General features: G+C 48.6%; 1 protein-coding gene across 1 annotated transcript; it reads left to right on the forward strand.

The window, feature by feature from the left end:
* The first annotated feature begins 17,121 nt into the window (after positions 1-17,121).
* On the forward strand, positions 17,122-54,805 carry LOC123406032 (gamma carbonic anhydrase-like 2, mitochondrial). Its single transcript, XM_045099534.1, has 2 exons — positions 17,122-17,649; positions 54,173-54,805. Exons 1-2 carry the CDS (start codon positions 17,247-17,249, stop codon positions 54,547-54,549), a joined length of 780 nt encoding a protein of 259 aa, XP_044955469.1. The 5' UTR covers positions 17,122-17,246; the 3' UTR covers positions 54,550-54,805.
* The last annotated feature ends 17,284 nt before the right edge of the window (positions 54,806-72,089 follow it).

Below are 72,089 nucleotides of genomic sequence, written 5' to 3' on the forward strand. Positions count from 1 at the left end.
AGGAAAAGCTGACGTTCGAAGTGGTGGACTTCCAGAGCGCTTACCACGCAATTCTGGGCTGCCCAGCGTATGCGCGTTTCATGGCCCGTCCATGTTACGTATACCTGAAGCTGAAGATGCCAGGCCCGAAAGGCGTGATCACCATCACGGGCAATCGACAGCGAGCTGAAGAGTGTCTGCAGCAGGGATCAAGAATTGTCGATCAGCAGATGGCCGTTCTCGAGCTCGACGAGTACAAGAAAACAGTCGACCCCGCCGACCTGACGCGCTCGAAGAAGCCAGCTTCAAAGTCTGCATTCCAGTCGGCGGGAGAAACGAAGATGGTCGGCATCCACCCGACGGACGACACTGCTGCCCCGACGAACATCTCCACCACCCTCGATCCTAAATAGGAAGCCGAGCTCACCCAATTCCTCCATGAGAACTGGGACATCTTCGCATGGAAACCCTCTGACATGCCAGGTGTACCCAGGGAGTTGGCTGAGCACCGACTGCATGTGGATTCCACCGCTCGGCCCGTCCGAGAGCGCCTGCGCCGGTCTGCCGCGCACAAGAGGAAGCCAATCGGGGAAGAGGTGGCCAAGCTGCTGGCAGCCAACTTCATTCGCGAGGTTCACCACTCCGAGTGGCTCGCCAATGTTGTCATGGTGCCCAAGAAGGACAAGTCGCTCCGAATGTGCATCGACTTCAAGCATCTCAATAAGGTCTGCCCGAAAGACCATTTTCCGCTCCCCCGCATAGATCAAATTGTCGATTCGACTGCGGGTTGCGAGCGTTTGTCATTTCTTGATGCCTACTCGGGCTATCAACATATCCGTCTGTATGGCCCCGATGAATTAAAAACAGCCTTCATCACCCCATTCGGGGTGCTTCTGCTACATCACTATGCCATTCGGTTTGAAGAATGCAGGAGCTACCTTTATGCGCATGATCCCAAAATGCCTTCTCGACCAGATCGGTCGGAATGTGGAGGCATATATGGACGATATCGTAGTCAAGTCACGCAAAGGTTCCGACCTGCTGACTGACTTGGCAGAAACATTCGCCAACCTTCGTAGGTACGATATCAAGCTCAACCCCGCCAAATGTTCATCCGGCTTCCCAGCAGGAAGTTACTCGGTTTCTTCGTTTCCGAACGAGGGATCGATGTCAACACCGAAAAGATCGGGACCATCGTCCGAATGGAGAGGCCGGTCAGAATACACGATGTTCAACGACTCACAGGTTGCCTAGCGGCTTTGAGCAGGTTCATCAGTCGACTTGGCGAGAAAGCACTTCCTCTGTACCGACTCATGAAGAAATCAGATACTTTCGAGTGGACAGACAAAGCCCAAGTCGCATTCGACGACCTCAAAGTCCTACTTTCCACCCAGTCGGTTCTTACTGCTCCGCTCAGTAAAGAGCCCCTTCTTCTGTATATCGCGGCTACAAATCAAGTCGTCAGTACTGTTCTTACAGTCGAACGAGAAGAAGAAGGCAAAGCATACAAAGTTCAGCGGCCAGTGTACTACGTCTCCGAAGTCCTGACTCCTTCCAAGCAGAGGTATTCCCACTATCAAAAACTTATCTACGGGATCTACATGACTGCGAAGAAGGTGGCCCATTATTTCCAAGACCACTCGGTGTCTGTCGGTTCTGATGCTCCGTTGTCGGAAATTCTCCACAATCGAGACACGTCAGGCCGAGTGGCGAAGTGGGCAATGGAGATGTTGTACTGCGATATCAAGTTCGAGGCCAAGAAAGCTATTAAGTCTCAAGCTCTGGCTGACTTCATAGCAGAATGGGTAGAACAACAGCAACCGACCCACATCTACTCGGCCCATTGGACAATGTTCTTCGATGGGTCCAAGATGTTGAATGGCTCCGGCGCTGGCGTTGTGATCATATCGCCAAAGGGCGACAAACTCAAGTACGTGCTACAGATACACTTCGATTCCTCCAACAACGAGGCAGAGTATGAAGCTCTCCTCTACGGATTGCGCATGGCCATCTCACTCGGCGTCCGTCGCCTGATGGTCTACGACGATTCGGATTTGGTGGTCAATCAAGTGATGAAAGAGTGGGACGTCAGGAACCCCACCATGACCACATACTGCAATGCAGTGAGGAAGCTTGAGAAGAAGTTTGAAGGTCTAGAACTTCACCATGTTCCGAGACTGAAGAACCAAGCAGCTGATGAGTTGGCAAAACTCGGATCCACACGGAGACCAGTCCCGAGTGACGTCTGCCTCGAGCACCTTCACCTTCCCTCAGTCAAAGAAGATCCTATTACACAGGAACCAGTACAACCAAAGAGTTCAACAGATCCGACTGAAGTCGATGTACCTGCTGTGGTTGATCTGGTCATGGAGATTCTTGCTGTCATCCCCGATTGGACTGTGTCGATCATTGCATATATCCTAAGGCAGGAACTACCAGAAGACGAAGTCCAGGCCAGGCAGATAGTCCGCAGGTCGAAGTCATTCACTGTCATTGATGGCCAATTGTACAAGGAAAGCGTTTCAGGCGTTCTTCAACGATGCATCTCCCCAGAGGAGGGGCAGCTAATCCTGGAAGATATTCACTCAGGAACCTGCGGTCATCACGCCTCTTCGAGAGGAATCGTCGCCAAGGCATTCAGAGCTGGTTTCTTCTGGCTGCAGGCGAACGAGATGGCTAAAGATATGGTCGATCGATGTGAAGGCTGTCAGTTCTACTCCAACAAGTCACACAAGCCAACATCTGCGTTGAAGACAATCCCTCTTGTCTGGCCGTTCGCAGTGTGGGGATTAGATACAGTCGGTCCATTTAGGACAGGCCAAGGGGGATACACACATCTGTTGGTGGCAGTCGACAAGTTCATGAAATGGATCGAAGCCAAGCCCATCAAGAAGCTCGACACCTCAACAGCCGTCAAGTTTGTCAGAGACATCATCTCCAGATTCGGTGTACCTCACAGCATAATCACGAACAACGGGACAAACTTTGACTCAGACAGATTCAAAGGTTTCTGTACAAGCCAAGGTATCCGAGTGGATTTTGCTTCCGTGGCGCATCCTCAGTCCAATGGACAAGCAGAGCGGGCAATGGACTTATTCTGCAAGGTTTGAAGCCCCGACTCCTGCGAGAGGTGGGACATGCCGCTGGCGCATGGTTCACCGAGCTACCTTCAGTGCTTTGGGGTCTTCGCACAACCCCGAACAGATCTACAGGGCGATCACCGTTCTTCCTCCTCTACGGAGCAGAAGCAGTCCTTCCGAGTGACTTACTTCACAATGCTCCACGAGTCGAACTCTTCTCCGAAGCTGAAGCAGAACAAGCAAGGCAAGACGGAGTGGACCTTCTAGAGGAGGAGCGCGAGATGGCACTGACTCGCTCAACCATTTATCAACAAGATCTACGGCGTTTTGACGCGCGACACGTCAGGAGTCGTACGTTTCAAGCAGGCGACCTGGTGCTCCGAGTGGATCAGCAAAGACCTCACAAGTTGGCTCCTGCCTGGGAAGGACCCTTCATCATCTCCAAGGTGCTGAACAATGGAGCATACAGACTCTACAACGTCGACAGGGAGACAGACGAGCTGCGAGCATGGAACGAGATCTTCTGAAGCGCTTCTACACGTGATCGTCGACTGAAGCAATGTAAAGAACAAGTATTGGTGAAATAATATAAAGCAGATTTAGTTTTTTGCAGGTTCAAAGTTCTTCCGCGGTCGCAGACTCCGGTCTCAAAAAAAAACTTAGCTGCGATCCAGAATCGCCTAAGTATTAACTTTCTCCGAGTGTGCACTTAATATCACACTCGGGGACTTAGCTGCGATCCAGAATCGCCTAAGTATTAATTTTCTCCGAGTGTGCACTTAACGTCACACTCGGGGACTTAGCTGCGATCCAGAATCGCCTAAGTATTAATTTTCTCCGAGTGTGCACTTAACATCACACTCGGGTACTTAGCTGCGATCCAGAATCGCCTAAGTATTAATTTTCTCCGAGTGTGCACTTAACGTCACACTCGGGGACTTAGCTGCGATCCAGAATCGCCTAAGTATTAATTTTCTCCGAGTGTGCACTTAACGTCACACTCGGGGACTTAGCTGCGATCCAGAATCGCCTAAGTATTAACTTTCTCCGAGTGTGCACTTAACGTCACACTCGGGGACTTAGCTGCGATCCAGAATCGCCTAAGTATTAACTTTCTCCGAGTGTGCACTTAACGTCACACTCGGGGACTTAGCTGCGATCCAGAATCGCCTAAGCACCCGCATGCCTTTGACTGTATCCTACAGGTACACTCAGGAACTCAACAGACCCTCATTGAAGCTCATGTGGAGGTCAAAACAACTGACAACTACATGAGTAGCAGACCCTCATTGAGACTCATGTGGATGTCAAAACAACTGACAACTACATGAGTTGCAGACCCTCATTGAGGCTCATGTGGAGGTCAAAACAACTGACAACTACATGAGTTGCAGACCCTCATTGAGGCTCATGTGGACGTCAAAACAACTCACAACTACATCAGTACCAACTCGCCCCAAGTGCGACCTGATAGTCGCACTCGACAACCTAGCTGCGATCCCGTATCGCCCAAGTACTCTTTGACCTCCGAGTACGTCCTACCGATCCACTCGGCGATCCTACCGATCCACTCGGTGATCATACAGATCCAATCGGAAATTCTACGGACCCTCAATGAGGCTCATGCAGATGTCAAGACAACTGACATGTTCCGAATGTTTGCCTTTGGCTTCACCAAGAAACGCCAAACAAAAACTCGAGTCAAAATTGCAACAAAGGAGCAAAGGATTCAATTCAAAGTTCAAACAAAGATAGTGGCTCGGTGTGGATCAAGCTTACCCACACCGAAACAAGAATGTGACGGCCAACAGCAGTGGCCAAAGTTTCTTACAAATCAACACTCGGCATACCGAGGATAAAGTTTTCTTACGCGTCGTCTGGATTGGCGCCAGGACTGGAGGGCTCCACGAAGGTGTCCAGGTCGATTCCGTCGGCGATGCGGGTGGCACTTTCAAGGAAGGTTTCCATGAAGTCTTCGAATCGAAGTTTCTTCGTGTTGGCGACCTTCAACGCTTTCAGCTTCTTCTCACGCAACTCCTTGCAATGCACTCGGACCAAGGACAGAGCAACGTCTGCACCGCATCGAGCCGCAGATTTCTTCCATGACTGCACTCGGTTGGGGACCTCCTCTAGTCGACTCATCAAGTTTTCCATCTCCTGCCGCGACTCATCTTCCGGCCAAAGCTCCTTGTCGATTCGGCCGACGACTTCTCTCACTCGACCGATGAAAGGACCAAGTTTGCCCACGCGAATGTGCACTGCAAGCAGGTCTCGATTGGCGTCCTCGCCGAGTGGAATGTTCTCGCGAATCGACCGCTCCACGTCAGCTGCTTCAGCTTCAGCGTCCACGCAAAAATCTGCAAACACAGGGCAACCAAACAACAGCGCCGAGTGTAACGCACGTACCACAAGCACTCGGAAAAATAGGACTTACCACCCAGACGCGTCATCATCTATCGAGCCCAGTCACTGACGTATTTCTCCTGCGCTATACACCGTTTGTTTAGCACATCCATTTGTCCCATCAGCGTGGACCTTTGCTTCCCCATCTTCTCAACTTCAGCAGTCAGCGCTTTGTTCACTTCACGAACCTGCTCCAACGACTTCTCTCGTTCCGCCAGCACTTCCTTCATTCCAGCCATTGCAATCAGTGCCGCATCTAGCTCACCAACAAATTGCACCTTTTCTGCCCTCACAGTCTCATATGATGTCCCCATCTCGCAAGTTTTTTGCCAGTCAGCGCCAAGAGACGATCAGACAAATCCAACAATACCAAGTCTAAGTTCTTCAAACCCCTGCCGACGCAAGCAGTCGACAGCGGTCTCGGGGACTACACCCAGTGGGTTCACTAAGAGTGACCCCACTGGCATGCAACTCAAACAGGTCCGCCCTATTGAAATTCATGACAACACCTACGCCTACAAGGCTAATACCACCCGACCTGTGTAAAATTACTCTCGGAGACTCTTACAGTAGGTGCACTCCGAGTGCCCCAAGTGTTAGCAGTCGACCATATTATTTACGAATATGACTAAGTCAGAGACAATATGCATAAAGACAACTGCCGGTGCAAGCACTCGACAGAAGTCTCGGGGACTACACCCACTGGGTTCACTCAGAGTGAACCCATTGCAAACATCATACGGTATCCGAGCACACCCGGTGGGTTACAAGAGAAACAAGAGAAAAGCAAATACTTACTAGACTACTTACTCGGATATCGTCCCGCAGCTCCAAGCTTCGCTGGTATAGAGAGGCGATGGAGTCGTACGCCTTCTTGGCTTCTCCCGCCATCAGCTCTGCCTGCACCATGGCTCCCTTGGCCGCTCCCACCTGATCCTCCGGGAGGTGTTCGATGTTGAACTCGACATTTGACGGGCCTGGCATCGTTGGAAGCTCCTTGGGCATCCCAAGGCCCGTTCCAGTCGGTTCAGCAGCCACCAGCGCCTCCTCAGTCGACGGCGTCGCCTCAGTCGGCGGCACGACCGCGGCGAGAGCAGTAACTGGCGGGGCAGCCTCAAGGACAGGCTCCGCAGCTTCCTCAGGTCTCCCCTGGTCACCCTCATCCACATAAATCACCCTTGCCGGACCGAACGGTGTGGGATCTCACAAAAAGAAAGGGGCAAGACCAAAGACAGAATCCGCGATGCGATAATATAAAACTCTCGGAATCGCTACATCGCACCTGGCTGGGACGAGACGACGTTGTCCGCGTCCATGGGATCATCCTCCTGGCGCGCCGGAGAGGTGGTAGAGGTGGCAACCCTGTCGAGGTGAAATTCATTCGACCAATAAAACAGCAGTCCAATCGGATATCAGAGGAAGTTAGAGGAACAGTACACTTACGTAGAGGTGACGGGAACGACGACCCTTATCCGCGGCAAAGCCTTCCGAGGTTTAGACCCACTCGGTTTGGCCACCTTGGAAGGCTGACCCACGGGCTCGACAGCAACGTCCCTGGCCCTCTTGGTGCTCCGAGCACTCGGAACCACGGGAGCAGCAGGCGGAGCACTCGGGGATGCCGGAGGGGCCGAGGGAACCGCAGGTTCATGTCGGCGCTTGGTCCGGTGCTCTGGCAGCGGAGGCGGCGAGTCATGCTCTTCGTCTTCCTCCTCTTCTTCACCAGACTCCTCCGTCTCCCCACTGTCGAAGACATACTCGCCGCTCTCCACACTGCCCTCCTGGCTGCCTTCTTCTTCCTCCTCGGCCGGGTTCCCGTTCGAGACACGAGAAAACCAGTTGGTCCACTTCTGCGTAAAATACAGTCGGCGACATCAGACGACAGGCAGAGATTCAAGAAAACAATAAAACTAAGACAGATATGTGCACTCGACAAATGGTACTCACCTGGTTCGGAGGAGGATTGTCCGTGCATAAAGCCCTCACTCGCCGAGACCCTCTGGGGTTCTCGCAGGCGCCTATGATCTGGAGCACCCACGACGCCACCATCTCCTCGGTCACGCCCAAGACGTTGGTCCGAGTGGAGTCTTCGGGCCCCGTGTAGTGCCACATGGCGTGGTCGCGAGCCTGCAGTGGTTGTATGCGCCGACCGAGGAAAATCTCCAGCAAATCTATGCCGGTGACCCCCCCTTCTGACGACGTCTGCGAGTGCGTCGACCAGAGGCTGGATGTCGACCTTCTCCGCCTTCGTGGGCGCAAGCTGCTTAGGCGGAGCGGGTCGATCTAGGCTAAAGGGAGGCAGCCCTGTTGTGGCATTCGGGCAGGCAACGTCCTGGCAGTAGAACCACGTCGACTGCCAGTTCCTAACCGACTCCATCAGTTGAAGGGCAGGATAACTACTCCTACTCTTCTTCTGGAAACCTAAGCCTCCGCAGAGATGGAGAATGTGTGTCTTATCATCCGACTGGTGGAGTCGTTTGATAGTTTGGGATCTAGCAGAGAAAATATGTTTGAACAGCCGCCAATGGGGGGGACAGCCGATGAAGCACTCGCACAGGACTATGAAAGCAGAGAGATGAGCTATAGCATTCGGGGGAAAGTGGTGAAGTTGTGCCCCGAAGTGGTTCATGATGCCTTTGAAGAAAGGATGCGGGGGCAGAGAGAAACCTCGATATACGTGGCTGAGCAGCAGGACGCGCTCCCCCTCCCGAGGCGCCGGCTCGATCTCATCCTCCACCGGCAGCCTCCACGACTTGTGCACGATCATCCCGTGCTCCACCAACTGCAACAGATCCCCCTCCGTCAACGTGGAGGGGACGAAGTCTCCCTGGATCCACCCCGCCGGCAACGCTCGCTGCCGCCGCCGAGCAGGAGCCGCCGCTTTCCCCTTCTTCTTCTTCGCCTCCAGCTTGCTCATTTGTCCCTTGGTCATGGCGGAAGCTGCGGGTCCGCGAAGGGGAAGGTAAAGGAGGAAGCTTGGGTGCGCAGGGGAAGGCGAGAGGAGCGGAGCAAGCAAAGGCAAAAGATCCGGCGGGCGTAACGAAAAACCCTTGCCGCTGGGATTTAAGTAAGGTTCCGACTGGGTCGCTGGCAGGTGGCCCCGAAACCTTATCCCCCGACCGACCGCGGCGATATCAGTGGAGAGGATGAAGGCGCGAGAATCGAGGCATCAGGCGCTCCTCGAGCGCGCTGGCGTCATCCCCGCTGAGCGCGCGGAAACCGAAATTTGAGGATCCCGGAAAATCCGCCGCTGTCAATTGACTGGTCACGTCAAGAGATACCCTGGAAGCACTCGGTTTCCGACAGTTTGTTCCACAAAGATTTCCACTCGGTTCGTTGGTCAGAGAAGATAAAATGGATCGAGGCAAGCAACGCCAAAGTCACATCCGTTCCAGTCGGATCCAAACTTCAAGCATCGCTTGGTCGTTCCAACCCCAATCCATTCGGGGACTAATGATGGGGTTATAGTCCTAGGGTAGGGTCATAGGCCTGCCCTGTAAGTCCTACCCAAGGACTACCCCTCATAAGGGACAAGGCCCTTAGTCAGTTCCGACTGAATTAAGGAGTCCCCATCGTCCAGTCGGTAACAGGTCCTCGACCATCCAGTCGGAGACTAGCATTCGGAGAACATCAAACTAACCGACTGGATGCCACTCGGTACATCGTAACCCCCCTGGAGGGAAATGGTCGTACGTTTCCCGGTGCATTTATTAGCATTTAGGACGTACGTTACCTGTAACGTAGGCATTCAATCGCCACTACTCCACCCCTGTACCGGAACCGTTGTGGAGGGCAGCGCACTCTATATAAGCCACCCTCCCCCGCTGGTGCAGGGGTTAGCAAATCATTGTATTCCATATTCCACTCGACAACAAGCTCCCAGAGCACTCAGACGTAGGGCTGTTACCTCCACCGTAGAGGGGCTTGAACTCATACAACCTCGCCGTAGCTGGGACTCTGCCCATCCTTTTCGTACCCTAGACATCTACTGTCAGGCTTATACCCACGACAATATCATTATAATCATGACAAGGTGGACCCACTTGCAATAGGTTCCAAATAGGGAAGGTTTACACTTGGGGCACTACAGAAAGCTAAGTTGAAAGATGATGGAAGCAACTTTGTAGACTGGGCTCGTAATCTTAGGCTAATCCTACAAGCTGGGAAAAATAATTATGTCCTTGATGCTGCGCTGGGAGATGAACCACCCGCTACGTCTGACCAAGATGTTTTGAACGCTTGGCAATCGCGTAAGGAGGACTACTCAGTAGTTCAATGTGCAGTCTTATATGGCTTAGAACCGGGGCTTCAACGATGCTTTGAGCGTCATGGAGCATATGAGATGTTCCAGGAGTTGAAGTTTATCTTTGAGAAGAATGCCTGGATCGAGAGGTATGAGACCTCCGATAAATTCTATGCTTGCAAGATGGAGGAGAATTCGTCTATCAGTGAACATGTGCTCAAAATGTCTGGGTACTCAAACCGTCTAGCTGAGCTGGGTATTGAACTCCTGCAAGAGGCTATCACTTACATAATTCTTCAATCACTGCCACCTATCTATAAGAGCTTTGTGTTGAACTATAACATGCAAGGGATGAACAAGTCACCCAGCGAGTTATTCGCGATGCTGAAAGTCGCAGAGTCAGAACTCCGTAAAGAGCATCAAGTGTTGATGGTCAATAAGACCACTAGTTTCAAAAGAAACGGCAAAGGCAAGAAGGGTAACTCCAAGAAGAGCGGCAAAGCTGTTGCCAATCCGACGAAGAAACCCAAGGTTGGACCTAAGCCAGAAACAGAGTGCTATTATTGCAAAGGGATGGGTCACTGGAAGCGCAACTGCCCCAAGTATCTCGCTAATAAGAAGGCGGCCAAAGAAAAAGCAGGTATATGTGATATACATGTTATTGATGTGTACTTAACCAACTCTCGTAGTAGTGCCTGGGTATTTGATACCGGTTATGTTGCTCATATTTGCAACTTGAAGCAGGAACTGCGGAATAAACGAAGGCCGACGAAGGACGAAGTGATGATGCGCGTGGGAAATGGTTCCAAGGTTGATGCAATCGCCGTCGGCACAGTCTCACTTCAATTACCATCAGGATTAGTTATGAACTTAAATAATTGTTATTTAGTGCATGCGTTAAGCATGAACATTATATCTAGATCTTGTTTATTGCGAGACGGTTACTCATTTAAGTCAGAGAATAATGGTTGTTCTATTTTTATGAGTAATATGTTTTATGGTTATGCACCCAATGTGAGGGGTTTGTTCATATTGAATCTTGATTGTGATGACACACATATACATAACATTGAGACCAAAGGTGTAGAGTTAACAATGATAGCGCCACGTTTTTGTGGCACTTCCGCTTAGGTCATATTGGAGTAAAGCGCGTGAAGAAACTCCATACCGATGGGCTTTTGGAGTCACTTGATTTTGAATCACTTGACACGTGCGAACCATGCCTCATGGGCAAGATGACTAAGACTCCGTTCTCTGGAACAATGGAACGTGCAAGCGACTTGTTGGAGATCATACATACTGATGTGTGCAGTCCAATGAGTGTGAAGGCACGCGGCGGATATCGTTATTTTCTCACCTTCACTGATGATTTGAGTAGGTATGGATATATCTACTTGATGAAACACAAGTGTTACACGTTTGAGAAGTTCAAGCAATTTCAGAGTGAAGTTGAAAATCATCGTAACAAGAAGATCAAGTTACGTTCTGTTCGAGGGGGCGAATATCTGAGTTTTGAGTTTGGTGCTCACTTAAGACAATGTGGAATCGTTTCACAATTGACACCGCCTGGAACACCATAGTGTAATGGTGTGTCCAAACATCGTAATCATACTTTGTTAGATATGGTGCGATCTATGATGTCTCTTACCGATTTGCCGTTATCGTTTTGGGGTTATGAATTAGAGATAGTTGCATTCACTTTAAATAGGGCACCGTCAAAATCCGTTGAGACGACACCATATGAGCTATGGTATGGCAAGAGGCCAAAGTTGTCGTTTCTTAAAGTTTGGGGATGTGATGCTTATGTCAAAAAGCTTCAGCCTGAAAAGCTAGAACCCAAAGCGGAAAAGTGCATCTTCATAGGTTACCCAAAGGAGATAGTTGGGTACACCTTCTATCTCAGATTTGAGGGCAAAGTGTTTGTTGCTAAGAACGAAGCTTTTCTTGAGAAGGAGTTTCTCTCGAAAGAATTGAGTGAGAGGAAGATAGAACTTGATGAGGTTGTAGATCCTTTGCTCCCTCTAGGTGGTGGCGCAGGGCAAGGGGAACCTCTGTCGAGGCGACACCGGTTGAGGAGGAAGCTAATGATGATGATCATGAAGCTTCAGATCAAGTTACTATCGGACCTCACAGGTCGACAAGATCACGTACTCTCCTGAGTGGTACCGTAATCCTATCTTATATATCATGTTGTTAGACAACAATGAACCTGCAAATTATGAATAAGCAATGGTGGGCCCGGATTCCAACAAATGGCCGGAGGCCATGAAGTCCGAGATAGGATCTGTCGGGGATATACCCCGCAGTGTAACCCGGCTTGGAGTATGACCCGCCAAAGGACTTGGTGACTCACCGGCGACTCAGCAGTGACCTGGCGGGCGACTCATACTTGTCCCCACACGCGACTTAGATAAATGACGAAGGCCCAAGGCCCAGCGTGCACCCTGGCATAAGGCGACTCATAGAGAGGCCAGGAGGGCCGACTCATGGAGAAGGCCCAAGAAGAGGAAAGACTCTCACAAGAAGGAAACAAGACCCGGATTAGGATTCAAGAGAGACTAGTCCTATTCCTACTCCTAGTAGGACTCTACATGTAAACTTACCCCTTCCACCTATATAAGGAGGGGTAAGGCGCCCCAATAGAGAGCAAGATACACAACTTAGGTCTAGACAAGACAGATCATGAGATAGACAGATTAGACACCCACGAGATTAGAGGTGGCGAGTCTGCACCCTTGTAATCAAGATCATCATCTCCGTCAATGGAACACAAGCAAGACATAGGCTTTTACCTCCATCGGAGGGGCCGAACCTGGATAAACTCGCGTTTCTCGATTCCGACCAACCCCTTCAAGCCGCCACATGGTTGCGATGGCCTCACACCTAAGTTCTCTCACGAGGACATCTGCCGTGACAAAACCACGATAGGATCCATGTATGAAAACAAAGTGTGGACTTTGGAAGTATTACCTGAAGGTCGCAAGGCTATTCATAACAAATGGATCTTTAAGAAGAAGACGGACGCGGACGGTAATGTGACCGTTTATAAAGCTTGACTTGTGGCAAAGGGTTTTTCACAAGTTCAAGGAGTTGACTACGATGAGACGTTCTCACCGGTAGCGATGCTTAAGTTCGTTCGAATCATGTTAGCAATAGCTGCATTTTTCGATTATGAAATCTGGCAGATGGATGTCCAAACGGCGTTCCTTAACGGTTTTCTTAAGGAAGAGTTGTATATGATGCAACCCGAAGGTTTTGTCGATCCAAAGAATGCTAACAAAGTGTGCAAGCTCCAGCGATCCATTTATGGACTGGTGTAAGCATCTTAGAGTTGGAATAAGCGCTTTGATGAGGTGATCAAAGCATTTGGGTTTATACAAGTTGCTGGAGAATCTTGTATTTACAATAAAGTGAGTGGGAGCTCTGTAACGTTTCTAATATTATATGTGGATGACATATTGCTGATTGGAAACAATGTGGAGTTTTTAGAGAGCGTAAAAGATTACTTGAACAAATGTTTTTCAATGAAGGACCTAGGAGAAGCTGCTTACATATTAGGCATTAAGATCTATAGGGATAGATCGAGGCGCCTAATAGGACTTACACAAAGCACATACCTTGATAAAGTTTTGAAGAAGTTCAAAATGGAGCAGTTCAAGAAGGGGTTCTTGCCAGTATTACAAGGTATAAAGTTGAGTAAGACTCGATGTCCAGTAACTGCGGAAGACAGAGAAAAGATGAGTATCGTCCCATATGCTTCAGCCATGGGGTCTATCATGTATGCAATGTTGTGCACTAGACCAGACGTCGGCCTGTCCATAAGTATGGCAGGCAGGTTTCAAAGTAATCCAGGAGTGGATCACTCGACGACGGTCAAGAATATTCTGAAGTACCTGAAAAGGACTAAGGAAATGTTTCTCGTTTATGGAGGTCACGAAGAGCTCATCGTAAAGGGTTACGTTGATGCAAGCTTTGACACAGATCCGGATGACTCTAAGTCTCAAACCGGATACGTATTTATTCTTAATGGGGGTGCGATAAGCTGGTGCAGTTCCAAGCAAAGCGTCGTAGCAGATTCTACATGTGAAGCGGAGTACATGGCTGCCTCGGAGGTAGCTAAGGGGGGTCTGGATGAAGCAGTTCATGACGGGTCATGGAGTGGTGCCGAGTGCACTTAATCGAATAACTCTGTTCTGTGACAACACTGGTGCCATTGCTTTAGCAAAGGAATCAAAGTTTCACAAGAAGACCAGACACATCAAACGACGCTTCAACCTCATCCGCGACTACGTCGAAGGAGAGGACGTAAATATTTGCAAAGTGCACATGGATCTGAATGTAGCAGATCCACTGACTAAACCTCTTCCACGAGCGAAGCATGATCAACACCAGAACTGTATGTGTGTTAGATTCATTCCAATGTAAATTGCATAGCGATGTGAGACTAGATTATTGACTCTAGTGCAAGTGGGAGACTGTTGGAAATATGCCCTAGAGGCAATGATAAAATTATTATTATTATATTTCCTATTTCAAAATAATCGTTTATTATCCATGCTATAATTGTATTGAATGAAAGCATAGATACATGTGTGGATATATAGACAAAACAATGTCCCTAGTAAGCCTCTAGTTGACTAGCCAGTTGATCAAGGATGGTTAAGGTTTTCTGACCATATGAAAAGTGTTGTCACTTGATAACTGGATCACATCATTAGGAGAATGATGTGATGGACAAGACCCAAACTATGAAACGTAGCATGTGATCGTGCCATTTTGTTGCTATAATTTTCTGCGTGTCAAGTATTCATTCCTATGACCATGCGATCATGTAACTCACTGACACCGAAGGAATATCTTGTGTGTATCAAACGTCACAACGTTACTTGGTGACTATAAAGGTGCTCTACATGTATCTCCGAAGGTGTCTGTTGAGTTAGCATGGATCAAGACTCGGATTTTTCACTCCGTGTGACGCAGAGGTATCTTGGGGCCCACTCGGTAATACAACATCACATATAAGCCTTGCAAGCAATGAGACTCAAGTGTAAGTCACATGATCTTGTATTACGGAACGAGTAAAGAGACTTGTCGGTAACGAGATTGAAATAGGTATAGAGATACCGATGATCAAATCTCGGGCAAGTAACATACCGAATGACAAAGGGAATGTTATACGGGATTATATGAATCCTTTGCATAGAGGTTCAACCGATAAGATCTTCGTAGAATATTTAGGATCTAATATGAACATCCAGGTCCCGCTATTGGATATTGACCGAGGAGTGTCTCGGGTCATGTCTGCATAGTTCTCGAACCCGCAGGGTCTGCACACTTAAGGTTCGGTGACGTTTTAGTATAGTTGAGTTATAGGTGTTGGTGACCGAAGGTTGTTCGGAGTCCCAGATGAGATAGTGTACGTCACGAGGGTTTCCGAAATGGTCCGGAAACGAAGATTGATATATAGAATGGTTTCATTTGGTCACCGGAAAGATTTCGGGCATTACCGACAGTGTACCGGGAATGACGAATGGGTTTCGGGTTTTCACCGGGAGGGCCCACCCACTTGGGAGTGAGCCTAATAGTCCTTGGGTGATGCACCATCCCTTAGTGGGCTGGTGAGGCCAGGCCAAGTGGGCTATGGCACCACAAGGAGAAAAACCGAAGAAAAGAAAAGAGAGAGACGGAGGTGGGAAGGAAGGAGTGGACTCCTCCTCCTCCAAACCAAATTGGAGTGGGAGTACATCTCCTCCTTCGGCCGTCGCCCTTGGGGCTCTCTTGAGCCCCAAGGCTAACCCTCCCCTCCTCCTATATATACTGGTGGTTTTAGGGTTTTTTGAGACACAACTTTGCCACGTGCAACTCAAACCTATACCTCGTAGTTCTTCCTCTAGATTGGATTTCTGCGGAGCTCGGGCGAAGCCCTGCAGGAATAGATCATCACCATCACCGGCACGCCGTCATGCTGCCGGAGAACTCATCCATTTCCCCGTCTCTCTTGCTGGATCAAGAAGGCGGAGATCGTCACCGAGCTGTACGTGTACTGAACACGGAGATGCCGTCCGTTTGGTGCTAGATCGGGACGGATCATGGGACGACGGTGATTTGAATCACGAAGTTGTACCACTACATCAACCGCGTATCTTAACGCTTCCCGCTTAGCGATCTACAAGGGTATGTGGATCCGATCTCCCTCTCGTAGATGAACATGACCATGATAGGTCTTCGTGTGCGTAGGATTTTTTTTGTTCCCATGCAACGTTTCCCAACAAGTAGGCATTAACAGCTATGCAAACCGAGAAAACAAGATGAGGGGGAAACCAAAATATCTGCGAGCAAGGAGGGGCAACCTAGACGTAAACATGAATGCTCACTATGCTCAGAAAAACAAGAAGAAAAGGAAACATGGAGTGGAGCAAATTAAGGAGAGTATAACAACACCTAATCCCTACCCTCACAGCGACTTGCATTTTGGGTCGTCCGTTTTTGTGATCTGAGAGTTTATGGCCGTCAGATTTCATATGTAAAGTGATCTATCCCGCAATTTGGCCCGGGTGTCATGTGGTCTGCTCCTCCTCATGCTAAAACGAAGGCCTCTAGTGCATTGGGCCTTCCGCGATCCGCCATCCCATTCGAAGAAGGTCCACTGCTGGCTTGGGAACCCTATCCAATCCCGTGCGTTGGGTCGTCGGTCGGCCAGCTCATTCATCCGACGTTCCCTCGCACACAATCGTGTGCATCACCTTGCTTCGATCCCGTACCTTCGCTCGATCCAATCGAGCGCCTCGAATCAGGACTAATGGACGCACACCAGTCGCTTCCTTGTATCCCTTGTTGACCGAAGCACGACTTTTTTGATGAATGAGCTGGCCGACCGACGACCCAACGCATGGGATTGGATAGGGTTCCTAAGCCAGCAGTGGACCTTCTTCAAATGGGCTGGCGGATCGCGGAAGGCCCAATGCACTAGAGGCCTTCGTTTTAGCATGAGGAGGAGCAAACCACATGACACCCGGGCCAAATTGCGGGACAGATCACTTTACATATGAAATCTGACGGCCATAAACTCTCATATCACAAAAAACGAACGACCCAAAATGCAAGTCGCTGTGAGGGTAGGATTAGATGCTGTTATACTCTCCTTAATAACAACCAAGTTTTTCCTTCATTATCTTTTTTGTTTTTATTTGGATCTGTCACATCTAGATGTGACATAATTATTGCACATTTAAATGATTAATCAAGCATACAAAGAAAAATAAAATAACCACATAAATCTTCATATAAGATCGATGATATAAGACTTATATATGCAATACTTATCTCATATCTAGATGTGTTTTAGCAAAATCGTTTTTATTTAGAGACGAAATCTGAGTTATTTTTAGGGGAGGGAGAGCCTCTCCCTTTTTTCGGCACGATTGCAGAAGGCCGTTTGCACACAAAGCCGAGCCCAGGTACGCGCTTGTGTCTGAGAGAAAGACGAAGAGTTAACGATTCGCCTGCTCGCCCGACCCACACACCTCCCGGACCACCACGCCACCATGGCCGCCGCTTCCCTGTCTCGCCTCTCTCGCCGAGCTTCCGCCGCCGCGGCGCCTTCCCTCCGCCGGATCCTCTCCTCCACCGCTACCGCCTGCCCGTCTCCCGCTGCGCCTTCGTCCTCACCACCCCCCGTCGCAGCCGCGGCGGCAGGTGCGGATCGGGTGCGGTGGGATTACCGCGGGCAGCGGCAGCTAGTACCACTCGGGCAGTGGCTTCCCAAGGTGGCCGTCGACGCGTACGTTGCTCCCGAAGCCGTGCTCGCCGGGCAGGTCACCGTCCATGACGGTGCCTCCGTCTGGAGCGGCTCCGTGCTGCGGGGCGACCTCAACAAGATCACTCTTGGGTTCTGCGCCAACGTCCAGGAGCGGTCCGTCCTCCACGCCGCCTGGTCGGCCTCTACAGGTCTTCCCATTCTATATGCGATCTGTTTCTTCTACCTTGTCTAGTACCCAGATCTGACCAACTATGACTGCTTGCGGAATGTTCTCAGATGAGTTAGCTAGTATGCGCTGCTGTGGTTGGTATGATTCCGTCCTAATTGGACGACCGATTGGTTATATCTTAATTAATCGGGCAATTTGATCTTTCACGAAATATAACAATAATAGTACTCCCTCCAATCCATATTTCTTGTGGCTCAAATGGATATATCTAGCACTGAAATATATCTAGATACATCTGTTTGAGCGACAAGTAATATGGATCAGAAGGAGTAGTAGTATCTACTAATGATAATAGTAATTGGGTAATAGTTTGATAATATCTGGACCCCTTTCTGTAGCATCCTTCTCTAGTGATAAAGTTTGATGAATTGGATTTTGGGGTAATTTGACTGGGAGAGCTGAAGGTAATTTGCATTTCAGAGGTCTATGCGCGGCATTCTTGAGATGAACACCGTTCTTTATACTTCGTTTGTTGGTGTTGAAACACCGTTCTTTATACTTCGTTTGTTGGTGTTGAAGCACCGTTCTTTATACTTCGTTTGTTAGTATATCTATCTGTCATTCTCATCTTGTGGGCGTGTTGGTGGTGGAGTTTGAGTTGTCGATGTCGGCAAGGGTTGGGTTGTTGCACGATTGTCCTCTATTTCAATCGTGTGTTGTAAGGTTTTTTTGGCCTAGTTTCCCTTATAAACAGGGCCACTTTGTTATTTTTTTTCCTCTCTTAATGAAAATCGGCAGTGCTCCTGCCTTGCACGTCAAAATAAATAAATAATTCTCATCTTGTCACACACCAGATTGCATTCTTTAGTTACCAATCCTTTAGTCAAGCATTTTGCAATCTTTCACATGCTCAATCTTGATGATCCCAGTGTCAAGCTTTTCTTTGATGAAGAATCTGTCTATTTCGATTTGCTTGGTTCTATCATGCTGCACTGGATTGTGTGCTATGTCATTTTGCTGATTTGTTACCACACCACACATTCATACAACTAGTCTTTAATATCTTCTAACAAATCTCTGGTCCACAACATTTCACTTAGCTGCCTCTTCTTTGTGCGATATGCGAGTGCAGCAGTGGGTGAAGGCAACGACAAGGATGTAGATGAGCTATAGGGAGGGTGAATAGGCGAGGGATCTAGACGTGCTGACCTCGGCTGGGGCAAGAGCGACGCAGAAGAAGCTGCCTCGATCGATCGCAACCTTGTGACGGGAGATTGTCCTCAGGCTCAACTTGCCGATTGCTTTCAGGCAAGAAAGACTTGATATGCAAAGCTAGCTGGTTGATACTTTCTACTGAGAGCAAGTCAAGAACGTACCACACGTGAAGCTGCTTGATCAAGCTGATCGACTTCCATTATGGAATTTCAAAGTTGCAACAAATAGCTAGATAGTCACGATCAGTTACTTCAGTTGTTGTTGCTACGAAAAATCAAAGGACCTAGGCTAGCCAGCTTTGCACATCAAATGGATTGCTAGTTTCGCTAGCTTATTGCAGGTTGTAGCTGAACCAATTCGATCAGATTCTAGATTTCTAGTACGTGCATCGACAAGGGTTCTTGAGTACGTCTCGATGCATCCTATCTAGAATTGAGGCCAACAACACGGCAACATAATGCTCGGAGCATGTGAAGAGATTGCTGTCAATCGCCATGGCTGCAGAGTCTCTTGCTCTTGTGTCAGTCTCTTTTCCAATACCCTGTGCTCCTCGTCTATTAGGTCAGCCACCATAGGCCTGGGCCACTTGGGTCAGCGATACATGGGCCATGGGCCCCTCATCCAACACCCCCCTCAAGAGGGGTTATATCTATCTGTCATTCTCATCTTGTCACACACCAGATTGCATTCTTTAGTTACCAATCATTTAGTCAAGCATTCTGCAATCTCTTCACATGCTCAATCTTGATGATCCCAGCGTCAAGCTTTTCTTTGATGAAGAATCTGTCTATTTCACCCCCCCCCCCCTCATGCTGCACTGGATTGTGTGCTATGTCATTGCTGATTTGTTACCACACCACACATTCATATAACTAGTCTTTAATATCTTCTAATAAATCTCTGGTCCACAACATTTCACTTAGCTGCCTCTTCTTTGTGCGATATGCGAGTGCAGCTGTGGGTGAAGGCAACGGCAAGGCTGTAGATGAGCTATAGGGAGGGTGAATAGGCGAGGGCTCTCGACGTGTTGACCTCGGCTGGGGCAAGAGCGGCGTAGAAGAAGCTGCCTCGATCGATCGCGACCTTGTGGTGGCAGATTGTCCTCAGGCTCAACTTGCCGATTGCTTTCAGGCAAGACTTGATATGCAAAGCTAGCTGTTTGATACTTTCTACTGAGAGCAAGTCGAGAACGTACCACACGTGAAGCTGCTTGATCCTGCAAGCTGATCGTCTTCCATTATGGAATTTCAAAGTTGCAACAAATAGCTAGATAGTCACAATCAGTTACTTCAGTTGTTGTTTCCACGAAAAATCAATGGACCTCGTCTAGCTAGCGTTGCACATCAAATGGATTGCTAGTTCCGCTAGCTTATTGCAGGTTGTAGCTGAACCAATTCGATAGCAATGGACCTCGTCTAGCTAGCGTTGCACATCAAACATTTTGGTTTGGGTGTGATAGCAAACATCATGCTTCAAATATGAAATCTTAGAGAAGAACACTTAGAATGCCCATATATGTCCAGAATTCACATAAAAGAAAAGAAACAAAATTTTCCGTAGTAGCAAAAAGCCAAGAATAGGTGTAATGAGCATGTTTGGGGAAGTATGAGGCTGCTGTCAGCTGCAGCAGTTGAACCTTGGTACGATGAAGATGATATTGCCTGTGTCGATCTGACCATCCCTAAGCAACATTGCACTGCATCAGTTAATTTGAGCAATAATTCGATAACCGTTGCCAGAAAACAACTCAAATTAATTGTTCGTCCAAAACAGCACCGTGGCAAGCATGCTCCCGTCAATCACCAGTGTCAGCGCATGCATGCAAGCACGTCTCGACCCGCTTCATGATTGGACACAGAGGCGTAAGTAGCCTGAATCCAGGTGCATGTCCATGCACATAACACCTTTTTTTGTTTTCCTTCGATTTCAGTAACCCCGTGATCTTGCGCGCCGGCTTATCTCCATGTCATCTTGGGGCCTTTGATTCTAATCATGTAAAGCACGGCTGGGTCCTTTTTTTTTCTCCGTGGCGTGCTTGCACCATAGACTGGGGGTTTCATTCTAATCCCGTAAAGCACGATCGGGTCCTTATTTTTCCTCTGAGGTGTGCTCCCGCTGTGTCGCCGCGTGCCTTTTCAGTTCTTTCCATTCTATTATCGAGATATCCTTTTTTCTCCCAAGACGTCCTCTGTCTTTTCCGTTTTTATTTGATCGCTTCTCTCTCCTTCGAGGATATCTCCGTGCTCAATATTTGTGAGCAACGAAACACACTTCTTGCCCTCTTATTATTGATTCTTGAGGTGGTTTACTGATTTCAGATCAGAGACGTATATGAATCAGTTGACTAAAATGTAGGGAAACGAGGTGCTACTATTTAATACTCCCTCCGTTCCTAAATATAAGTCTTTTAAGAGATTTTACTAGTGATCTACATACATAGCAAAATAAGTGAATCTATACTCTAAAGTATGTCCATATACATCCGTATGTAGTCTACTAGTGAAAAACTCTAAAAAGACTTATATTTAGGAACGGAGGGAGTAGGAATAAATCCTCTCTTTTTCACATGAGCATGAGGTGGCTCCGTTGGACGCCGTGGTCGAGACTGCTCCGCTGGTCGGGAGTTCGATCCTTGCACCGGGCATTATCTTTTTGCCTCTTCTCCTAGGCATCATGAGCCTGGGTTGCAGTCCTCCACGGACATTTGCGCATGGAGGGCTGGTCAGATGGGCTGCTGCCGCTAGATGGACCACAAAAAATTAGTACCACCTTGTATAAAAAAGAATCTCAAGAAACACAATATGGGTGAACGGATAAAAAAATCCGAGAAACACACCTTACTTTATTAGTAAGGTATAGATGTAGATATAAGTATAGATTATGGTGGTCAACAACCAGTTTCCAATCTATCACCAATATCTGGAAATTCCTGGTCTGGACAGATATAGTTGAGCAATTTGTAGTATGACTGAGTGCATGAGATATAGATAAAAGAGATAACAAAGGCTATATGACCAGCTCCATGCATTGTTGAATATGCAACATGAAACTACTTGGCACCAACCCCAAACTTGTAGCCGGTATGTATGAGTTAGGGCATCCAACAATGTATGGATAATATAGGTAAATGAGATATATAATCTACCCCAAGCTTTTGGCTGCGTAAAAGGATTAAATATATTCGTGCCCCCCCCCCCCTCTGTGCAGCACAGGAAGGATGACTGAAGCTGCTACATGTTTGGTAAGGATAAGGCAATGAAGTAGGCCTGTGGCTGTGGCTAGTTCCATGCTTAATCGAGCAAAACTGTTGTCTAAATCTAACAAATCGATAAAGCACTGAAAAAAAATCCACACACGAATCAGCTAACTTAAACAGAACCATCGCTCAGTCAAATCTGGCGATGAGGATGCCTGCTACAGTGCTACTGTCTGCTGTGGCAGGCGGTGACCAGGGCATTGAGGCCATTGCTCCATTTGCTTTGGGAGGAACGGTGTAGAAAGAGCGCTGTGAGCAGTGATTGGGAATCGGATCGTACAGCCAGCAGGAGGATGAGAGAAACTTGGAGAAGAAGTCGACGTCAGAGAAACATGGAGCAAGGAATTTGTGCCTGGTACAGTTCACCTGATGAATCAAACTTAAATAACACACGCCACGGACTCACATGGGTCACAAGCGGTCAGACGGCCCATCGGCAACTGTATAACCCAGTCCACTGCAGTCGTAGATACTGCAAGTCTAACACCAACCAAACAGAAAAGAGGCTATCCCTAGCCAGGTTGTTGGGGGTGCCTACAACCACCTAAATCTATCCCTCGAACCAAACACACCCGGATGAGTAGGCAACAGTTGGTCAGAGGTCTTAATTTTTTGTCATGCCATGGGTTGTACCTTAGAGTCTCACTCACAACAAGCATTCTAGCAATCTCCACAAGACTTGCAGGCCCTGCTTATGGCCCTTCAATGCAACACCAGCAATCCCCTTACGGCTATTGATCCTGACTATGGTTGCATGTGATCAGTTCTTCTGATCGTACCACATTTTATGTTTCCTTTCTGTGTTTGTATATCGAACTGAGGATGCATATATGAATAAAGATAAATATTGTTGCTAGTCCTATCCTCTTAGGCCTTAGCCATGTCTACCCAAGCTGCAGCCACTTGTTGAATTGGTATGTGCATGTCTTTTTGCCACATTTGTATGCACAGCTAACTCTGCCAGTAGAAATCCCCGTAGCACTTTGACTGCAATTTTGTGAGCAAGTCTAGCTGCTTGATTAGAATTATGTACCTGCAATTTCCTATCACTGAGATATCAAATTTTCGTGTTAGAAAATGCGTCGGACGTGTAGCATTTGCCTTACGTACAGAACCTTGCACTCTTTCTTTGGACAAGTTTGAGGGTCTAGATGAATCTACTACTCTGACACAAATCCTAATTACTGAACAGTATATAAAAGTAAACGACAATTGTTGAACCGGTATGGCCCAGCCCATACAAGTTATCTCTTAGGGCCCAGGCCCATGTAGTGGGACTGACCTAAAAAGGATGCTCCCAGCCATCCCGTTCCTAAGCCAGCCGCCACACAAAAAAACACAGCTGCTGGAGGTACTCCTCTCTCCCTCCCGTTCCTACATGGTATCAGAGGCCAGGTCCGGCAAGGCCTGACGGACGGCGGCGCCAGCCGGCGTGGCTGCGGGGTCCGGTGGGGATCGACGGCGGCCCTGCGCGCTGGAGAGGAGGCGGCTGTGCGCGCGCGCGAGGAGGAGAAGCGGCTGCGCGGGCGACAGGGCGACGGCTGGTGCTGGTTCCTTCCTGCCCCGGCTCTCTTATCTCTCTCTGTTCTGCTGTGTTTCTGGAGGTGGAAGGGAGAAGGAGAGAGGAGGAAGCGAAAGAAGGGCAGCTGCTGGAGTCTGGGGTTGCGGCTGCTGCTGTTTGCCCGAGAAGGAGGTTGCAGCTGCTGGTGGTGGTGTGCACTAGAGGGGAGACCGGGAGCTGGGTGCTGCTGCTAGAGGAGAAGGTGCTGGTGGTGGTCTGTTCCTGGAGCTGCTGCTGTGCTGTTAGTGGAGCTATTGTTGTGCTGTTCCTGCTGCTGTGCATCTGAGTTGCTGTTTTTGCTGCTGTGTGTTGGTTCTGCTGTGGAGAAGAAGTGAGGCTGTGGTGCTGCTGGAACACCAAAGATGGCTGAACCAAATGCTCTCGCTGCTGCTTTCGAGAAGCTCGCTAAGATCCTCGCAGAGTCCAACTCCAACTCTGGGGCCATCGTTCCTCGACAGGAAGTGGCTCAGAAGCTCGAAATGTCACCCCTGGACATGAAGCTAGAGGGGGGCACAAATTATTTGAGCTGGTCCAGAAGGGCATTGCTGGCTGTGGAACAGAAGGAACTTGATGAGCACATATTGGGTGCGGTTGATGAACCCGGAGACAAGACTACCGCGGAGGGAAAGCGGTGGAAGGTCATAAACTCTGTGCTTGTTGGCTGGTTGTTGAACTCAGTGGTGCCCTCCATTGGTCGCTCTGTGGAGGGACTATCCACGTCCGCCGAGATATGGAAGACTCTATCCACCCAATACTCAGCCAAGGGTAATTTCATGCTAATTGCTCAGATTGAGGGGAAGATCAGTCGGCTGCGCCAAGGCGATGACATGTCAGTGATGGCATATGTAGCAGAGCTGCAGGCTTTGTGGGCAGAGCAGGATAACTGTGATCCTTTGGAACTCTATGATGCGGCGTGCATCGAGTCAGGGCGCAAGTGGATTGCACGCAGGCGTGTGCTGAAACTGTTGGAAGGCCTCAGAGGTTGCTTTCATGGCAGGGGGTTTCCCTGTTGCACCAACCTCTCCTGCCAACTATTGAGGACACTATTGCAGCAATGTCTCAAGAGGAGGTGAGGCTATCTCTTGAGCATGCAAACGTGAAGTTTGTGCCGGCTTCTGAGCGCATGGAGTGGGGAGATCCCAACACATGTCATATTTGTGGGGAGGTAGGTCATTGGAAGAGGGAATGTCCAACTCGTGGTAGAGGCAGGGGATACAACAGAGGGGGCACTGGCAGAGGCAGGTATGCTCGAGGCAGAGGTGGATACCCATGGAACTCAGGGGGTCAACTTTCTAGGGGCAGAGGTGGCTACTCAGGAAACTCAGGGGCAGGGCGCATATGGTAGTTGAAGAGGACACTGGGACGTCACAGGGCAAGGGAGTTGATGAGGCTGCCTATGGAGACTTTGCTCACTTGGCCTCCACTGATGAAGGTAATTCGATGAAGGCATTTCTTACTCCTAATGAGAGTGCTTCAGAGTGGGTCTTAGACTCTGGAGCATCTAAGCATGTTGCGGGTAATTCTTGTGTGTTTGAGTCTTACCATAAGCATGCTCCTACTCACAAGGGCACTATACAAACTGCCGATGGTACCAATCAGCCTGTCGTAGGGGTTGGCACAGTCAAATGCACTTCAGCCATCTCCTTATCGTCAGTTTTGCATGTGCCAGCTTTTCCTGTCAATTTGGTCTCTTTCAATGCTCTCATTGATCAAATAGATTGTCGTGTGATCCTTGACAAGTTCGGTTGCTTGATTCAGGAGCGACAGACGAGCCAGACGGTTGGGACTGGCACCAGGCGTAGGGGCTCTGGTACATGGACCAGGAGGTGCAACCGGACTTGGTGTGTGCTGCGACCATGGAGGACAAGGAGAAGCATGCGATGATCCATCATTGTAGAATGGGTCATGTATCTTTTGATAAGATGAGTAGAATCTTTCCGGATGTTATGTGTGGAATAGGCAAGGGCAAGTTGACATGTGATGCTTGCGAATATGCAAAACACACACGAGCCTCATATGTGAGTAAGGGGCTTAGGAGCATATCTCCTTTTATGCTCATTCATTCGGATGTATGGACTAGCCCAGTAGTGTCAATGAATGGAAAGAAGTATTTTGTTACCTTCATTGACTGCTATTCTCGTATGACTTGGATTTACTTGATGCGTAACAAGGATGAGGTGTTTAGCTGTTTTCAGAACTTCCATGCTCTTGTAAAGAACCAGTTTCAGGTGCAGGTCAACGTGCTCAGGACTGACAATGGTACATAGTATGTGAACAATATTTTTGGGGACTTCATGGCTAACCAAGGAATTCTTCATCAAACTTCATGTCCGGACACCCCACCTCAGAATGGAGTGGCCGAAAGGAAGAATCGTCATATTCTTGAGGTTTCTCGGACATTAATGTTTACCATGAATGTGCCTAAGTTCTTATGGGATGAAGCAGTTATGACAGCCACGTACCTGATCAACCGGACACCTTCCAGGATATTAGGTATGAAATCTCCGTCTGAGTTGCTCATTGGAGATAATAAGTTTGTTGTTTCCCCAAAGTTGTTTGGCAGTACTTGCTTTGTTCGTGATCATCGACCATCTGTTGGAAAGCTTGATCCTCGGGCAGTGAAGTGTGTCTTCCTGGGATACTCTTCTAGTCAGCAGGGGTATAAATGTTGGTCTCCCTCTGAAAAACGCAGGTTCGTGAGTATGGATGTTACCTTCAGGGAGTCCGAGCCATTCTATGGTACGCCGACTGATCTCAGTCTGCTATTTGCAGAGCTTGACCACCTACATCATGTGCACGATGGTCAAGAGGGGGAGAAGGATGTGTCTCATACTCAGTGTGATTCTGTGGGCAATAACACTGCTAATGATGTGCAAGTTCAGGTCCAACCAATATTGGGAACAATTCCTGTTAGTACTCTCACTGATGATGATGTGCAGGTTCATGTCGAGCCAACCGTCGATACACTTAAGATTGGTGCTCTTCGGGTTCCTGTTCGGGATCGATGGCAGACGAACACCCTAGTGTACTCTCGACGGCAACCACACGTGCAAGGGGAGCAGCAAGGCAGTGAGGCAAGAGTGCAGGGGGAGCAACAAGGAAATGAGGCAAGAGTGCAGGGGGAGCAACAAGGAAATGAGGCAAGAGTGCAGGGGGAGCAGCAAGATAGTGAGACGAGCTCATCTGACACAGTGGAGTTGCCCATTGCATTGCGAAAGGCTACACGTGAAGCAGCAAGAAAGGGTGAAGTAGCAAGAAAGGCTCTACCGAAGGATGATGCTTGTGATGATCTTGATATTGGCAATTTTGTGTCTTATAAGGCTTTGTCACCCACATATAAGGCGTTTGTTGCCTCCCTTCAAACTGTGTCAATTCCAAAGGATTGGAAGGCTGCAAAGCAAGATCCGAGGTGGCGTGAAGCGATGATAGAAGAGTTGGAAGCACTAAGGAAAAACAAGACATGGGTGCTAACCACATTGCCGGCAGAAAAGAAAGCAGTGAGTTGTAAGTGGATCTATACAGTGAAGCAGAATCCTGAAGGGAAGGTGGAACGGTATAAGGCCAGATTGGTCGCCAGAGGATATAGTCAAACTTATGGAATTGACTATGATGAGACGTTTGCTCCCGTGGCAAAGATGAACACAGTAAGGATATTGGTCTCCTGTGCTGCAAACTTTGGGTGGAAGTTGCATCAATTTGATGTCGAGAATGCCTTCTTGCATGGTGAGTTGCAAGAAGAAGTGTACATGGAAATACAACCAGGTTTTGGTACTTCAGAGACTACGGGGAAGGTATGCAGGCTGAAGAAATCCTTGTATGGACTGAAGCAATCACCAAGGGCCTGGTTTGATAGGTTCAGACGTGCTGTCCGTGGTATGGGGTATGGTCAGTGTAACGGTGACCACACGATGTTCTACAAGCACTCTGATCGGAAGATCACCATTCTTGCTGTTTATGTGGATGACATTATCATCACTGGAGATGATGAGGAGGAAATAGAGAGATTGAAGGGTTGTTTGAGCAAGGAGTTTGAGGTAAAGGATTTGGGTAACCTAAAATACTTTCTTGGCATTGAAGTGGCTCGGACAGAGAAGGGAATCTCTTTGTGCCAACGAAAATACACCTTGGATCTTTTGAGTGACGTGGGCATGATGGGATGTCGTACTGCCCCTACTCCGACTGAACAAAATCACCAAGTGACAGCACAATCAGGAGAGCTAGTGAATAAGGAAGAGTATCAGAAACTGGTTGGAAGGTTGTTGTACTTGTGTCATACCAGGCCTGACATTACGTATGCTACGGGGGTGGTGAGCAGATACATGCATGAACCAAGGAGTGGGCATCTTGATATTGTGCACAGAATCCTGAGATACTTGAAGGGGACTCCGGGTAAAGGGTTGTGGTTTGGGAAGAGTGGACATCTTGAGGTGGATGGCTATAGTGACTCTGACTGGGCCAGTTGTCAAGATGATAGAAGATCAACTTCTGGTTACTGCGTGTTTGTGGGAGGAAATTTGGTATCATGGAGAAGCAAGAAACAGCCGGTTGTGTCTAGATCAACATCAGAAGCTGAGTATAGAGCATTATCTCAAGGGTTGTGTGAGATGCTCTGGGTGAAGTACCTACTGAGCGAGTTGAAACTTCTGAGGAAGGGGCCCTTGAAGGTGTGGTGTGACAATCAGTCAGCTATAGCCATCGCTAATAACCCAGTTCAACATGATAGGACAAAGCATGTGGAAATTGATCGGTTCTTCATTAAGGAGAAGCTTGATGCCGGGGTCATCAGCCTTACTCATGTCAGTTCTGGGCAGCAGTTTGCAGATTGTTTGACAAAGGGTCTGGGAACAAAGGATTGTAACTTGGCATGTCACAAGATGGGAATGATAGATATCTACCACCCATCTTGAGGGGGAGTGTTGAACCGGTATGGCCCAGCCCATACAAGTTATCTCTTAGGGCCCAGGCCCATGTAGTGGGACTGACCTAAAAAGGATGCTCCCAGCCATCCCGTTCCTAAGCCAGCCGCCACACAAAAAAACACAGCTGCTGGAGGTACTCCTCTCTCCCTCCCGTACTCCTCTCTCCCTCCCGTTCCTACAACAATATTCTTCTCTGCTTTATTGAGAGTGGTCGGCCGAGTGCAGGCTTTTGGTGGCCGCGCACCAGGCAGGCTGTTATCTCGCTCGTTTATATGGGATTTGGGATTTGAAACCTGTCAGGCGGCTGGCAGGCCTGTGGCAGGCGCACACATCCATATACGGTCCGGATACACACCTAGTGGCAGCATAGGCGTGCATGTTTGGACCATCGGCCTGCTCCTGTTCGCCTGTTTATTCCCGACGTGTTCACCTGGACCAAATCTTCCCCTCTCATCCAGATTCATTTGTGTCAGATAACTCTTCAGTCCTTTGAATCTTTCTGGTGGCAAATCATCTTAGCTATATGAATTTTAAACCTCTGGATTTTTTTTGTACAATCTCCCTGTTCCCTCACTTCTTCCCGAGTAAATTTCATGAGAAATCATTGTGTGTTATAGTCATCAAATGATTAATTCTGCCGGTCTTACTTCAATATTTTTGGGGGGTGTCTCCTGTCTTTCATGTCAGGTCCAGAAATTTGCTGATAAAATTTTGTGGTAGAACTTGGATAATCGATGCTTAATCCTACTGTATCGTAATAATGGTTTTGATGTTCTGCTCTTGATGTGCTAATCCAATGCTGATAATTATGTCATTCAAGTTGGATAAAACATGTTGAGTGCTTTGGATTTGAATTCGTGCCGCTGATTGCAAATACTATCTGAGTGGTAAAAAATGCTGTGAAATTTTTGCTGGCCTTCCGAGGTGAAGATTAATTACAACTATTTACTAGAGTTCTCATGGGTGTGGAAGTTTAAATATCAGTGAGGTTAATCACAAATCCTAACCACAAGTGTTAGTCCTAGAGTTAATAATATTCCATTCTTAACTATAGTGTTGTTTGGTTGGTTTTGTTTATAGTGTTGTTACTACTAAAGCATAGGAATGGTCCAGGAAAGATGCACGCAATGAACCTGTCATATTAATCCGTCTTGGAAAATATTATGTGTAGTTTTTCCCCGCGAGTAGTGATTCTCATGTCAATCATGTGAATGATGTTGGATTATTTCGATTCATGGCTGAATGCATGTGTTTTTTTTCCAGCTGTAATGGGCATGACTGGATGGATTGGCAATTGTCGTTTGTTTTGGTCAGTGTGTAACTGCGTGAGTGCTTCTTTGTTTGTTCCTAGTTTCAGGAATTCTGCTCCATAAGTAACTCTGAGAGCACTGCATGAAGTGTGTTCATGACTTTCTATGTGATGAAACGATAAGCAAAGTTTAGCCAGTTTTCCCGTGATTAATCTGTTCATTTCAGTAGGTAACTGTAAGGAACTAACTTAAGAATTCAGAAAGAAGACATGATTTCAGCTCAATTTCAGAGGATCGGGACACCTCAAGCTAGGGTCTGTATTGCAAGGAAAAGGGGAAAGTAGGTTCAGCTCGCCACGGGCGGCTAGGTTTTACACCAGATTAACATTACATGGTCCAAAATGAGAGAAAGGTAGCTGGCTATATAGCCATTACAGCAAGGCAGAGCACATGCTGTGCCAGAAAGTGAATAGCTTTACACGACGTACTTCCACCGTCCGATCACGGATGGATGATCAGGAACAAGGCAGTCTGGCGAACCGGTATCTTACATGGCGAGCCGTTGGACGCGAAATCAGTGGTCTTGACTCCGTCTGGCAAGCGCGAACAGGGGACTGTAGTAACTGACGTCTGGCAAGCGCGAACAGGGGACTGTAGCAACTGAAAATAGAAACGGCCTGACAATACCCTCCGAAGAGATGGAGCTTGTCCTCAAGCCTGAAAAGCAGGGAAAACCTTTTGAATGAAGGTCGAATCTTCCCAAGTTGCCTCTTCAACTGGCATATTCACACATTTAACTAGCCAACGAACCACAAGAATACTGATGTTGCCTTGTCGCCTTGGGATGAGCTTTCTCTCCCGCTTCAGGTTCCATCTTGATCAGGCTATCCGGTCCTACCAGTGGGAGCTGTGGAGACGGGACAACTTCCGGGCCAATGTGAAGCTATGGATGCGACTCCGTCTGGCAAGCGTGAACAGTGGACTGCAGTAACTGAAAATAGAAACGGCCTGACAATACTCCCCGAAGAGACGGAGCTTTTCCTCAAGCCCGAAAGCAGGGAAAATCTTTTGAATGAAGGCGGAATCTTCCCAAGTTGCCTCCTCCACTGGCATATTCACCCATTTAACTAGCCAACGAACCACAGGAATACTGATGTTGCCTTGTAGCCTTGGGATGCGCTTTCTCTCTAGTACCGCTTCAGGTTCCATCTTGATCAGGCCATCCGGTCCTACAAGTGGGAGCTGTGTAGACGGGACAACTTCTGGGCCAATGTGGAGCTGTAGATGCGACTCCGCTTGGCAAGCGCGAACAGGGGACTGCAGTAACTGAAAATAGAAACGGTTGGCAATACCCCCGAAGAGACGGAGCTTGTCCTCCAGCCCCAAAAGCAGGGAAAACCTTTTGAACGAAGGCCGAATCTTCCCAAGTTGCCTCCTCCACTGGCATATTCACCCATTTAACTAGCCAACGAACCACATGAATACTGATGTTGCCTTGTCGCCTTGGGATGAGCTTTTTCTCCCGCTTCAGGTTCCAACTTGATCAGGCCATCCGGTCCTACCAGTGGGAGCTAGGGAGACGGGACAACTTCTGGGCCAATATGGAGCTGTGAATGCGAAATCAGCAGTCTTGACTCCGTCTGGCAAGCGTGAACAAGGAATTGCAGTAACTGAAAAATAGAATCGACCTGACATTACCCCCCGAAGAGACGGAGCTTGTCCCCAAGCTCGAAAAGCAGGGAAAACCTTTTGAATGAAGGGCGAATCTTCCCAAGTTGCCTCCTCCATTGGCATATTCACCCATTTAACTAGCCAACGAACCACAAGAATACTGATGTTGCCTTGTCGGCTTGGGATGAGCTTCCTCCCGGGTCCCGCTTCAGGTTCCATCTTGATCAGGCCATCCGGTCCTACCAGTGGGAGCTTGTGGAGACGTGACGTAACTTCTGGACCAATGTGGAGTTGTGGATGCGACTCCGCTTGGCAAGCGCGAACAGGGGACTGCAGTAACTGAAAATAGAAATGGCCCGACAATACCCCCGAGGAGACGGAGCTTGTCCTCCAGCCCGAAAAGTTGGGAAAACGTTTTGAATGAAGGCCGAATCTTCCCAAGTTGCCTCCTCCACTGGCATATTCACCCATTTAACTAGCCAATGAACCATAGGAATACTGATGTTGCCTTGTCGCCTTGGGATGAGCTTTCTCTCCTGCTTCAGGTTCCATCTTGATCAGGCCATCCGGTCCTACCAGTGGGAGCTATGGAGACGGGACAACTTTTGGGCGAATGTGGAGCTGTGGATGCGAAATCAGCGGTCTTGACTCCGTCTGGCAAGCGTGAACAGGGAATTGCAGTAACTGAAAATAGAATCCGCCTGACAATACCCCCCGAAGAGACGGAGCTTGTCCCCAAGCTCGAAAAGCAAGGAAAACCTTTTGAATGAAGGCCGAATCTTCCCAAGTTGCCTCCTCCACTGGCATATTCACCTATTTAACTAGCCAACGAACCACCGGAATATTGATGTTGCCTTGTCGCCTTGGGATGAGCTTTCTCTCCTGTACCGCTGGCCATCCGGTCCTACCAGTGGGAGCTGTGGAGACATGACAACTTCTGGGCCAATGTGGAGCTGTGGATGCGACTCCGCTTGGCAAACGTGAACAGGGGACTGCAGTAACTGAAAATAGAAACGGCCTGACAATACCCCCGAAGAGACGGGGCTTGTCCTCCAGCCCGAAAAGCAGGGAAAACCTTTTGAATGAAGGCCGAATCTTCCCAAGTTGCCTCCTCCACTGGCATATTGACCCATTTAACTAGCCAACAAACCACGGGAATACTGATGTTGGCTTGTCGCCTTGGGATGAGCTTTCTCTCCAGTACCGCTTCAGGTTCCATCTTGATCAGGCCAACCGGTCCTACCAGTGGGAGCTGTGGAGACGGGACAAGTTCTGGGCTAATGTGGAGCTGTGGATGCGAAATCAGTGGTCTTGACTCCGTCTGGCAAGCGTGAACAGGGGACTGCAGTAACTGAAAATTGAAACGGCTGACAATACCCCCGAAGAGACAGAGCTCGTCCTCCAGCCCGAAAAGCAGGGAAAACCTTTTGAATGAAGCCCAAATCTTCCCAAGTTGCCCCCTTCATTGGCATATTCGCCCATTTAACTAGGCAACGAACCACAAGAATACTGATGTTGCCTTGTCGCCTTGGGATGAGCTTTCTCTCCCGCTTCAGGTTCCACCAGTGGTAGCTGTGGAGACGGGATAACTTTTGGGCCAATGTGGAGATGTGGATGCGACTCCGCTTGGTAAGCGCGATCAGGGGACTCCAGTAACTGAAAATAGAAACGGCCAGACAATACCCCCGAAGAGTCGGAGCTTGTCCTCCAGCCCGAAAAGCAGGGAAAACCTTTTGAATGAAGGCCGAATCTTCCCAAGTTGCCTCCTCCACTGGCATATTCACCCATTTAACTAGCCAATGAACCACGGGAACACTGATGTTGCCTTGTTGCCTTGGGATAAGCTTTCTCTCCCGCTTCAGGTTCCATCTTGATCAGGCCATCCGGTCCTACCAGTGGGAGCTGTGGAGACGGGACAACTTCTGGGCCAGTGAGTTTCTTCAGTTGACTAACATGAAACGTAATGTGTTGTTGGCAGCCCTCAGGAAGAAGTAGCTTGTATGCATGCTTGCCAATGCGTTGGAGCACTCTCAATGGGCCATAAAATTTAGAGTGTAACTTCAGGTGTCTGTATAAACTGAGGGAAGTGTGTCTATATGGCTGCAGCTTCAAGTAAACCATATCCCCCACTGGGAATTCCCTTTCCTTCCTCTTCATGTCAGCATAGTGCTTCATCCGGGACTGTGCCTTGATCAGGTTCTGGTTAATCACTTCCACAACTGGTACCCTGTTCTGTAAGAGATCGTCACTTTCTTCACAGATAGTATCTGGCAAAGCTGATTCAGCTGTCATTGTGTGTGTGTGGGTGTGTGTGGGGGGGGGGGGGAGCCATACAATGCCTGAAATGGTTTTTTTTGTAGTGATGTGTGGAAACATGTATCAGCCAAGGCCAACCACCCATGCCACTTGTTTGGCTGCTGAAAACACATGCACCTCAGGTACCCATGCCACTTGTTTGGCTGCTGAAAATACATGCACCTCAGGTAATTTTCCAAACATTGGTTGACTCTTTCAGTTTGACCATCAGATTGGGGGTGATAGCTAGTGCTCATGTGCAGTTTTTTTTTTGAAACGAAGGCAAAAGATTTGCCTCTTGTATTAATTAAGAAGAAAGTAGCAAAGAATAGCGATTACATGGCCACACAGGCCAAGCTAAAAACAGAAATTACTTATTCTCCTGGGATAATACTCCCCAAGGACCTAGCGCCCGCTTTCGTCCATAATATTGCGTCAGCCTTGATGGTAGCCACTACATGAGAAGGTAGAGATGCCTTGTTCTGAAAAACCCTAGCATTCCTCTCGTTCCAGATCGCCCAGCAGACAAGCATCATCATGGATTTGAAAGCCCTTTTGTTCGTGCCGATGTGACCGTGAGCATCCCAGCAGTTGTTCACAGACGGAAGATCAGCCCAAACATTGGTCTGCGATTGAAATCCAAGCCATCCACATATGGAATTCCAAATCCTGACTGAGTAGCGGCATTTAAAAAAGAGGTGTGAAGCAGTTTCAGGAACAGCCTTGCACAGTTGACAAAGACCACAATTTGGCCAGCCCCTACGGGTTAGTCTATCGGCAGCCCACACTCTGTCTTGTATAATTAACCATGAGAATAGTTTAACTTTTGGCGGCGCCCAAACCTTCCATACCCTCGTGGGCATGTCAGATTTGATTGCCCCTGCAAATTGCATCTGGTAAGCCGTGGCGGCAGTGTAGCAGCCATCTCCCGTGAATTTCCATCGAATGGCGTCCTCCGTGCCGCCCTCCAAATGAACCTCCTGTATCTTGGTCCAAAGATTAATGAATTGTTGTATGGCCTCCAAAGAGAACCCTCTGTGCGTGTCAATGCGCCTAATCCAAGCATCGTTCGTCAGTGCATGGGCCACACTTGCCGCCTTGCACTTGGAGAGAGCGAAGATGTCCGGAGCCAAGTCCTTAGGTTTTTGCCCCTGTAACCAAGGAGCAAACCAGAAACTCGCTTTCTTGCCATCCCCTATGATCACCGTTGTGGCAGAATAGAACAAGTCCATGTCGTCATCTCCGCACGGGATGTCAAACCCGACCCACGCCCTAGTTGGATGAGCCCACTGGAACCATAACCATCGTAGTCTTAAGGCTTTGGAGAACTTTTCTAGATCGAGGATCCCCAATCCGCCAAGATATAATGGTCTACAAACCAACTTCCAGTTGACCTTACATTGACCTCGAGAGACCGAGTTGGTGCCTGCCCATAAGAAGGCCCTCTGAATCTTCGTTATTTCTGCGGAGGTCCCAGCCGGAATGTTGAGTGCGGTTATGAAATATATGGCTAGAGAGGAAAGTACGGATTTGACCAGTGTGGTTCTCCCCGCGATGTTAATGTTCCATCCTTGCCATGGGGGGAGTTTTCTAGCCACCTTGTCGACCAGAAATTGACAATCAGATTTCTTAAGTTTGTGTGTGGACAGAGGTAGGCCAAGATAACGCAAAGGGAAAGCAGCTCTAGTGGCGGGGAAGCTTTGGAGAATGTCATCAAGATCGACGTTGGCACAGTGAATGGGTGCGACAATACTCTTGTGCGGGTTAGCCTTGAGGCCTGAGACCTCCCCAAAGTTAGCAAGAATTGCCGCAAGATTCTGTATGTCCTCTTTGATAGGAGCCATAAAGATAGCAGCGTCGTCGGCGTAGAGAGAGGTACGCATAGTGGAAGCCTGACCACGAAGACGGTGGAGAAGGCCAAGATCAGTGGCCTTATCAAGAAGCTGCTGTAAAGGATCAATAGCGATGACGAACAGCAACAGAGACAGAGAGTCACCCTGTCGGAGCCCTCTTCCAAGTTTTATTGGCTCGCCTGGGATACCATTGATAAGGACCCTCAAAGATGAGGAAGCCCAGATGGCGGTAATCCAGTTTCTAAATCTGGGAGGGAAGCCGCGGCGTTGTAGCAAGTCCAAAATATAGAAGTCCAAAATATAGTCCCAGTGGATGGAGTCAAAGGCCTTCATAATGTCCAACTTAAGCAGCAATGAAGGGGTCTTGTTCCTATGTAGACGGCGGACAAAGCCCCGAACAAACATGAAATTATCGTGGATGCTTCTGGATTTGATGAAAGCACTTTGAGAGTTGGAGATTAATCCATTCATGAAGGGGGCTAGCCGAGATGCCATGATTTTGGATAGAATCTTTGTGAAAGCATGTATGAGGCTTATTGGATGAAAATCTGAAATATCTTCTGCGCCGTCTTTCTTGGGTAAAAGCACAATGTTTGCCGAGTTTAACCAGTGCAGGTGTGTGGTTTGTAGATTCGAGAAGGCATTGATCGCCTTCATCATGTCCACTTTGATGATCGACCAACAAGACTTAAAGAACGCTCCTGTAAAACCGTCCGGTCCTGGTGCCTTGTCGCCCGGCATTTGCGAGATGGCGGAGAGGACCTCGCTCTCCGTAAAGGCGTCGCCGAGGCTGGTTAAATCGCACTGATTGAATTGTAGGCCTTCCCAATTAAGGTCCCGGGACCGGGGGGCCCCATTCTGAAGGATAGCAGAGAAGTGCTCGTGTGCCACCTTTTCTTTTTCCGCATGAGAGGTTACCCAACCAGGTCCAACTTTGAGCCTATGAATGTAGTTCTTTCTTCTCCTCGCATTGATCCTTGTGTGAAAGTATTTGGTATTTGCATCTCCGTATTTGAGATCCTTGATTCTCGCGCATTGCTTTTTTCTCGTCCTTTCGAGAACGGCAAGGCTAATGACTCTTCTCTTCAATCTAGCCCTCAACTCCGATTCTTGTTGAGAGAGTAGTCGCGATTCTTGGGCCATATCGAGATGAAGAATGACGTGTAGGGCCGCGTGAGGTTGAATTTTTGTGTTGGAGAAAAGTTGTTTGCTCCAAACTTGGAGCATGGAGGCTGTTTTTTGCAATTTGTGGAACAGTATGTGGTATGGCTCACTGTGTCCAGTTTCCATCCCCCAAGCCTCCTGAACGACTCGCCTAAAGTTGGGCATCGAAATCCAAAAGTTTTCGAAACGGAAGGTCTTAGGGCGCTTCGGTCCATGCGCTTGGAATAGGAGCAGCGGGCAATGGTCCGAAAGAGAGGAAGATAGCGCATGAAGAATGTGACCCTGGAAGGAGGTATCCCATTCCGAGTTGCAGAAGAAAGAATCAAGCTTGCTAAGGGTGGGGGTTTCCCGTTCATTACTCCGGGTGAAACGTCGATTCTGGAGATGGATTTCGCTTAGTTCCCCACTCGCCAGAGCCTCCCGAAATTTCCTAATTCTTAGCCTGTTGAAAGTTGGTTTGTTTTTGTCGCAAGCTCTGTGGATTTGGTTAAAGTCCCCACATACTAGCCACCGATCCCCCAATGGTGGTTTATGCCCCAGCAGCTCGGCGTGGAAGTCCTCCTTTCTACTTGAGGCAGTTGGGCCGTAGACCGTCGTGATTTTAAAGTGCTCGTTTGATGAAATTATGAGAACCTGTGCCGATAAGCAGAATTCGCCCGCTTGGATATTGGAGCATCGAACCTTGTCTTCGTCCCAGAGAAGAAGGATGCCTCCACGAGTGCCTTGTGCGGGTCTTTGTGCAAATTGTTTTAACCTGTGTCCACCCAGGAAGGAGGCCGTGAAATGATCCATGTTCGGTAGTTTTGACTCCTGCAAACATACAATTTGGCATTGCGCCGCTGCTATAGTCTCATGCACGGTAGTCTTTCTGTCCATGCTGTTTAGACCGCGGACATTCCAACATAAGATATTGCAATCTTGTGTTATCATTGAAACCTATAAAACCCGAAACCAGCTCGACGTGATCTGCAAGGGGTCCAATGGGGAGTCCAGTTTGATGCGTAACTAGTTGAATAACCCATCCTGGAAGCAAATTTGGTAGCCCTGGAATAGAAACTGATTGCTGAAAGATAACATGGTCTGGATACATGCGATACAAGCAGAGTGGAAAGATCAAGCAGAGTGGATACATGCGATACTAGCAGTAGCTTTAACCCCCACCGTGCCACAATAAGCTGGGATGGCACACCCCCTACACCCATTACTGCAATTGGAACCTAACATGGGAACTATCGAAGCCCAGATCGCTGTCAGCTGGCACACCCCCTACACCCATTACTGCAATTGGAACCTAACATGGGAACTATCGAAGCCCAGATCGCTGTCAGCTGACCGTGTCATGCTGCCGCCGCAGTTCCAGCGTCCATCTGAACTGCGTCCTCGGAGGGAGGCTCCAGCGTCGCCGAAGGGTGAACTGCGTCCTCAGAAGGGGGCTCCAGCGCACCTGCACCCCCATGTGCCATCAGGGCATCCTCGACCGCCGTGGTCAGGTCACAGTCTAGACGAAAAAGGGCACGAAGAGCATCGATCGCGATGACAGGCAGTCGCCCATGAAACAAAGCTGCAAACTTCCCAATGGCTTCTTCGGTGAGTTGGTCACCCTCGTTGACGATGCCCATGCGACGGCACAACAGCTTCTCCGCCATCTTTGCAATGGGTGTGACGCAGCCTTTGTTCTTGATTTTGATGCTGGACCGTCTCAGGGTGAATCCACCCTCCCCCCTGTTGATGTCCATAGCAGCCATGGTCTTCCTCCTGTTTGTGACTGTCCTTTGGGGTGGTGGTGGGGAATGGAGTAAAGGTGCGCAGACGGTGGTGAACAGCGACGGTGGTGTGTTCGCCCCACCAGTGGCCTCCTGGGACAGAGACTGGCCGCAGTCGATCTCCCTCTGGACCACCAGGCCACCTGAAGTTGAGGGGGCAGCGGCGTCCCCACACCGGTTGTTATCGTTGCTGACTGGGCTCATGTGCAGTTTCACTTTCATAGATTTAAACAGCTGCTGCCACAGATTACTTGTGAATATTCTGTCTCTATCAGTAACAATGACCAAAGACATTATCAGAGAATGCTCTAGCCACAGATTACACTAAAATGCGGTGTTGCAATGCTATAAAATGAGCATATTTAGTGAATCTGTCTACCACCACTAGGATTAAGTTTTTGCCTTCAGAAGTGGGCAGTCCTTCCACAAAGTCCATGCTGATGTGGGCCCAAGCAAAGTCTGGAACTGACAAGGGTTCCAACAACCCAGGGTAAGGGGAATGTTCAGCTTTGGTAAGTTGATACACTGGGCACTTTTTAACAAATGCAATTACATCCTGTTTCATACCATGCCAATGAAAAACTAGCTTCACCCTTTGATATGTAGCTCTTTCTCCTGAATGTCCTCCTAATTCAGAACTGTGAAACACTTTCAGTATCTCTTCTCTTGTTGTTAAATTTGAGTATACCATTTCTGAAAGAATAAGCAGTGGTGTTCTCTTTATCCACAACACATGCAACAATCAAGTCTCTCACTTTACTGTCATCTTGGTAGCTCTTCATCACCTCCTTTACCCAAGTAGGGGCAGCAACACTAGCAGTAGGGATAACACTTTGTGTTTAACTCTGGACAGAGCATCAACAACTCTATTTTCCTTTCCTTTTCTGTACTCAATGGTGAAAATGTACCCTAGGAGCTTGAGCAGTAGTTTGTGCCGAATCCCCTCAGTAATCTTTTGCTCCTGGATGTACTTGAGGCTCTCTTGATCTGTTCTAATAACCAGGGCAGTGGCTAGGAAGTAATGTCTCCATTTTTTTACAGCTTCAATTATAGCCATTGTCTCTTTGTCATAGGTGGACATATCCTTGAATAAATCTTCTGTAATAGCCACTTAACCCCAAGAAACTCCTGAGTTCAGTTATAGCTGTAGGAATTGGCCACTCCTGGATGGCTTTAATTTTTCCTGGTCAGTAGATACTCCCTCTGAAGTAATGATATGGCTTAGTATTCTACCTCGTGTTGACCAAAGGAGCACTTATCCAGCTTAGCATATACTATTTGTTTTCTTGGAGGATGTCAAACACTTGTGCCAAATGTTCCTTATGTTCTTCCATGGAGATACTGAAAACCAAGGTATCATCAAAGAACACCACCACAAATTTGAGAAGGCCAAATAACAGATCCATAAGAGCTTGAAATGTTGGGGGACCATTAGTGAGGCCAAAGGACATTACTAAATATTCAAACAGTCCCGTATGTGTTGAAAATGCAGTTTTAGGGATGTCTTCCTCAGCCATTCTTATTTGATGATATTCATTTCTTAAGTCAATTTGGAGATCTTTTTGCTCCCTTCAGCTGGTCTAGTAGATCCTCAATCACTTGAATAGGATATTTATTTTTGACAGTGATAGCATTCAGTTTTCTGTAGTCAGTGCACAGTCTCCATGATCCATCTTTTTTCTTGACCAATAAAACAGGGGAGGAAAATGGACTAGTACCTAGGTCTTATTATCCCTTTCTTTAACAAATCTAGGATAATTCTTTCTAGTATTTCCTTCTGATGATGGGGCACTCTGTATGGTCTTTGGTTTACTATTTTTGCACCTTCCATTAAAGGGATCCTGTGATCACAGAGCCTATGAGGAGGCAGCCTAGTGGGCTCTTGGAACAATGGTTCAAACTGCTGTAGGAGAGGCTGCAGTTTAGTGGGCACTTCCTGATTTGTTGTTTCAAAATTAGTACCACAGGTTGTGAACAAGAAAAATCCACATACAGCTTGGTTGTTTCTTTGCGTTTACTACCAAGCTGTATTTGTGTTTTGGCTGGACGTGAACAACTCTGGCGGAGGATGGACAGTCTCCGCTCCGCTCTCCCTCTCCCTCCCGCTTCCCTAGCCTGACCCAACCCTCCACCAGCCTCGCCGCCGTCGAATCCATGCCGGTGGCCCTCCTCCCCAGCCCCTCCCCCTCCCTTCGCTGTGTGCCATGTCAGGGGACCGCGTCTCCTTCGGCGACGGCCGTTGGTCCGGCTCCGACAGTGAATCCTCGGCGCGCTCCTACAGCGAGGTAGCTCGCATGCCACCGGCCGCCCGGTGCGCCGTCCCCGCGTCTGCCTCCTGGAGCACCGCCCCCGCGCCCCTGCCTCCGACCCAGTGGTGGCGCCGCCGCGGTTGCCGGCCAAGGCCCGCATCGGCCCCCGCTCCGAGGTGCACCGCGTTGCTGGCGGCGACGTGGTGGATGCTGACGGCTTCCAGCAGCCCCGTCGCAAGAACCGCCTCCGCCCCCGCCGTGCGCCCGAGCCGGAGCCCGCGCTGCAGCGCCTGCGCAGCCCCTCCCCTGAGGCAATCGCTGGGCTCTGCTTCCGATGCCTGGATCATCGCCACCGGGTCCGGGACTGCAAGAGCGACATCCGCTGCCGGAAATGCCTCATCTCCGGCCACGACTCCCGCGGCTGCGAGAACTACCACCGGCGAATGGGTCGCGCTCCCCTAAACGCCCGCAGCCAGAACGACTCCGCGGCCGGCCCTGCTCTCAACGTCCCCCTGCCACCGCCTCTGCTCTCAGCTCCGGCTGCCCAGGTGCCTGCCGCTGTACCAGCGCGGGTCATCCTCGCGCGCACCGTTGAGATGGAAGAAGCAGAGGAAGTGCTGGCCCGGGCGATGGTGATCACCATCACGGGCACCAGGCCGAAAGTGTCCGCCGACGAGGTCGCTGACCTGCTCCACCGCATCTTCAACTTCGAGGTCGAGGACTTCACCATCCACGCGCACCAGCCCGAGGACTTCATCGTCATCTTCGGCTCTAGAGCATGCAAGGACCACATGAACGGCGATCATCTCGTCTATGGCCCAAAATTTACCCTGTCATTGCGCCCGTGGTGCAAGCTCGCACATGTCGGCTTGGGTGGGTTCGAATACCGTGTCGAGCTCGAGCTCCGCGGCATCCCTGCCCATGCTTGAGTGTGGCCACGACAGAGCATATCCTCGGCACAACGGTTTGGATCGAGCGGCTTCATCCTCGTACTCGGTCCCGCGCCGACCTCGACGTGTTCCGGCTTGCTGGGCGCACGCATGATCCTGATGCCATCCGGCGCGCCGTTGCACTGGAGGTCGTCGAGCTGCTCCCCGGCGTTGGCTCCTCCGCCCCGACTGTCCGCATCCTGACGTACCCCATCGCCATCTCCCTCACGCGCTCTGAGATAGACCGCACCCATGCCCGTGCTGTGAGCGCCGCCGGCCGCGACAGGGATGGCAACGGCGGCGCTGGCAACGGCGGCGCTCCGGACGCCGGCCAAGACCCTGGCCGCTCCTGCCGCCGTGGCCGCAAGCGCCGCCGCGCCGCCCTCGGGCCACGCTGATGGCACTGCCATTGATTCCCTAGGATGGCAGGCCAAGGATCGTCCTCCATGTGCGGATGGTGTCGCCATGGCTCCCTGGGGTTCCTGCACGGAGGCGGCGCCGCCGGTCGCTCGTCGTCCCCTCGTGGGCATGCTTCCATGGCCTGGCCAGGATGGGGCCCGCCACTTTCGTTGGGATGCCAAAAGAGGAAAGGCAAAAAGGAAGGAAAAGCAAACTCCTGTAGACGGTCCTCCCCCCACGACTGCAGCAGACGGGGACGTAGGGCCAGCAGGATCAGATTCGCTGCGATGCGCGCCAGCTGGCAGCTTGGCATTGGCGGCGATCGACCCAGATGCCACCCCGAATTTGAATCCGGTGTCGCCTTCTGCTCGGGATGATGACGCTGGGGGGCCCAACTCTGGCCTGTGCAGCCCCAGGCCTCGTCGGGATCTGGCCCCTGTCGGCTCTGACAGCGAGGTGCCAGACTCGTAGCTGGCGAGTCCGTCCTCACTGGCCAACGACACAGTCCGGTCGGGACAAAGCGAAGCTTTGGCCGTGTCACCGCCTGCCACCGATTTGGAGCCTTCTGAGGGCCGGTCCCCGGGGACCGCGAGGACTGAGGGGGAGGGCGCGCGAAGCGATTCTCCTGCCATTATTTTGCCGCCTCCCCCAGCCCTGCAAGAAGGTACTCAAGTGTCGGCCCAGCAGGCCGCCATATCACCGCCAAGGCCCAAGCAAGCTGATGGGCCGGTGTAGGACCAGATTTTGCCTTCGCCCTCGTCGCCCCCTCCTCAGCTTAGTGCTAGGGGGCCCATCGATGATTGTGCTGCCATACGCTCTTCCCCCAATCGCTTCGCCTCGCCGCCGATTACCTTTCGTCGCCCCAGGGAACGTACTGCCACCGACGTGCACTGGACCCTCGGGGATTTCCTTGCTGCCGCCACGAAGCAAATTGCTGCCTCTCTCCCTGCGTCGGGGAAGAGGCATCCCCGCCGTCCCTGAGCTTCTCCGTCCCTCGCCGTGGCCGCTCTGCCTCCACTGCTAAATCCCCCGGAGCGGCGCCGCCCACTGCCGAACGGAGGGCGCAGGTGCAGGTCCTGCGCACACTCGGGATCATTGACATTGACCAACGGATCACTGCCGCGGAGATGCGCGCATATGACGGCATCGTCGCCGCGCCCATCCCGCTCGACGTGCTCGCGGCTATGGCCGCGCTGATCGACCGAAAACTACCTGAGGGACTTTGCCACCTGACGAGCGCTCCTGCGACCACTGCCGTCGCCGACGAGACTTAGCCTTCGTGCTGCAATCTTCGACCGTCAATTCCGTTGTTTATGGATCACGGCCTTAAGATTGTAATTTGGAACGTCCGCGGCTTAAACTCTCGCGCTCGACGTTACGCTGTTAGATCGCTGATCGAGACCACGGGTGCGACCATTGTTTGCTTCCAGGAAACAAAAATGGATTTGATCTGCTCGTCGGTGCTTCTCGACACGCTGGGGTCTGAGTTTGACGATTACGTCTACCTACCGGCATTAGGTACGCGCGGAGGCATCCTCCTCGCTTGGAAGAGCCGGTCTATGAGCATCACAGACCCAACGTTCTCTGCGAACGCGATCACTGCTAAGGTGACACTAGGCACGGCCACGCCATGGTGGATGACGGTGGTATATGGTCCGCAGGATGAGGCGGCCAAGGTTGGGTTCCTCCAGGAACTACGCGACATCCGCGCCGGTTGCCTTGGGCCATGGATGCTTTGCGGAGACTTTAATCTGATCTACCGCGACGAGGACAAAAATAACTGCAATCTCCATCGACGAATGATCGGCAGGTTTCGACGGGTGATCAATGAGTTCGCGCTGAAGGAAGTATATCTAAACGGGTGCCGCTACACTTGGTCGAACGAGCAGTCTCCCCCTACCGTCGTGCACCTCGACAGAGTCTTAGTCTTATGCACCTCGGACTGGGAGGAAGCGCATGCTGCCTGCCACCTTCGTTGCTTGGCTTCGGTCGTTTCTGATCACAACCCGCTGCTGTTGGACTGTTCCCCTGTGCCTGCCGCTCAACACAGCTTCCGCTTCGAGGATCTCTGGTTGCGGCTCGACGGTTTCAACGAGACGGTCGCCTTAGCCTAGAATTCGGTCACCCATGCTGACCCATTCCACCGTTTGATGCTTCGGCTCCAGGCCACGGCGCGGCTGCTGACCAGTTGGAGCTCCCGATCTGTCGGGAACATTAGAAGCAAGCTCACCATCTCTCGTGAGCTTATCTCACGATTTGACAAGGCGCAAGAGGACAGGCTGCTGTCACCCCATGGAGAGTGGCTCCGTAAGCAGCTCAAAATCTCATATCCGGGGCTCGCCTCAATGGAGCGCACGTTGGCACGCCAGCGTGCTCGTTTGGCCTACTTGAAGGACGGCGATGCCAATACCGCCTTCTTCCATCGAGAGTGCTCTTATCGCCGGCAGAAGACTAGGATCTTCGGGCTTGCCGTGGAGGGCCAATTGGTCACCGAGCAGGGAGGTCTCGCCCAGGCAGCTTACGAGCACTACGATGCCCTCCTGGGCACCGCCATCGACCGCGAGCACACTGGAGCTGTCGGAGCTGATCGTGCCCACGGACCTGGATGACCTAGACTTGCCTTTCAGCGCCGACGAGATTTGGCCGGCGATTAAGCGCCTGCCTGCGCGTAAGGCGCCGTGGCCGGACGGCTTCACCGCAGAGTTTCTGCGGGCCTGTTGGAGCACGGTTCGGCAAGACTTCGTCGACGTCTTCCAACAGTTATTTGAGATGCGAGGCAGGGGCTTTGCTAGCCTGAACCAAGCGCTGCTCTCCTTGTTGCCCAAGCGAGCTGATGCCAGTACACTCAATGATTATCGGCCTATTAGCCTGATTCATCTTGTGGCCAAAATCTTCGCCAAGGTCCTCTCGCTGCGCCTCGCTCCTAAACTTGATGGACTGGTCAGTAAGAGTCAGAATGCATTTATCACTGGTCGAAGCCTCCAAAACAATTTCATCCTTGTCAAGCATTCTGCGAGGCTGTTACACCAGCTCGGCGCCCCAAGGATCCTGCTCAAGTTGGACCTGGCACGCGCATTCGATTCTCTGTCCTGGCCTTTCTTGTTCGAGGTCCTGCGGGGATATGGATTTGGCAGCAGATTCTTGGAGTGGATAGCTATCCTCCTTTCATCAGCGAGCACACGAGTCCTGATGAACGGCGAGTTCGGCCCCCCTATATGGCACCGTCGAGGGCTCCGTCAAGGGGATCCCCTCTATCCGCAGTTGTTCGTGCTCGCCGTCGACACACTCAGACGGCTAATTCGGAGGGCAATTGAAGTTGGTGTTCTGGCAAGACTGCACCCTGCGAGGTCGATCCCCACGGTGTCGCTATATGCTGACGACGTTGTGCTCTTCTGCCACTGTTCGACAAGCGACACCATGGCGGTGCGGGAGATCCTGAAGCTGTTCGGCACGGCCTCTGGTCTGATGGTGAATTACACCAAAAGCACGGCAACGCTGCTGCACTGCGACTACGACACAACTACTATCGCCATTGCCAACTTGGGATGCCCCATCACCCAGCTTCCGATCACCTACCTCGGGATCCCCCTCACTATTAGGCGCCCCACGGCCTCCCAGCTTCAGCCCCTTGTGGATAGGATCGCCGATCGCCTGCCAACTTGGAAGGCGGGGCTGATGAACAAGCCTGGGCGTCTTGCTCTGGTCAAATCCATCCTGGGAGCCATCCCCGTGCACCAGCTCCTAGCGTACGCGCCGCCGAGAAAGACGCTTCGTCAGATCGAAAAAATCGAGCGCGGCTTCCTATGGGCTGGTCGACGTGCGGCCAATGACGGCCAATGCCATGTTAACTGGCGCCGCGTCTGCCGGCCCATACAACACGGTGGTCTTGGGGTACAGGACCTGGAACGCGCCGGGCTTGCCCTTCGCCTTCGATGGCTTTGGTTCTCCCGCACAGGCCCGGAGCGTGCCTGGCATGGCCTGGACTTGCAGTCCTCCTCTGAGGAACGCACGCTCTTCTTTGCCTCCACCTTCATGACCGTCGGCAATGGCAGCTCTGCCCGCTTTTGGGAGGACCGGTGGCTAAATGGCAAGTCCGTCCGCAAACTCATGCCCCAGCTGTACGCATGCATACCCAAAAGACGAGGCAAGATCAGGACAGTGGCTGAGGGCCTCCTTGGCAACTCTTGGGCCAGAGACATTCTTGGAGTTCTAGGCGTCCACGAGATAGGCCAATACTTGCAGCTATGGCAGCTTGCCCAGCAAGTCACGCTCTCAACCGAGCCAGACAAGTTAACTTGGAGGTGGACGACGAACGACATCTACACCGCACAATCTGCTTACCTAGCAACATTCCAGGGCTCCACGACGTGCTTCTCATGGAAGCTTATATGGAAGAATGGGGCTCCCCCAAAGGTCAAATTCTTCCATTGGCTTGCCTGCCAGGACCGATGCTGGACTGCTGAGCGTCTCGCGTGCCACGGCATGCAGCACCACCCCTGATGCCTGCTCTGCGATCAAGCCCCAGAAACGATGCGCCACCTAATGCTTGAATGCCCCTTTGTTCGCCAAACTTGGCATGAGATCCTCGCCTGGCTCAGGATGACAGCCACCCCACCGGACCATGAGGCCTCACTAATGGACTGGTGGCTGCAGGCCAAGCAGAACACGCCGAAGCCGCTGCACAAGGGCCTCGCGTCCGCCACCCTCCTCGTGCCTTGGATGATTTGGAAGCACCGCAATGCTTGCGCCTTTGAAGGGGCTCGGCCTACTTCGCTCCAGCTGCTCAACAACATCAAGGAGGAGGCCCACTGCCTGGGTCAAAGCCGGCGCTCGTGGCCTTAGAGTAGTGCTACCTCAGACCTGGGATGTCCACTAATTTCTCTCGTTTTACTTTGTAATTGGTACCTCCTAGGAGGACATGTAACCCAAACTCTGCCTTTTCAATGTTAAAAACGCAAATGTCATTTGCGCTTTCTCGAAAAAAGTTTCTTTGTGTTTTCCTGGGTTTCCTGTAGAGGACTTAAGGGCACAGTTTCATCAATGAATGTTACCATGTGGCACTGGAGTGGAAATTTTCTTCCATTTCAAGAAAGTCCATCTGAATTGGGCTATACTTCTTTAACCAGTCCAGTCCCAAAATGATGTCATAAATTCTGAAAGTCACAGAATCTAGTTCCCTGAATTTCATATGGACAGTGTTCTACTGTGAACTCATTCCATAATACTTTCCCACTTGCCACTATCACTTTAACTTTAGTATTCGCCATAGGTGCCACTGACATTTTGCTAGCAATTTCAGGAGAAACAAAAGTGGAAGTACTACCACTGTCCACTAGAGCAGTAGCCATAAAATCACCAATTTTTACTGACAGAATGAAGGTATTTCTAGTAGTTCCTATTCCCATAGCAGCATGTGCTGACAGTTGCAGCTATGTATCCTCTTGAGGTGGTACAACTTAGTCCAAATCTGGATCATCAAAGTCAGTAAAATAGATTATCTCAGATTGTTCTGTTTCCTGGGCTTGCAGTGTCTGAATTTGAGCCTTTTGGTTCATCCTAGCCTATGCCTTGGTACCCATGGTTCTCTGCATTTGTAGCACACTTGGTTCCGCTTGGCTTGCTGAATGATGGTGTTTCTGTTAGGCACAACTGTATTACCCTGAATATTTGGCTGGTCAAATACTTGCATCTTTGGTTGTGGGACATAGGGCCTTGTCTGAACTACTACAGGTGGAGCTTGAGCCTTCTCCATTCTCCTAGCATACCACACAACAGTTTGCATATCTTTTGGTTTAAAACACTCCACATGGCTCTTTATGTAGGGGTTAAGACCAGCCACAAAGCTAGTAACATAATAATCATTAGGAATCCCAGGGTTTTCCCTTCTCATGATGTTCAACAACTGTCCAAATTGTTCCACATAAGCAGCTGTTGTTATAGTTTGTTGGACATCATGAAAGGAAGTGACAATGTCACAAACAGACTGAACAGATTTCTGTTAGATAAGAGGGAACAAAACTTGTGCCAAGGAACATTGCTAGGAGCATACCCATTTCCTCTCCACCATTGTACAACAGGTCCTTTGAGATAGGATATTGCTAACTCAGTTCTGTGTTCAATAGGTGTTTTGGCTGCTGCAAAATATTACTCCAAATTCTGTATCCAAGACTCTGGGTCCTGTCCTTGCATGTTCAGTTTGGCAGGTTTGACAGTCAGAGGGCTTCTTCTGCCATCAATAAGTGTGTTCACCTTAATCTTTTAGTTGTCATAACCCTCAATCTCCTCCAGGTCATCCAGTTGAACAGTATTTGGCTCTACCGCACCATTTCCCACTGTTTCTCCCTTGTTGATTCCAAAGTTTGGGTGTCTGTAGGGAAATTGAGCTCCTTTCCATTATGATCTCTCCGTATAGCTGTGCCTACTGTACCTTTTTCAGGCATTGCCACCGAAGAAGGGGTCGAGGTCGATAGTTGTTTGGGACGCTCTGGGGCACATGAGGAGAAAGCACATGATTTTCTTTCTGTGGAGCACTACCATGAGCAGACGCATTATCACCTTCCTCTGCTGGGTCTGGCTCTGGATCCAGCAGTGAACGCCTGAAATTTTCCTGAATCTTATCGAAGTTTTTCTGCGTAGTGACAAAATTCTTGTTTACCGTAGCCTGGAACTGATGGAACTCATTTCGATCTTCCTCCAGCTCTTGTCGCAGTGTTTTGATGTCAAGCTCGAGCGATTCCAGCTGCAGATCCGGTGTAGTCGTTCAGTTCGCCACTCCTGTCATGGTGCTCTTAACAGAGCACGACCACAACCAGGGAGGGAAGGGAGGGACTTGTCCACAACTAGGGAGGGAAGGGAGGGACTTTTCACACACTCGCCGCCACCGACACCGCCACCAGCGTCGGCCTCCGATGGTGCACGATCAGATCCCAGGCGCTGAAATTTTACCACCCAAGCAATGAGCTTGAGCAACCAGGCTGAAGTTTTGAATGTACCCGACAGTGCCACTCCGGCCGCCACCGTGATGCCGCCACCTTCTCAAGCACAGAGAGGGATTTTATAGCCGAAACCAACCTCTACGCGGCTCCAATCAACGCCAATCACCGAGGACGGACTGGCCTCTGATACCAATTGTTAGGAACTAACTTAAGAATTCAGAAAGAAGACATGATTTCAGCTCAATTTTAGAGGATCCGGACACCTCAAGCTAGGGTGTGTATTGCAAGGAAAAGGGGAAAGTAGGTTCAGCTCGCCACCGGCGGCTAGGGTTTACACCAGATTAACATTACATGGTCCAAAATGAGAGAAAGGTAGCTGGCTAAATGAGAGAAAGGTAGCTGGCTATATAGCCATTACAGCAGGGCAGCCAGCACATGCTGTGCCAAAAAGTATATAGCTTTACATGACGCGCTTCCACCGTCCAATCACTGATGGACGATAAGGAACGAGGCAGCCTGGCGAATCGGTATCTTACACGGTGAGCCGTTGGATGCGAAATCAGCGGTCTTGACTCCGTCTGGCAAGCGCGAACAGGGGACTGCATTAACTGAAAATAGAAACGGCCTGACAGTAACTAAGCTGGCTGATTAATCTAATCCGCGCACGAATATGCAGTCTTTTAGTTGTGTTCTTGAGCATCTTTGGGAGGAGGAAGAACTGACAGTAGCTGTCGGGGAAAACCAACACCTATGGGAAGCTCGAGGAGTCCCTTGATCGTTTGGCGGGGAGAGGGAGGTATGGCGTCGAGAGCGGAACTAACGATCAACACCGGCAAGGCTCTTTTTACCCAGGTTCGGGCCGCTTGGCGCGTAAAACCCTACTCCTGCTTAGTTTGTATTGTGGGTTTACTGGAGGTTGATTTTGCTACAGTAACTTAGATGGTGATTAGGGAGTTTTTGCTACAGTAACTTAGATGGTGATTAGGGAGTCTCTGATCCCCAAAAGGTCCAAACCCCCAAAGGTCCAACCAGTCCAACCTCCCAAAAGGTCCCCCCCCCCTACGAATGAGCTTTGGGCCTCCTTTTATAGGCAAAGGGGTCACCAGCAGTGCGGTCAACGTAGTGAACAGTGTTCACCGCTTTACTTCTTCGGTGGTGTTAGGGGCAATAAATGCCTTGTCTGGCCCCTGACCTGCCGCAAGGGGGTAGCGAAACGTACCTAGGTGAATCGACACATGGGCTCTGCGCTGGCACACGGGAGATGTGCTGGAGCGGTCGGATTACGGTAGAAACTTGTGGGGACACCTGGCGAGCGACAAGAGCTTGCTGGCCTGGAGCCTCCTTCGGGTGACTTGGTCACCTTCCCGGCAAGGAAGGCTTGACGGAGTCTTGGATACTTTCCCGGCAAGGAGGGCTTGCCAGAGGCTTGGATACTTTCCTGGCAAGGAGGGCTTGCCGGGGGCCTCGAGTCTTCCCGGCAAGGGAAGCTTGCCGGGGTCTTGCTGATCTTCGGGTATTCTTCCCGGCGGAGCGTGCCCGCCGGGGGCCTTGGGAGTCATCCCGGCAAGGAGGGCCTGTCGGGGCCTTGCGTCTGGAGCCCTTGCATCCCACGCCCCTCTTGGAGAGGGGAAGGGCATGGCCTTGGATTGCCTCTCTGCTGTCTTTCCGGTACACTGTTGCCGGGGGCGTCGTCGATGCCCGTGCACAAGTCTGGAGCACGAGGGACCCAGTCTCTAGTGCACCGACAGTAACTAAGCTGGCTGATTAACCTAATCCGCGCACGAATATGCAGTCTGTTAGTTGTGTTCTTGAGCATCTTTGGGAGGAGGAAGAACTAGCAAGTACGAGCGGCAGTAAAAATATGAGGTAAAGGCATGAATATGCAGTAAAAGCATGAGTGACATGTCGTGTGGTTTGGTCAGTGGGCAGGTAGAAATTAAAGGATTGACTAGACCACACGAGGTAAAGGCTACAGTGGGTCTAGCACATGCATCAATGCCCAACGTCATGAAGCCGGCCCATGTTAGGTCATAGCTAATGCGTGTTAACACAAATGTTTACCCTGTGACCAGCATTGTTAAGCTCAAATACACCCCCAGTGGTATGATTCTCTGTGCCAACCAGGTCACTCTATCATGTCAAATGAAAAAAAATGTGGATGCCTCAGAACATGATTTTTTCACACTGCCATCTAACTGTGGCGTGTTTTGTTCATGCAGAGATTGAAACCTCTGGATGAGCTTAACAATGGCATTCTAATGATAATATAAAATAAAGAAACGAGTCCACTGTCCGGTTATGCTCCACCTCCGCACTAATTGAACTGGTGGCCAGCCGGGCAAGCAGGGATTCCTTCGTCTGTGCCTCCAGTCAGGGCACAGGGCTGCGAGCCGCTATGCATAGGCATGCAGCGAGCTCTGTCGGTGTGGGTACAGTTCCAAGCCTAGATTTGGTTGCATGTGGTGGGACCTCAGTGGCTCTATACAGCACAAAACAAATCAAATACACTGCCAAATGAGCTGACCGTGCGGATCCCGATGGTGGTGGGACGGCCTCGATTCTGGCCTGCCTCTGATGCTCGGCTTCCATTCAAAATTTTCGGTGGTCTGCCCCTTTATATAGTAGCATTCACATTTTTTCGGTGGTTGGCCCCATTTTTTCGGTAGACAAGACTTCACCAACGAGCCCGTAAATCCATTCAGAATCTAAATCTCTAAACTCACTGGATTCTTTCCTAACAAAGATGCTTAATCAACTAGGACTAAAATTAAGGGATAAGGTAAATCTATTCAGACTCTAAATCTCTAAACTAACTCACTGGATTCTTTCCTAACAAAGATGCTTAATCAACTAGGACTAAAATTAAGGGATAAGACCACGTTTGATGGGCTGATCCACATAACATCTCTCCCTTGCTTAAAAAACAGTTTGTCTGCAAGTTGTAGGTTATCAATTGCCTCCCATTGGGTGCTACCACCTTGAACACACCGGTGACCCCGAACAGAAGCGAAGGTCCTGAGGATGATGTTCTGCTAACTCAGCCTGAGTGAGGCGCCAAACCTGCTGTGGAGGGAATGGCTCTGGAGTGGTTAACGACAGAACAGGTGCTGGTGGGGAAGGTATTGTAGCTGCGTTAACCGCAGGAAGATCGGAGGGGCACAAGGGCCCTGTAGGACCGGAAAGGCTGCCGTGGTGTGTTGTTGGAGGGAAATACCGCTGCTCATAGGCCTTGGCGAAGGAGATAACGGTGTGGAGGTCAGATGGCCGCTGAAGCTTGAGGCCAATGTGAAGACCATTGCACAGCCCTTCTTTGTACAGCACCGTTGTTGGGACGGTGTTAATGGCTAATTGTTGTGGCACATGAGCGCTAGAAACCTGCTCGCGTAGTCGGCGACCGCAGAAATGAACGGTAGAGTGCCAACTTGCCCAAGGTATTGACGCAGAGTGACAACCCAAACTGAAAGTGGCAGGCTTCCTTGAACTGCTCCTGTGTCGGCATGCTGAAATCGCGCTTGAGCTGTAAGTAACAAAACTGAACCTCATTGGTGAGGTGGTAGGCTGCAGTCTAGACCTTGTCAGCCACGTCTGTGCGCTGTTCGTGAAAAAACTACTCACCTATTGAGCCAACCAAGAGGATCGACCGAACTATCATACGCCAGGAAGTCGAGCTCCGAGGTGATTGTTAGGTAGGGGCGGGTGATGGACGGGGTGGATCCTTAGATGGTTGTTGAGGGTGGTGCGGCCATAACGGCATATAAACAAGGTTGACAGGTGGAGGCGGCGGTGAAAATCTGCGGCTGGTGCTGTTGCTCATGGTAGGGCTGCTGCTGATAGGTGGGCGGCAAGTGGTCCAGATTGATGTTAGGGGGTGCCTGTGGCGAGTAAGGAGATGGCTAGAGGTGGTAAAAATGTGTTGGCGGCTGAGGGTAGTTGGCAGCGGTCAACACAGGGTTGTGTTGCAAGGGGAAGTAGACGGTGGAAGGCAGGAAGGCGAGGGGGTGGTGGGGGTGGGCAATCTGCCCAGCCTGTGGAGGTCTGCCGGCAGCGGCGGTGGCAATTACCCCCACTGGAAAAGGGGACACTAGAGGTGTCGTTGACGAGGGGAAGCACCAGGGGCGAGTCGTCGTTGGAGAGGAGGGCCTGGGGCGCAGAGGTGAGCTCATGGGCGACTGCAGCAGCTGTGGAATATGGAGGTGGTGGCAGCGCCGCAAGCCGTTGCTCAAGTTCCGTCAAGCGCTGCACCAGCCCGGCAAGGACCGTCTAATCCTCCGCTCGTTGGCGTGTGAAGGCCTCCAATTGCTTCCTGATGATCTTCATTTGCTCTACAGCCTTAATCTTGATTTCTTTTTTTCTCGAAAAAATCTTGATTTCTTTGCCCGCAATCGTAGATGAATTTACTATTTACCTAACCCTAATTACTGAAAAGTAGATAAAAGTAAACGGCAATATTCTTCAATAGACAAGACTTGACCAACAAGCCGGCAAATCTATTCAAACTCTAATAAAAGCTCTAGACTGACTGGACTCTTTCTTAACAAAGATTAGGAATAACACTCCACGCTTGATGGGTTGGTCCACATAACAGGGTCAAAAAGAAACATATGAACTGAAGAAATCATAGGAACTGGAAAGTTTTGGAATAGCAAAACAAAGGAATAGTAACCAGAGGAAAACTAGACTAGTAGGCGTTTGGAGAACCAAAGGAAATACTGGCTAAAAAAGGCAGCAGCAACCCACCTTATATTTATTACTCAGGTTGCATGCTGATTTGACAGTAAGTAGCTTGCATGAACGGCTTTTCTATTTGGTACCAAGGCCATCGCCTCGGGCTTTTGGGCAAGAATTTGCTCTCTTTGCATGTTTCATTTCCTTCAATCCAATCTGTTGAACCGAACACTGCCACAGGGAGAAAAACTACAGGAAGTTTCCCTTTGATTTTCATGTAAACCGAACAGCTGAAGTAATAAAATGCTAATTTGGGGGGTGCTTGTTTTTTGCACGTGCCCTTTGTATGTAACCTATAGTTTTTGGTGATACCTTGCATTAGTTATTGGTTCTCATTTCTGGTTCGTGTTGTTCACAGGTCTTCCAGCTGAGACCCTTGTTGACCGGTATGTGACGGTGGGTGCGTACTGTCTTCTGCGTTCATGCACTATTGAACCTGAGTGCATCATCGGTCAGCATTCCATCCTAATGGAAGGCTCATTGGTTGAAACTAACTCAGTCCTTGAAGCTGGCTCCGTCCTGGCCCCAGGAAGGAGGATTCCGACTGGCGAGCTCTGGGCTGGCAACCCTGCTAGGTTTGTTAGGAAGCTGACCAATGAAGAGATCATGGAGATTCCAAAGCTCGCTGTGGCCATCAATGATCTGATGCAAAGCCATTTCTCAGAGTTCCTCCCATACTCTAATGCTTATTTGGAGGTAGAGAAGTTGAAGAAGTCGTTTTCAATTCCTTTGTAAGATCTTGTTTTCCCTCTCCCAGCAAATGAGTGAGGAAATAAAGCAGCTCGAATACTAGGAAGCTTTGTATTCAATCTAATTTGTAGCCTGGGTCCATCTGTTACGTTGAATTTTTTGTTCATGGTTGTGAACCGGGGACGCCCCTGGACAGCAGGAATTGTTCTTCGTTGCACCTTGTTCGGTAGTGCAACGCACATACATGTTTTTTCCCTCGCATTGACCATATTTTATGGTTAGAAATTGAGAAAATTCCTTATATGACACTGTTTTAAATGTTGCTTCCCTATTTGACACCCCAAAACTTTTTCTTCCCCATCCAACATAGCGTCTAAATTTTATGCCTCTTATAACACTTATTATATCCATTTTGAGCCTTCACGGTGTTAAATGACATGTGAAAAGACCTATTTACCCCTAATGTAATATGTGTTCAAAATTTTATAGGTTGTTTATCTTCATTATGCGACTCTATCTGGACGACAAGCCTGGTAGATCTACAATTTTGTAAATTTAGCACACTTCCGTATCAAGATGTCCGTGGTGGCGTAATAATTTCAGGGCTGCTAGTTGCGAGCCGTCAGATCCTATGTCATCAAACAGCTGAGCGGCATTTTTCATTTTTACAACAAAGGTGATGTTGCGGAAACATTTGCATAGAGCTTGTATTGTAAAAATCTTTACAATAAAGGTCATGTTGCAGAAAACTTTTATAACATATATGATAGGTTGCAGAAAACTTTTATAACATATAGGGCAGGTTGTAAAAAAATTTATTTATTTTTCTACAACATAGGTACTGTTGCGAAAGAAATTTTTGCAACAAATATCATGTTGCGGAAAACTTTACCTTGTCTACACCGAACACTTCTCTGTCACTTTTTGCAACGAGAGCTTTGTTTCTAAAACAAGACCTTTATTGCAGAAGAAAAATATATTCTCCGGCACATTTTGTGTGTGAGAAAAATAAGTGCTTGTACACGACCAATCTTTTCTATTTAGATTTTGCCAGTGCCTCCTAGTATACAACAAGTGAGTCGTTAAGAGAGTTGAGATTGAACGAAAGAAATTAAACGCTAGCCATCCAACGTAGTGTGGAATCGATCAAGCAAGAGATCGCATGCTTGCTTTGTCTAGTATGAATAGAGGTACATGTCCAAATAGAATCCATCCATATGTATGCCTGCTTGTTTCTTGGTGTATACGTACACATTGCCATCTACGCCTTGACGAAAAAAAAACATTAGCTTATAAAATACTCGAGCTAGCCTTTATACGCTTTTAAGCCAGAAAGCACTTGGCTTCAATGCCGTTAAGGTCGGGACTAAAGCACAAAATGAGTCGCTCGATATATACATAAATGTGAAATTGTGATCACATAACATGAGGAGTAAATAGGTCATTTCAAGTGCCATTTAACACCATCAAGACTTAAAATGGATGAAAGTGTCACAAAAGGCATAAAATTTAAAATCGGTGTTAAATAAGGAACAAAATATTTTTTAGTGTTTAATGAGGCAATAAATTTTAACACGGTGTTAAATAAGGAATTCTTTCTTAGAAATTTGCTTTGTGTGCCATGTAGAGATATGTATTTTGACAAGTTATGATGGATAACCGGGCTAAGGTTTCAATAGTTATATTTAAGAAAGTACTGGAACTAAAGGTAACTCCATTGCTACGCATCAAATCATGCATACCAAGGATATGTCTCTGGGCAGTGGTAGGGGAGCCGCCATCCGAACCGATGCACTGGGTTTGGTCTCCTTTGATTGACATGCATATTTAGCATGTGTAAATAGATGCAAACATATGCAATCGCAACAAAAACGCATACCAAAAGATGGCAGTCTCGACAATCGGCGTCAAATTTTGTTTTCCATTGTTGCTGTTCGTGCCAAATTCATCATTGTCCGGTCGGCTCCTCCGAAGCATGCGCTTCAACATGCTAGCACGATACGTTTGCACAATCTTTGACGTATCGGGATCCTAGTCTAACATATTCTTTGTCAGCATTTTGGCACCAACGTTCTTCTCTTCTACTCCTTCCGTTTATAAATATAAGTCTTTTTAGAGGTTTCACTAGCGGACTACATATGGATGTATATAGACATATTTTAGAGTGTAGATTCATTCATTTTGCTCCATATTTAGTCACTAGTGGAATGTTTAAAAATATTTATATTTAGGAATGAAGAAGTAGTTTGATCTTGTCTTGTGCCTTCATGAATTTGTCAAACCTTTTGGTCTTCTTTTCCTCTTATGCATCATTGAGTTTTACTTTGTATCGGATCCAACTCCGTGCTAACAGTTGCATTCATCCAATACTACACTCCTCCCTCGCTGTGTGTGTTGAAGCGTTGTTTTCATCAGTGTGGCTCGACGATAACACCCTAAGGCCGCATTCAGTAGTCAGACCAACCTGAGCCCTTGACTACCTAGGAAGATCTGTGTGTTTGTGCGTGTCACGTGAGCACATATATAGGCAGTGTTAATGTGACTCGACGATAGCACCCCAAGGCCGCATTCAGTGGTCAGACCAACATGAGCCCTTGACTACATGGGAAGATCTCTGTGTCTGTGTGTGTCAAGTGAGCATGTATATAGGCGGTGTGTGCGTGTTGCGTGGAACCTAGCCATTCGCTTGTAATCCCCACCTACCTCTGAAAAACTAAGCAATCCATTATCTCAGAGCAAATTCTCGAGCCATCCCCTACCTCTAATCTGATTCAACAAAATCAGTAGCTGATTGCTAACAATCAAAGTGTGTGCGTGATGCTAGATGTTGATAAATACCGAGAAAGCTAAATTCCGAACGATCAGAATTTTGCAGCAGGTTTGAATGAATTTTGTGCCATTCGATCCACATCGTACGCTTGCATGGAGTTCGAACTCAAGACCCAGAGCTTCAACGCTCATTGTAACAACCATCACACCAAGTTATGCTTGTTCTCAAATATATAGTATTGCAGTATATGACCCTTGTAAACTGTATTAGCAAAGAAAACATTGTTTTCATGTGATTTTCTTTCTTAAGCTTATTCAATACATCATTTGCAGGCTTAACATGGTAGAGCTAGGGTATTGTTTCATGACAGGTTTGATTTTTTTTGAACTATATTTTTTCTTGTTGTAGACAATGGGTGAGGAGAAACTTCTCTACACGACGAGCTATATGACTACTTGAGTACGAGGTGGATTTGAACTTTGTTTGTTATATTTTTCATTTATTTTCGAAATGAGAAGGATGTAGAACGACATAGTAGTTTTTGCCCTCTAGTGCACACATGCATATGTATGCCTAGAAGGGATGAAACATACCCTGCTAGCTTGGTAATTTAGAAACCACAAACCTGATAACTTTGGTACAAACACCGTGATAATTTTGACCCAGGAAAAAGTTGTTCATAACACACCCGTAGTAACTTGTGTATAAATAACATGATAATATATCCACCTTAGACGTGATAACTTACATACAAACAATGCGGTAACTTCTGCCGGGGAAAAACATTATTAAAAACATACCCTGGTAACTTCTGTATAAATAGCATGACAATATCCACATCGCCGAGCTGGTAACTTACTGTAAGTGCATCTAGTGCCGCCCCTTGTTGGTTTTGGAGTATTGAAGATAAACGTGATTGAGGAGCTAATGTGTTTGTGAGAGTTCACATGATAACACATATAGAAGTCCCTGAAGATTTGGTTTAACCATCAAAGACGACCCCCAAAAATGTTCGAAGACAGTGAAGACGGTTGAAGACAATGATGATGCACGAAGATATACACATGAGGATAATGGAACGCGAAGACAAAGTCTTTTGGTAGTTTCGGTTCTTCTTTCTCGAGTCATAGGAACCACCATACTGTTAAGTGGGGTCTAAGTGATCGAAGTCAGAAGCTGACGTGATACTCAACCCATACCCGAAGACGAAGTTAGTAGCCCAAGTAATGTTGCTGCGTGTGTCTTTGAAATCTGACCATTGTGACACGTGTCGGTTGGTCATTGACCCAGGGTCATTTCGATCATATCATGTTGGGTTGCCTGCTGGCTATAAATAGCTCACCCCTCCACCATAAGTTGGCGGCTTCTCACAGTTACTATATGACTTCTATCGTTTTGTAGCAACCTACCTTGAAGACATTGAGAGAGCGAGAACTATCCTGCGAGGATAAACCCAAACACCTAGAACCAGAGTGTTTGAGCATCAGTGAAGTCATTATGTTCTGAGAGAAGCAAAGAATTATTATGCTTGAAGACCATGATCTTCCAGACGGTTAGGCGTCATGGTCTAGAGCATCCAAGAGTCATTGTGGATTATCGGGTGACCTAGTTTCTGAAGGTTTCAAAAGTCTCCCTTGAAGACTAACCAAAGTGATTGGGAGAGGTCTAAGTGACCTTGACTCAAGTGGAATAAGGTGAATACGAGGTCTTCAGAGTTAAATCTCAGCCTCCCCAACCAGACGTACAGTTGCCACAACAACTATAACTGGTCCAACAAATCATGCGTCTTCGTCAAGCAACTCGTTCTATCATTCCACTCCTTTGCATATAGTTTGGTATTGTGAAGCCATTGCTTGATTTTTCTTGTTTGAAGACATTCACCAAAGACATTCATGTGATGACTATGCCATACTTGCCTGAATGTCTTCATTCTATTGCATGCATAGCCTAGTCCCTTGATTGTTATCCCTATCTGATCCTTAGTCCCTTTCGCTCACTTTGAAGACATTTAGGGGGTGTTTGGTTCGCTGCGTTGCATGTGGTGTGCATCCACCATGCAAAATTTGGCCGTTTGGTATCCTGTATGGGCTTTTCAGCCTGGCCGGATGGATGCAAAAAGGGGCCTCTAAGCGAGGGTGAGGGGAATGCAAAGATCGAGTGTAGCTAATGTACTGGCTCGTTGCTTCGCTTTTCTTCTCGCCTCTTTCTATCTCCTCTACCGCCACGCCCTCTCGAGCCTCATCGTCGCTCCCTCGTCAACCTCCTCTGCCGCTGCACCCTCTCGAGCCCCACCATCACCGCGCCCTCGTCAAGCTCCGCCGCCGCTGCACCCTCTCGAGTCTCACCACCGTTCCCTCTCAAGCCTCACTATCGCGACATCGAGCCCCGCCGTCGGCGCGCCCTCCCGAGCCCCACACTGCGCCCTCATCAAGCTCTGCCGCCGTCGCACACTCGTCAAGCATCGTCGCCTTCGGCCTGGTCAAGCGTCGCTGATGGACTCATTCTCCCTTGCCCAAGTGCTCGACAGTGTAGTCATCAAGCTCTCGATCTCGTCGCCCAACACTACCGCCTGATCCACACTCCTTCTTGATTTCAGCTATATCTTAAGAACCTGCACGTACATCCAGCCATATCATACAAATTTTAACAAACACTCATCTCATCTCACCATTGCATCGGCTCAACCAGGCCACACTCAGCCAGCATCCCCCATGCCATGCATCCTAAAGCTACCCAGGGAACCAAACACGCCCTCACTATTTCGAAGATTTTCATTAAAATCACCTATTCACCCCCTCTAGTCGATAACTAGCAGTTTAAATTGGTATCAGAGCTAGGTGCTCCCTTGTTTTATGTGATTCAGTTTAACCACATGGAGTTTTAGCTATATCGACTGCATGTATAATTAAGGTCTCCACTGCGTGCCCTGTCTTCGATGGCACAAACTACCCCTACTAGAAGAACAAGATGCGCATGCATCTTGAAGCCATTGACAATGACCCCTGGTATGTCGTCGTGGCTGGCATTCCCAAAGATGGTGAAGGTGTTACAAATGCTGATGTGAAGAGGTTCGCTCAACTGGACTCTACTACCAAGAACATTATCTATGGTCAACCGACGGAAGGACATTATGTCTGTGTAAGTGCTTTGGAGACTGCCAAGCAAATATAGGAATGGCTTTGCAAGGTCAATGAAGGCATCTCATCTCAACGAGACTCTCGTGTTGATGTGCTTCACAACCTATTCAACCGCTTCCCGAGGCTTGACAATGAAAATGTCTAGCTTACATTTGATCGACTCACAGATATCTCAAATGAGTTAATTGCTCCCGGCGCTACTAACATCACCAAGAATTAAGTTGTTAAGAAGTTATTGAGGTCCCTCAATAGTTCATTTGACACCCTCGCTCTCAAGATCCAAGAACGTCATGGCTTCAAGCAACTGGATCCTGCTGATATCCTTGAGAGGTTGAACACTCATGAGTTTCAACAAGCTGAGAAGATATATATATATATATATATGGTTCAAGCTATGGTCGCTCCCGTGCCGTGAAGGCAAAAACAGTATCATCATCTAAAGACAAATATGAATGCAGTTCCAATGATGGTGAAGACATTGGCAAAGACCTCGCTATGCTTGCGAGGAAGTTTCAGAAGTTTGCCAAGTCAAAATGCTTGGGAAAAAGCTTCACTACGTGACTCCAAAAGGTGTGGAGAAATTTCTTCGCGTGATCACAAGAAGCACACTTGCCACAAGTGTAAGAAAGCAGGCCACTTCATTGCTGATTGTCCTCGATGGGAAAAGGAATCAAAGAAGAAGAGCAAGGAGTATGATTCAGACGACAAGAAGAAGAAGAAGAAGAAGAAGAAGCACTTCAAGTCTTCATCCAAGTCCCCATCACACAAGAAGAGGTCATCAGGCAGAGTTGATTCATATATTGGCAAGGAGATGGATTCAAAAGCTAAATCCGAATCTGATGATGCTGAGGAGGAAACTAAGGTGGACCTTGATTCTGGAGTAGCCAGTCTAGCTATGGCTTCAGCATTCACTGCCCAAGTCTATCTTCGACCCCGAAGACAGTGGCCACCTCATCAACACCAAGGCTAGGAAAGACAAAGCTACTCCCGCCACTACAGGAATCAACTTCTTTGCCATCGTCCATAGTAGACGGCAAATGACTAGGACACGGACGACAAACATTTTTACCATCTGCTGGCTGGCGGTCCCACTTTCGACACTAAAAGTCATGGTAAGGAGCTTCTTTGCCTTCGGCAGAATCAGTTCGAACATCAAAGACCTTTGCCGTCCGCCTTCCTGGACGAGTTGACGACAAAGATCCTCCATGACAAGGAATGTGTGTTAGCCCTGTTAGGTGGCTAACGACAGACTTTGCCATCTGCCTGCGGACAACAAACCTTTGTCATCTGCCTTGTGACATGTGCAGGCCTGTGCTACACGCGTGCCCTGCTTTATCTTTGCTGTGTGCTAGGCTTCCTCTTTGCCCTCTGCCAGCTAACGACAAAGTGACCAAATGGGTCAGACCTGGTGCTCCTAGGTTGCACACGTAGCTACCACGTGGCACCTTTGCCATCAGCTGGCACACGACAAAGGCCTTTGCCGTTAGGTGGAAAACGACAAAGTGCGTGTATTACCACTTCTTAAACTGTTTTCTGTTATTCCTTGCATTTCCACAACACATATATGATATATATATATATATATATATATATATATATATATATATATTGTTTTAAGCACTAATATAGGCCATGTATTCCAACAATTACTATGTAATATCCAACATCATTGTGAATTATTAAACAAGAGAACACATAGGCTATTGAAAGAACCAATACATACATAGTTTCACGCTGTTCTTCCATACATAATTTCACATTGTTCATCAATACAAATCAAAACAGAAACTAAACACTAGAAATCTACCAATGCGAGATTTCATGAAGTGAATCATATCTGCAAAATGGGAATAAGAAAGTTAGAAAAAAAGAAGACTAGAAGAAGAAGAAGAAGATGAAGAAGAAGAAAGAGAAGAAAAATAATAAGAAGAAAGAAAGAAGAAGAAGAATAAGAATAAGAAGGAGTAGAAGATGGATAAAAATAAAGAATAGAAAAGGAAGAATAAGAATATATTTTCTTCTTCTTCTTCTCTCTTTTTCTCATCTTTCTTATTCTCTTCTATATTTTTATCCTCCTTCTCATTCTTCTTTCTTTTTGTTCTCTTTCTTCTTCTATTCTTTATTTTTCTCCTCTTCCTTGTTTTTCTTCTTCTTATTCATTATTTGTGTCATTTTGGAGGAAACGAAGCTAAGTATAGGTCATTATTGAGCTAACTTAGGTAAGTTTGTGCCATTTTGGAGCTAACTAAGATTATTATGTCATTTTGGAAGAAAGTAAGCTAAGTATATGACATTTATGGTCTAACCAAGGTTATTATGCCATCTTTGACATAAGTAGGTAATTATGTCATAAATGAACTAAATAAGAAAATTATGTCCTTTTTGGGGGAAACTAAGCTAAGTATGTGGCATATTAGGGCCGACTAGCATGCATGATGCTAAGTATGCATTTCTTAGGAAAAACACTAGAGAAAACTTACCGTCATCATCACAGAGGTGAAGCACCGGGTTTGCTCGGGCCCGTTTCACGTGTTGAAGGTTTCCCTGGAGAAGGGTTGTGCGATGCGACTCGGGAGTTATGCTGCACCCAAGATCATTTGCAATGTCTCGTTAGCATGATGATACCCAAATGTTAAGACTAGTAACTAATGACCATTCAAACGGAACTCACTGTTCCCACCGGAGTGATGACTGGCATCGGCGGAGGGGTCTGATCGGTGTTCCCGCATATAGACTGCACATTTGGTTTTGATAAGTTAGTCATACTAGTTAGTAATGAAATGGACATTACATACATGATTTGGATAATATGCAATATAAACTTACCACGAGGAGCCCGTACATGGCCTGGTGAGCCGCCTCATTCCGTGTCATCTCCTCCTCCAACAAACTACCCGTCTTATCCTTCGCCGGCCATTCCTTCTTCGCCGCCACCCGACCCCTCTCCTCCAGAAGCGCCTGGGTTGTCGCTCTCTCTTTCGGAACAGTAGCCTGCAACACCACTAGTCATTAGCATTGTAATCATCGATGGCTACACACACAATGTAATGGAGGAAAGATATCTGAGTCGGTATAACTAACCTCGATGGCGAGATCGATAGCCATGGACGAGTCCTTATCCTAGGACAGGAGCTCGTTTGGCGCACCTTGATCTCCGGGAGAGTGAGAGGACAATGTATCAGTCCATCTCCAATGGCTATCGAGCCATGGGGCCTCCGGCCACCAGATATCATCACCAACTCTGGATCAATAGGATGCTTCCTCGGGTTATAGTCCCCCCATTCCCTGCCTCACCTCCTTGTTGTACATCACGAGCTTCTGGTGGGAGGAGATGTTGGTGAACTTTTCTGGATGATCGAGGTAAGACTCAGAGAATGCCTTGGCCTTTTTGTACGAGGCAGTATGGGCCATGGCATAGAGGCCGTACACCTCTGGCACCTCCGTGTTATTGTGTTGCGCCTAAAAGAAAGGAACAAAGTATTAGTAAAGGGATCAAGCTAACCACATACCTAGTTCTGCCTAAAAGAATGAATTGCATGAATCATGAAGCAAACACATACCCAGTTTCGCCCGAACTGATATAAGTTGGTGTTGCCTTGATGGTGTGGTAGACCAACCATTTGGGCATGTCGGTCCTTTGCATTGTTGTGGTCGGCTAGCCAGTCGTCTGTGCACCACTCATCCACCAACGTCTCCCAGCAATCCATCTTATCCGCACACCATCTCGGTGGCACCTAAGTTAGTAAAGAGAAATTTGAGTGCTATGCCTACGAATCAAATCAAGGAAACTAAGTACAAGGTCATGAGAATAGGTAATTACTTCATGTACTAATGCTTCTTCAGAAACTTTTCGTGGCATGACAACTTGCCCTTCTTAATACCACGTGTGGCGTAGTAGTCTTGAATAACCTCTGGCCGAGCCTCGTGCCATAAGTTCTATAATAGGCGCTTGCACTCGGTATCGATAACCATTGCCGCGGCCTCCTCGTATCCCTCCTCATACATGTAGAAGGTCTGCAATCAAATGAGACAACACCGATTAGTACAATAACTAGCTATTGTTAATTTTTAATTGTGTAAAGGAGAAATTACCCAAAATCTTCTCATCACCATCCCGGCCCTCGTGTGGCACAAGACACCGTCAATCATATCCTCCGATGGGGCCGGGGCAACAAAGTAGTGCTCCGAGGTCAATCCTAGCTGTGGAAGCTGACCCTCACCGGGCAACATCACAAACCTTGGGAAATTTTGCCGGCAAAGCACACCAAGGACAGTGTTGGGCTTGCGGAGTCCATTGGCGTGTTGCCAATCCCTACAATATGACAAGGCCAACACATTAGATATTTGAAGAAAGGTGAAGGCTAAAGGTACAAAAAGAGTAAATGCACTTACTTCTCCCCATCAGGCGTAATCACCGGCCTCTACTTGTGGGTCGCCGGCAGGGGTGGGAGCCGTGTACCACCATGCTGGTACAAGGTGACCCCCTCAACCACCTCGCCCTCACTATCAATAGACAGATCCCCGCCACCATCAACATGGTCACTCGGATCCCCGCCACCATCACCATCGCCACTCGGATCCGTCTAGGTATCCAACCCGGACGTCTCCTAGGATGTAACCCGATCTCCATCCTGGGCCGGAGTCTCGTAGGTCGAAGCCTCTGGGACCGAAGTCTCGTGGGTCGAAGGCCCGTCGACCCAAGGCTCGTGGTGCGGAGTCCCCGTAGCCTCCGCCTCAGACGGGTCCACCATAGCAGTCTTGTGCTCAGGTGAATGAGCTGGGGGTGGCGGCAAGGAAGGCGTAGCAATGTGCTACCTCTCCAACGACCACATCCTTTACCTCTCTTTTTCCCTCCTCGACCCCCTCTCCCGATAGGCAACAACACCGAAGAAGAATACCCGCCGGTGTCCCCATACTGTCTATCAATGCTCTCTGAAGAGATAGGGGTGGAATGGAAGTACTGCTCCCGCGGGCCGCCGACGAAGAAGTACTCGCGGAGCGCTCTGGACCCGCACCCACCATCTTTCAACACTTGCCATGACAAAATAGTAAACGAAATTAGTACAACATAAAAAGTTTGAATAATATATATGTAATTGAAGTTGGGATGCATACAAACGAATAATAGTATGGATCGAATTATATGTTGTGGCATCAATAAATGCATCATCATCATCACTATCACGTGTGTCATCATGAATGACGTGCTCATCGGGTTCAGCGGAATCAACATTTGGAAGGCCTTTCTGTAATCGGTCAAGCATTGACAAGTTATCCGCAGCAGTAACCTATTCTTATTCCGTCTCTTCTTGTTTCAGCTGAGGGGTGAAGTCGGATTCACTGCCGCTGTCTACTTCCATGTTCTCGGGTGTAGTAGAGCGGTTCTTGAAACATTTTTTGGAAAGACCCGTTTCTTGGAAGAATTCTCCTTCATATGTGTCTGGGTTAATGCGAGGTTCATAATCCTATTCATTGGGGGGAAGTGGTCTAGCACGTGGCGACACTTCGTAAACAACATCCCAACCATTTAGATTTGTATTAGTTTGGCAGGCCCACGGTAGATAGAAAACTTGGTTCGCATGTTGAGCTGTAATATAGACATCGGGAACATCTAAATGGGTGCTTTGTTGGATTTCGACTAGCCATATATGTTCATGAGTCCTTCTAGTCTCCTTTGGCTGGAACCAATAAAATTTGTAGACTACGATGTTCGGTGGATTTTCACCATAGAATGGAAGTTCATAAATTGCGTCAACTCTTCCATAATACTCGGTACCTCCTTCATCGATAGCAGAGACACCACAATTTGTAGATTTTTGGTTGGCCATAGATAACTCTTTGCAAAAGGTACGAAAGCGATACCCGTTGATGTTGTATTTCTCAAATGAATGGACCTTATAGTCAAAACCATTCACGACTTGTCTCAATTCAGCGTCCATAGACTCTGAATTAGCCTAAAAGTTTTATACGAAAGGATTTTTGCATTAGCCACAAATTATACCAAGAAATGAATTGATTTATTAATCGTAATTACCGTTTGTTTGAACCTAGAGATGAAACCGGGATAGCCGCCTCCATGATTTTCCAGAAGCTCACACTCTTCGATGGAATCCTTTTGGATCACCGCTCCATCCGAGAATTTGCCGATGTATCGAATGTATCAAATATCCGGGAATAAGAGTAGTTGAAAGGAATTATAAGTTGTGAAACAATCTACAAAGAGTTTACTCGATGTACGGTCGCACTTCTGTGAGGTTGTTGAAGATATACAATGAAATGGCCCGCCATTCTTTAACATCCAACGCTATTGGTTTCAAAGCACCGACTAGTCTCTTTGAATAGGATGAGGTTGGATCCATCTTTTTGAGGGTCGCCAGCATTGTATCGAGGCTTTGGATTATCCAAATGACGATTTTTGGCTCTGTAGTGTGCTGTCACAAAGTTTGCCGCCTCCTTAGTAATGAATGCCTCAGCCATCGATGCTTCAATTCTATGTTTATTTTTACATTTTGCTCAAAGTGTCTTTTGCATCATCTCAGTTGCATAGCACGAACAATTTTGCACGCGCCCCAATCTTGGCTCGGCCGGGAGATGTAAAATCAAATGCTGCATGGGATTAAAGAAGCCTAGTGTAAAGATCTTATCTAACTTGCAGAGCAACTCTAACACCAACTTTTCCATGTCATCTAGCTTGCCAGGCGATAGTTCTTTCGCACAAAGAACATGGAAGAAATAGCTCAACTCTTCCATTACTAGCCATTCATCTTTAGGGGTTAAGCCACGCAACATCACGGGCATTACCCGTTGAAGCCATATGTGCCAATCATGACTCTTGAGACCAAATATTTTCAATTTTTGAAGACTCGCTCCCCTCTTTAGATTCGCTGCATACCCATCATGAAACATTAAAAGCTTTCACCCACAAGATAATTTCCCTCATAGCTCCCCTTCGAGGATTCAACCATGCCTTTGGCTTTGTCCATTTCTTCTTTCCTTTCAGTTGTCGCATGTTTTGTAATGGTCTATCATATAGAGTCCGCTGATTGACTCTAGTCTTAGGATTTTCCTTTGACTTCCCTTCTTTTTCGAACAATGTACCAAAAATGTCCCCGCTGATATTCTTTTTAGTGTGCATCACGTCGATGTTGTGTGGAAGAAGGAGGTCTTTGAAGTAACATAGATTCCACAAGTATGACTTGTGAGTCTAGTCGTGTTCTGAATTATAGCCCTTGAAATACCCTGGACGCTCTAGATCACGCTCGAGAGCGTTTAACTGATCTAAGATCTGTTGGCATGTCAACGTAGGTGGTGCAGAGTTTTTGACAACTCTACCTTTGATGAAGTTCTTCTTGTCTTATCTGAACTTATTGCGAGGATTCAGGAACTTTCTATGCAAGTCGAAGCAAGAATACTTGCGACCTACGTGCAACCAATGAAACTGAAGAGCTGCCTTGCATGTGGGGGCTCGGGAACCTTCCATGCACACACGAGCCAATGAATAGCACATACATCGGAGAGTCATGCACAGAGTACATGTACCAGACATGCATTTTGAAGTTCTCTTTTCTAGCGGCATCATATGTCTTTAACCCATTATCCCAAGCTTCTTGCAATTCATCCTTAAGCGGCTGCATGTACACATTCATATTCTTCCCCGGATAGTTGGGCCCTGGATTTATCAATGTGAGGAAAATGTTCTTTCTTTGCATAATCTGTTCGGGAGGGGGGGGGGGTTGAGTGGAATGAAAAATGAAGGCCAACAACTGTATTGGGTTGTCATCATACCAAACGTATCAAAACCCATCCGTGCAGATGCAAAATCGAGAATGCCTTGGATCTGCCGCTTTATTCTCATGTAATGCATCGAAGTGCTTCCACACAAAAGCATCTGATGTGTGTACGAACATCTGATTCCCATCTGCATCTAGTTCGACACTTTTTCTGAATTTGTGCCATGTCATCTGTGTGGCCATCTCTTCGACCATGAAAAGATGTTGAAGTCTTGGTATGATTGGCATATACCAAAGAACATTAACAGGGATTTTGGTTTGCCTCTTCTCACCCATATCGTTGTCTACCACAACATACCTGGAAGACTTGCAAATGGGCAAATAGTTCAAGCCCGCATACTCAAACCTAAATAAGGCATATCCTTTCTCATAGGCATCCATCTTATCATAGGGCATCTTAAGTACACGAAGGATTTTTGTCCGATTGGTACATGTTTGCATGCTTTACGTGGCCTTTGGGTAGAAAGCGTCCAAATAGTGTCATCATTGCATCGTAGCATTCTCTACCCAAATTGAATAGAGCCTTCATAGTCATTACTTGTGCGACGACATCCAGAAGACAAAGCTTAGTGTGCTCGCCGGGAGGATGTTTTGAAGACTCCGACATTTCATTGAAGGTCCTTGTAGGTTCCTCCATCTCATCGTCCGAATCCCGAGCATCATCAAAGTCTAGCACCATGTCTTCGATCCCGGTACCATGCTTGTCGGTGCGACGACGAACCACCTCAGCCCGGATACGTTGTGTAGACTCACCATGAAATGTCTACACTGTATAATCAGGCGTAAAACCCCCCTTGTACAGGTGTTTACCCATTTCACCCTCTGTCCTCTTTGAAAAGTTGTCGCACTTAGGACAGGGGCACCATATTTTTATGTGTCCATTTGCAAATGCGGCTTTCACAAACACCTTGGTTTTTGTTAACCATTCATTGGTCATCTCTTTCTGACTAGTGTGACAGGTGTACATCCACGCACGATCACCCATGCCGCTACTTACACTGACAATAGAGGCACCAAATTCATATTCATCAAGTTATATATAATGTAATTAAGACTAGATACATAAGTAATTACTGTTGTCATATTATTTATGCCACAATTTTATTTTTTACCATACAAAAGGGAAACATGCATTCATGGATTGAATTCTATCTCTAATAGGTAAAGATGGGTCCTAATCCTACCTGAGTACGTGTAGATTGGGTTCGTTTCTCGTGCTCTACTCTGGTTCAAGGCAAAATTTCGGCAACACCTCTGTGACAGCCCGATGCCGACGTTCCAGAAGATTCCCCTTTTCTTTCCGTTTTCGTCGTGTGATTTATTTTATTGTCGCATCATCATCACATCATGCGCATCATCTGCATTGCATCGGCATCTCCGTTGCCGTCAATTTTTAAAACTTGCATCCGTTGTTAGTTGCCGGTTAACGTCGTTGTTCGTTCTGAGTCCGACCGCACACGCACACGCCCGCGGCACCGTCGTAACTCTGTTTTCAAAGCATGTATAATACTTTCTCCGATTGAGCTGGAATTTGTCGTGCGGTATTATTTATATATAGCTAGGCCGCTTGTCAAATTTCGTCGCGATCGGAGACCGTCTGGTACCCGGACGGTCGACCGTAGCGGCACCGTATTCGGTCTACCGTCGGACGTCTGTCGCTGTTTTAAAATTCGTGCCGCGCCGCCCGTTCTCCCTCTCGTCTCCGGATATCCCCTCTACACGGCCGCGTACCCATACCCGCGTTCGGAATCGTCCGAATCCGACCCCGCGGTTGGATCCGGAGCGCGATTCCGGATAACCGAGCCCCCCGGTTGTCTATATATAGACCCCCTCTAATTTTCGGACAACCTCCCTCTAATCTCTCCTTGATATCCGCCCCACCTACCAAACCCTAGCCGCCACAGCCTGCCCTCTCTCTCCTCCCTGCGCCACTGGCCCGCCAGGCCCAAATCGGGCCCGGCCGAGCCCATCGCCCCGTCGCCGCCGGCTCCTCTCCCTGCCCGGGTCCCCGCCGCCTACGCTGGTGCCTCACGCCGCCGGCCGCCTTCGCCGCCTGCCTGGGGCGCCGCCGCCTCCTCCGGCCGCCTCCCGTCGCCACCGGAGCCTTGCCCTCGCCGCGCCCCCGAAGCCGCCATCAGGACCCCGAGAACCTCCCCATGGTGCTGCAACCCGAGCTCCGAGGACGGCCGGCCTTAGTTCCTCGTCGCCGGGGACGGAGCTCCTCGGCCAGATCTGGGCAGCTCGAGTCCGGATCCGCCGCCGGCTGCCGTGGCCTGCCCGCCCTCTCGCCGGTGCATCCTCGCCTCGCCTGCCTGCTAGTCCGCGCCGCCATGGCCTCTTGACGGGAGGTCGAGGCCGTGCGCCAGCAACGGTCCCCGCTTGGACCGCTCGCCTGGCCGCGTGGGCCTCCTGCCCGAGCAGGCCGAGCTGGCCAAGCCTCCACCGCGGCCCAGCGCGCCCAGGCCGAGCGCCTCTCGAGGCCCAGATCCCATCGCCCCAAGCCGGCCGAGCAGACCAGGCCGGTTGCCCCTCTCTCCAGGCCGACCCAAGTGGCCTAGGTGAGTTTTTCCCGCGTGTGCACATCTTTGCTATGTCGCGCTGCCTGTTCGGCCCGTTAGTATATTTAGGATTTTTTTTTGGGATCTAATAAATTCCAGAAAAATAACCGAATATTAAAAACGCCGTATCTTTTATTCCGTAAGTCGGATCGAGGTGATCTTTATATGGTTTTGTGGTAGTTTCGCATGTAGAATACGAATTTGAAACTTGCATAATTATTTGCCGTAGTTTAACGTGCCAAACGCCTAGCTTTGCGTGCTGTTTCAATAGGTTACGCCCCGTATTTATTTTTCTCGCAAGTCCGGTTTGCTCGTATGCCGTATTAGAAATGCCCACGTTTTAGGAATCATTTTTTTGCATGTATTTTAGAGCGGTCACTCGTATTTTTTTGCATGTAGGGTTTGCCGGTAGTTTATTTTCCCGTACGTAGGTTATTTTCCCGCATTTTCGTGTGGCTTTATCTTGTGTTGCAAACCCCACATATTTTATATGTTTTCGGGGTAGAAAAATCCCATGGATTTTTCTGTGCAATTATTTTTAGCTTTCGAGTAAGTTAGTTCGCGTGATATTTTGCCGTGTTGCCCTTTGGTTTAATTCGTAGATTTTATTCCGTGCCTCGTTTGAATTAGTTGTCAACTAGAGAGTTGATCTTTGATGTTTTGTCTAGCCCCCGGTATTTTTGGTTGCAATAGAAATGCATGTTTAGGTGTGTTTTGCTTGCCCTCAAGTTGCTAGAAATAGTGCTGTTTTGGACGTGCTGAAATATTTCTAAGTCTGAAATCTGTTATTATTTTGTTGCTGTCTTGTCTTGCTTCTATCTCGAGTTCTGTAGCTCTTTTGAGGTTGGTCCAATGGAGTAAGTTGTTGACATTGTGTTTCTCTAGCATGCTGTGAATTTTCATGCCATTTGGAGTCCTGTAGCTATAGGTTTTGCTGCTGACAATATTGCTTCAGGCTGAAAACTGCACTTTCATGAGGTGTTATTTTCACTAAGTCTGAAATAGTGTGTGTGATGCCATTTTGTGTCTTCTTTTCCTAGTGCTCCTTGCTGCCATGCTAGTTGTTGTCAGCTGTTCGTAGTAGTGCTTCTTGCCCTCTTCCGCGCCATGCCTTGCTTGAGCATATCGGAGTTGTGTAACTTGTAGTTGTGGGGCGTAGAGTATGCTATGTGACTGTTTTTGGCAGATTGTAGTCATTTCTTGTTTTGCTCGTAGTTTTTGAACCGTAGCTCCGATTTGACCGTGTTCTACATGAAACTTGCTTAGAATCTCGTGTAGTTTCATTTTCTCTTGCTGTTTGTATGTGTTGAAGTGCTCGTAGCCGCCGTTG

This window comes from Hordeum vulgare, chromosome 6H (assembly GCF_904849725.1).
Source record: "Hordeum vulgare subsp. vulgare chromosome 6H, MorexV3_pseudomolecules_assembly, whole genome shotgun sequence".
Classification (NCBI taxonomy): domain Eukaryota; kingdom Viridiplantae; phylum Streptophyta; class Magnoliopsida; order Poales; family Poaceae; genus Hordeum; species Hordeum vulgare.

Bases quoted from the DNA above. Each gene is read 5' to 3' on its own strand.
- LOC123406032 (XM_045099534.1), top strand. From the start codon at position 17,247: ATGGCCGCCGCTTCCCTGTCTCGCCTCTCTCGCCGAGCTTCCGCCGCC. The intron at 17,650-54,172 runs GTCTTCCCATTC...TGTTGTTCACAG, and splicing joins CGCCTGGTCGGCCTCTACAG to GTCTTCCAGCTGAGACCCTT.